Below are 72,089 nucleotides of genomic sequence, written 5' to 3'. Positions count from 1 at the left end.
CAATTGGTCTGTTTTGGGAGTGGGGATGGGGCTGGATGATGTTACCAGGCTTCCTCTACAGACTGAGGGAAATAGCAGTGAGGCACTTACAGGACAGAGATGGCTGTGCTGTATCTGTGCTCTGAGGCTCTAAGAAAGTGCTGAGTCACTCCAGGTGGGGATGGGGGTGGCTGGGTCCCAAGAGATGTTAGCCTTCCAGTGTTTTATTCTTCACCTCCAGTGTTTCCATCTTTCTGCTGCTCCTGGCTTGCTGCCAAGATGAACATCCACACTGGTGTAAAAATCTTTTCAAAGAAACAGAAGAGATCCCAACCCTCCCCCCTCTGGTCTGAGCTGTGTGAGCTGTCTATCTCACTCTAGCTGCCTGCCCTCAGTTTGAGCCCAGTCTGTTCGACCTTCACCTGAGCAAACATAGAATTTCTCTGGTGAATTTCAAGGATGTCTTCTATTGGTGATTATTTGTGGGTTTCTTTTCTGGTCAAGCATTAATTCCAAGGCTTGTCATGAAGTAAGTCCTGAGAGAAAACGCTGAGCTCAAGCAGCTGTCTGCCTCCATGCTGCCATCTTGGCTGGAACCCAAGAAAATCATAAATGAGGGAAAAGACCCACATGTGCAAAAATGTTTGCAACAGCTCTTTTCATGGTAGCAAAGAAGTGGAAAATAAGTAGATGGCCATCAATTGAGGAATGGCTGACCAAGTTGTAGTGTATGAAGGTAATGGAATATTATTATTGTATAAAAAGTGATGAACAAGCTGATCATAGAACCTGGAAAGATTTATAGGAACTGATCCTGAGCAAAATAAGCAGAACCAGGAATACATTGTATACAACAGCTAGAATGTACAATGATCAACTGTGAAAAACAATTCTTCTCAATGGTTCAGTGATTCAAAGCAATTCTAATAGACTTGGATAAAAAATGGCATCTGCATCCAGAAAAACAACTAAGGATAGTGAATGTATATCAATACATGCTATGTTCATTTTTTTTCTGTTTTTTATCTTTCCCTTAGTTTTTCCCTTTTGCTCTGATTTTTCTCTCCCAACATGATCCATAAAGCAATGTGTGTTAAAAATAAATAAATAAAATGCTATCTGTATCCAGAGAAATAACTTATGAATAAAAAATATGTACAACATAATTTTATCCATACACACATATACACCTAAAATGCAAAAGATGCTGTCTTAGGAATAGATCTTAAACTATTTTACAAACCAGTAGTAACTAAAAGTATATGAAACTGTTGAAGAAATAGAATGATGGATCATTGGAATAGACTTAGTATTCAAGACACAACAGGCAATGGAAAACGTCACCTCCTACTTGATAAACCAGAAGCCCCAATTTTTTTTGGATAAAAACTCACTATTTTTCAAAAACTTGTGGAGTTATGAAATTATACAGCCATTATGCAGAGCAGTTTGGAAATATATCCAAAGTATAATCAAATTGTTTATACCTTTTGTCCCTCCATACTACTAGTAGATATCTATCCCAAAGAAATCATAAAATTGGAAAGGATGTACATTTGCAAAAATATTATAGCAACTCTTTTGCGTTGTCAAATACTGGAAATTGAGGGGATGCCCATTAGTTGGGGAAGGGCTGAATAAGTTGTTGTATATGAATATAGTGGAGTGCTATTGTACAATAAGAAATGATGAACAGGCAATTTTCATGAAAAACATGGAAAGATTTATACAAACTCACACAAAATTAAATGAACAGAACTAGGAAAACATTGTACACGGTATTATTAACATTGTGTTTTGTGTTTTGATCCATTATGATTAATTAAACCAGCTCTTCTCAGCAACTCACTTATCCTAAGACAAATTCAAAGAAATCATGAAGGAAAACTTTATCCAAAATGAGATAAAGAACTTGTGGACGCAGAATGCAGATCAAAGCATGGAAGCATATTAATTTTACTTTATTTTTTCTTTGTAAAAATAAAGTGATCTGTTTCTTCTTTCACAACTGTCACTAACATGGATATATGTTTTATATAATAGCACTGTATTAATTATGCCAAAATGCCTACCATCTATGGAAGAGGGGAGGAGAGGGAGAGAGGGAAAAGGTGAAGAAGATATAAAAATTTGGAACTCAAAATCTTGTAAAATTAAATGCTAAAATCTTGACATGCAACTGAGGAAAAATTATATTATTTTTTGCAGTGTACAAATAGAAACCACACAAAAAAATCAAGAAACAAGGAAAGAAACAATTCACATATACTGGAGTTAGAATTGTAGAGGACTAATCAGCAGCCACAATAATAGACTGCAGATCCTGCAATCATACCTACTGACAATCAAAAGAATTAGGCCTGCAGCCAAAATAGCATCATCTATAAAATTATTTATAATAATGAAAGGAAAAAATGGTCATTCAATGAACTTGCAGATTTTCAAGACTTTCTATCAATGAAACCTGAATCTAATAGAAAAGCAAACGTATAAGATACAAAATCAAAGATCAGTTTCAAGAAACTCAACATGGACAAATTGTTTATGTTTTTTACACAGAAAAATGTATACCATATGTTTAAGATTGACATCAGTAATTGGGTAGTTCAATTGCTTTGCTTTTTGGAGAATTCTTGGTTTCTAAGGAGAATACATATACACATATGCTTATGTATATGTATATAAATTATGTTTATAGATGTACTTTATATTTAAATTCTTTTCAAAATTTCTGTTTTGTTTTAATTTTTCTCATAGTGCTAATAGTTTCTGTATGGTCTGTTTGATGTTTTTTAGTTTTCATAGTTCATTAATTTTGATCCTTCTGAATTATTTATCCTTCTCCTAATTATTTCCTCTAAGATTCTCATAAAGATATTTTTTCATAATTTTTTGCCTTTCTTGCAAAAACTTTTATCTTTGAGGGAAAAAAATTGCCCCCCCCCAGAGGCTGCCATTGTGAGATTATTTTCTTTTTTTCTGGATTCCATTCAAGTGTCTTTAAATATTACTTTATCAATACAATGCAATAAACATTTACTAAGCAATTATTGTACTTCAGACATTGTGCTAAATACTGGAAATACAAAAAAGAAAAGACATCCTTGTTCTCAGTGAGGTAAAATATAATGAGGGAAGACAACAAAAGACAACAACAACAAAAAAGAAGCTAAAAAGCAAATAATGCTGGTGGGCTTGGACAGGAAGAAAGTTCAAGGGCTTGAGGGTGATAAAGTAGAATTCAGAGTGTAGCTGATAAGAAATCAGAAGCTTGATGAATTTCTGGACCCTCTTTATATGGGACCTCCAAGTGGCAATGGAGAGTTTGGAGGAGCTGAGAATATCAAAGTTGATAAATATCTCAAAAATGAACTTTTCCTTAGAGTAGAGGCTGAGGGTAATGATGATGATGAAGTGGAATATAAAGAATACTTCCAATAAGAAATGAAATTTGCTCAACTTTTGAGACTACTTTACATGGAAGGTTTAGGAAGACCCCTAATCAGAGAAACAAAGATTATTGTGGATCCTGAAAAGATGTGAGCAAAAAAGCTGAGGAGTTTCCTGTGGATGACATTTTTTGGGGGGATTAAAGGGTAATGGTTGATAATGAAGTAAAATCCAAAGAGTTAAAGTCAGTGTCAATATCTCAGGTTTCAAACCATCCAGATTTGGGGGAGATTGGAATGGTCATTTGGTCATGATGTATAAAGGTTCTGATACTGGCTTCCATTTCTCAGAGAAATCTATCAACTTAATCCTTATAAATTCCAGGCCACCTTGAATTATAAATGTTTTCTACATCAGGTCTTTGGGGCCCTCTGGCATATTCTTTGGACTTTAAAAAAGGCTTTAAGGCTTTCTAACTTGGAAGTTGCTGACTTCCAGCCCATGTATATGTGCACAACACCTCAATTTTTCAGCTTCCCTACAGATTCTAGCCTGAGCTCTCTGCACTTCTTGCTTCTGGGTTATTGACCACTAAATAATAAATAAAATAATTTTAGATGTCTCTGGAATAATTCATGTTTTCAACCTTCTGTCTTGTTTTGTCTTGCTTACTTTTTGGGGGGAAGCACTTTTTTTTCTTGGTAGAGGGCCCTGGGTCTCTGTGCTGCCCCTGCACTCATGTGCTTTCCACTCACCTCTCAGCCTCCTTACCTGATTGAAATTTCTGAAGTGCTTCCAAAATTCCAAAATTTCTTCTGCTGGAAATTTGTTATACTCTAAATATTTGTGGATTTTGTTACTCCAAAACCATTTCAGATGCTTGAGTTCTTGTTGATGTGAGGGACACCAGGAAGAGCTTAGATAAAGAATTGTCTATTCTCTACCATCTTGGCTCCATTCCACTACTCTGTTTCTTAGCCAATATCAAATGGTTTTGATAACTACTGCTTTATAATATAGTTTTAGTTTGGAACTATTAAACCACCATGCTTTTTTTTCATTAATTCTCTTCACATTCTTGATCTTTGGTTCAAAGACGTTTTCTGCATCTATTATATGATTTTAGATTTTTTTTCATATGATTGTCAATTTTATTCCTAATAGTGACTCATTTCTGCATTCCAAGAATAATTTAAAAAGAATAATGGTATATGTTTTCTTGGATAAATTACTCAAGCTTTTGATAATACTGTATTTAAATTTATATTAATTAAAATTATTCTTCACTAATAATTTTATCTATAATTTTCTTTTCCTTTATTCTTCACTGACTTATTTATTTATTTTAAAGAAACACAACTGCTTATTTTTTATTTTTTTTTTGGTATTCTGAGGTAATTTGTTGTTTTAAATTAATGCTTTTCATATTTTAGGACAAAATTGTGTCCTAATTTTTTTTCTCTATTCCCCCTACCTCAAACCCTACTAGAAAAGTAATTTAATATGTTAAACATGAACAATTCTTCTACACATATTTCAAAAAACTATCATGCTTCACAAGGAAAAAGAAACCAAAAAGGAAAAAAAAAGAAATAAAACAAAATGCAAGCAAACAACAACTAAAAGATTGAAAATACTATGTTGTAATTCACACTCGGTTCCTCCAGTCCTCTCTCTGGGTGCAGATGGCTCTTTTCATCACAAGACCATTGGAATTGGCCTGAATCATCTCATTGTTAAAAAGAGCCATGTGCATCAGAATTGATCATCATATAATGTTGTTGTTGCCTTGTATAATGATCTCCTAGTTCTATTCATTTCAAATATCATCAGTTCATGTAAGTCTCTCTAGACCTCTTTAAAGTGACCTTGCTGATCATTTCTTGCAGAACAATAACATTCCTTAATATTAATATACCATAATTTATTTAACCATTCTACAACTGATGGGCATCCACTCACTTTCCAATTTCTTGCCACTACAAAAGAGGCTGCCATTGTGCTGATATAGCAAACATTATTGCACATATGGGTTCCGTTCCTTCCTTTGTGATCCCTTTGGGATACAAACTCAGTTTACACACTGCTGAATCAAAAGGTTTGATAGCTCTTGGGGCATACCTCCTTATTGATTGAATCAATTCACAACTGCACCAACAATATATTGATATCTGAGTTTTCCCCCATCCACTACAGCATTCATCATTATATTTTCCTTTCATCTTCACCAATCTGAGAGGTGGGTAATGGTTATTCAAAGTTGTCTTAATTTGCATTTCTCAGATTAATAGTGATTTATTTTTCATGTGACTAGAAATTATTTTAATTTTTTCATTTGAAATTTGTTAATATGCTTTGACCATTTATCAATTAGAGAATGGCTTGAATTCTTATAAACTTAAGCCAATTTTTTATATATTTTAGCAATGAGACCTTTATCAGAATACTTGAATGTAATTTTTTTCCAGTTTATTTCTTACCTTCTGCATTGATTTTGTTTGTACAAAAAAATTTCAACTTAATATAATCAAAATTAGCCATTTTTTGCTCATAATGTACTGCAGTTCTTCAGTCACAAATTCCTTCCTTCTCCACAGATCTGAGAGGAGCTCTCATTTTTTCTTCTAATTTTCTTATCAGATTACTCTCATGTCATGAACCCATTTCAATCTTATCTTGGTATGTGGTGTTAGATGTGCATCAAGTCCTAATTTCTTCCATTCTAGTTTCCAATTTTTCCAGCAGTTTTTCTCAAATAGTAAGTTCTTATCCCATAAGCTGCCAAACACTAGATTATTATGGTCACTGACTATTTTGTCCTGTGAAACTACTTTAATCCACTGATTAATGAAATGACTCTATTTCTTAGCCAGTACCAATTGATTTTGATGATGGCTGCTTTGTAAAATAGTTTTAGATCTGTTATAGCTAGGCCATCTTCATTTGAATATTTTTTCATAAATTCTTTTGAATTTCTTGACTTTGTTATTCCAGATGAATTTTGCAATTGTTTTTTCTAGCTTTGTAAAATAATTTATTGGAAGTCTGATTAGTATGGCATTGAACAAGTAGATTAATATAGGTAGTATTGCCATTTTTCTTATAGTAGCTTGTCCTACCCATGAGCACTCAGTATTTTTCCAGTTGGTTATATCTGAATTTATTTATGTGGAAAGTATTTTGGAATTATGTTCATATAGTTCCTGATTTTGTCTTGCAGGTAAACTCACAAATATTTTATATTATCTACAGTTAATTTAAACTGAATTTCTCTTTGTATCTCTTGCTTTTAGACTTTGTTGGTAACATAAAAATGCTGATGATTTATGTGGATTTATTTTGTATCCTGCAACTTTGCTAAAGTTGTGAATTGTTTCTACTAGATTGTTAGTTGATTTTCTAATTTTATTATCCTATCACCTGCAAATAGTAGTAATTTGGTGTCCTCATTTTCTACTCTAATTCCTTTAATCTCTTTTTTCTCATTACCAAAGCTAATATTACTAATAAAATATTGAATAAGAATGGTGATAGTGGGCATTTCATGTCTGATATTATTGGGAATGGTTCTAGTTTGTCGCCATTACATATGATTATTGCTGATGATTTTAAATAGATGCTACTGGTCATTTTAAGGAAAACTCCACTTACTCCTATACTCTCTATTGTTTTTAATAGGAATGAGTGTTGGATTTTGTCAGATGCTTTTTCTGTATCTATTGAGGTTATCATATGATTTTTGTTAGTTTGGTTATTGATATAGTCAATTATGCTGATAGTTTCTTAATATGGAACTAGACCTTCATTCCTAATATAACTCCTACTTGGCCATGGTGTATTATCCTGGGAATAATTTGCTATAATCTCTTTGGTAATATTTTATTTAAGATTTTTGCATCAATATTCATTAGAAAAATTGGTCTACAATTTTCTTTCTCTGTTTTGATTCTATCTGGTGTAGGTATCATATTTGTGTTATGAAAGGAATTTAGTAGGACTCCTTTCCTTATTTTTTCCAAATAGTTTGCATAGTATTGGAATTAATTGTTCTTTAACTGTTTGGTAGATTTTACATATAAATCCATCTGACTCTAGAGATTTTTTTCTTGGGGAGTTGATTAATAATTTGTTCTGTTTATTTTTCTAAAATTTTAGTAATTTATTTCCTCTTCTGTTAATCTGGGTAATTTATTTTTTGTAAGGATTTCACTATTTCACTTAGATTATCAATTTTATTGACATATAGTTGGTCAAAATAACGTCTCATTATCGCTCTGATTTCCTTTTCATTGGTGGAAAGTTCTCCTTTTTCATTTTTGATATGAACAATTTGATTTTCTTTCTTTATTTTGTTGTTGTTTTTTTTTATAAAACCAAATATTGGTTTTATTTATTTATTAATTTAATAATTTTCTTGCTTTCAATTTTATTAATCTCCCCTTTTACTTTTAGAATTTCAAAATTGGTATTTAATTGGGAGTTTTCAATTTATTCTTTCTTAGTTGCATGCCCAATTCATTGATATTCTCTTTCTCTATTTTATGCAAGTAAGCATCTAGAGATATAAAACTTCTCCAAACATTAGCTTTGCTGCATCCAATAAATTTTGGTATGTTGTCTCATTATTGTCAGTTTCATGGGTGAAATTATATATTATGTCTATGATTTGTTGTTTCACTCCCTCATTTTTTAGGATTAAATTATTTAGTTTCCAATTGAATTTTGGTCTATTTTCCCCTGGTCTTTTATTGCATTATGATCTGGGAAAAAATCAAAAATAGATCTAATTTTAAAATATAAGGAAACTGCATCTTACAAAATGGTGCCATAGATGTTGAAGTAATATAAATATTAAACACATGTACAACCAAATTGTATAGCAAATAAATTTCTAGAGAAGAAATTAAGAAAGCTACAAGAAGAAGTAAGATTGGGAATATAGATATATATATGCTTTTTAATTTTTAAAAGAACATAATTTTATTCTTTTCCTTTTTACCTTTTTATCCTTTTCTTGAGTCCTGCATTTGAAGATCAAATTTTCTCTTCAGCTATGGTCTTTTCATTGAGGTTCTATCTTTGTCCTGCAAAGATAATGTTCAATCTTACTGGGCAGTTCATTCTTGGCTGCAATCCAGTTTCTTTGCCTTTCAAAATATCAAATTCCAGGCTCTTTGATACTTGAAAGTGGAAGCTGCTGGGTCCTAAGTAACCCTGATTGTGACTCCTCTATATTTGAATTATTTCTTTCTGGCTAGTTGCATTTTCTTGATCTGATAATCCTGAAAGTTAGCTATGATGTTCCTTGGGATTTTCCTCTTGGGGTTTCTTTCAGGAGATGATTAACAAATTCTTTCAATGCTATTTTATCCTCTAGTTCTAGGATATTAGGGCAGTTCTCCTTGATGATTTTTGTAAAGATGATGTCTAGGTTCCTTTTTCATCATCCTCTTCCTTGTCATTATTACTGGAAATTGAGAGCCCAGAAAAACCTGAGGCTCTGACCCCCATTCACATACCATTATGACACAATGAAGGATAGAAAAGAAAAAAAAAATCAGATGCCTCTGACTCCATCCTTATCCAAAACTACTCTAGCATAGAATTATGTTATCTCACCTCCAGCCTAAAAACTCAAATGCCCTCATTAAAATCCCTATCTATCCCAGATTGGTTTTCCTTCTTTGTCTGACAGGGCCTGAGCCACAATCCAAAGCTGTAACTACCAAGTTAATTCCTCTCTCCCTGCTCTCTCTCTAAAGTAAAGATAACAGCATTTGCAGAATGCTAGACTAATTGCATTCTCAGTTTCTGTATGCTGCTTGCAAATGTTAATTAGCTAAAACCCTTTATAAGTTCCTGCCTCTGTTTAACTGGGCCAAATACTTTGGATAATAGTACCATTTCAGTTGGCAAGTCTAAATTCTCCACATTAAAATATTAAAAACCAATCTCTGTCTGCCTCAGTTTCTCTGGGAATGCAGTCTCCCCTAGATCTATTTTCCAGGTAAGTTATTTTTCCAATAAGATATTGTACAATTTATTCTATATTTTAACTTTTTTTGGTTTTGTCTGACCAATTCTTGAGGTTTCATTGAATCATTCACTTCCATTTGTTCAATTCTAATTTTTAGTGAGGTATTTTCTTGAATTAGCTTTTTAATTTCCTTTTGCATTTGGCCAATTGAACTTTTAAATGAGCTGTTTTATTCATTGCATTTTTTTTTCATTTCATATATTCTATTTTTCAAAGAGTTGTTTTCTTTTTTTCATTTTGTCAAATCTATTTTGTAAGGAATTATATGCTTTTCCCATTTCTTCAAATCTATTTTGTAATTTTTCCTTCTCAGTACATCAGTGTTAAGTAGTTTTCTTCAGATAATTTCCGTTTTTCCTTTTTCTCTTGCAAAGTTCTCATTTCCTTTCCCCAATTTTATTTTAGTTCTCTTTTAAAAACTTTTTTGACTTCTTCAAATAGAGCTTTGTGAGATGGGGACCAACTTAAATCACTCTTTGGGGCTTCATCTGGACATGATTTGTTTTAGAATATTCAGGGTTTAAAGTCTGTTCTCTTTCTCCATAAAAGCTATCTATGGTCAGAACTCTTTTTGCTTTGTTGCTCATTGTTAAAGGTTTAGAGCTGCTCTTAGGGCAAAGGGGAGATTGTCCCAAAATTCCTTTACAGGAGACAGAAGCTTTTGTCTGTCTTGGGCTGGTGCTGACTTCCTTCTGGTGCTGGGTAGGCATGGCCAGGTCCCATGTTATTCTAGCATTTAAAAGCTCACTATTTGCCTTTTGTATTTGTGTTGGATTTCTCATAGTTAATCTGCTGATACACTAGTTTCTGAACCAGAATAGAGTAGCCAATGGCCAGCACATGGATGCCACACACTTCCTGGCTTCCTGTACTACATCTGCACTTGACTTCCTTCCCCTTCCTTTGCTCCATGGCCATTTGAAACACACCTTTTCTGAAGTTCTTCCAAAATATCTTCTACTTGAAATTTGTTACATTCCAAATAACTTGTGGGTTCTGTCACTTCAAAACCATTTCAGAGGCTTGATCTATTGTTGATTTGAGGGATACTAAGAGTAGCTCAGATAAAAATGGGTATACTTTCTGCTATCTTGGTTCCATCACTACCTATCAACTTATTTATTAGGGCTACATTTGCCTTATAAAAGAGGGTTCTGGTAGGATACTTTTTTTCCTCAAGTTTTGAGACTGTGCAGTTCTGGAGTACCAGAACTTTTTAGTCAAAAGTTACTCATTATTATGTTCTGTAAATCCATGATTATCAAATGAGATTTTATTTTTGATGCTCCCCTCTTGGAACTAATTTTATAACTAGTTTTATTTATTTTGCTCTATGATTAGGCTGTTTAATATTTTTCTTCTTTTTTAATTTATTTTTTATCAAGCATTTTTTAAAATTAATTTTTATAATTGTAACATTTTCTTTAGCAGTACATATGCATAGGTAAATTTTTTTTACAACATTATCCCTTGTACTCCCTTCTGTTCCGAGTTTTTCCCTTCCTTCCTTCCACCCCCTCCCCTGGATAACGGGCATTCCCATACATATTAAATATCTTATAGTATATCTTAAGTACAATATATATGTGCAGAACCGAATTTTGTTGTTGTTGTTGTTGTTGCAAAGGAAGGATTGTATTCACAAGGTAAAAATAATCTGGGAAGAGAAACAAAACAAAAACAAAAACAAAAACAATGCTCACAGTTTACACTCATTTCCCAGTGTTCCTTTTCTGGATGTAGCTGATTCTGTCCATCATTGATCAATTGGAATTGGATTAGATCTTCTCTATGTTGAAGATATCCACTTCCATCAGAATACATCCTCATACAATATCATTGTTGAAGTGTATAATGATCCCCTAGTTCTGCTCGTTTCACTCAGCATCAGTTGATGTAAGTCTCTCCAAGGCTCTCTGTATTCCTCCTGTTGGTCATTTCTTACAGAACAATAATATTCTATAACATTCATATACCATAATTTACCCAACCATTCTCCAATTGATGGACATCTGTTCATTTTCCAGTTTCTAGGTACTACAAAAAGGACTGCCACAAACATTTTGGCACATACAGGTCCCTTTCCCTTCTTTAGTATTTCCTTGGGATATAAGCCCAGTAGTAGTATGGCTGGGTCAAAGGGTATGCACATTTTGATAACTTTTTGGGCATAATTCCAGATTGCTCTCCAGAATGGTTGGATTCTTTCACAAGTCCACCAACAATGCATCAGTGTCCCAGTTTTCCCACAGCCCCTCCAACATTCATCGTTATTGGTTCCTGTCATCTTAGCCAATCTGACAGGTGTGTAATGATATCTCAGAGTTGTTTTAATTTGCATTTCTCTGATCAATAGTGATTTGGAACACTCTTTCATATGAGTGGAAATAGTTTTAATTTCATCATCTGAAAATTGTCTGTTCATATCCTTTGACCATTTATCAATTGGAGAATGGCTTGATTTCTTATAAATTAAAGTCAATTCTCTGTATATTTTGGAGATGAGGCCTTTATCAGAACCTTTAACTATAAAAATGTTTTCCCAATTTATTACTTCCCTTCTAATCTTGTTTGCATTAGTTTTGTTTGTGCAGAAACTTTTTAATTTGGTGTAATCAAAATTTTCTATTTTGTTACCAGTAATGGTCTCTAGTTCTCCCTTGGACACAAACTCCTTCCTCCTCCACAAGTCTGAGAGGTAAACCATCCCATGTTCCTCCAATTTATTTATGATTTCATTCTTTATGCCTAAATTTTAGACCCATTTTGATTTTATCTTAGTATGTGGTGTTAAATGTGGGTCCATGCCTAGTTCATGCCATACTAATTTCCAATTTTCCCAGCAGTTTTTGTCAAATAATGAATTCTTATCCCAGAAGTTGGGATCTTTGAGTTTGTCAAACACTAGATTGCTATTTTTATTCACTATCTTGCCCTGTGAACCTAACCTATGCCACTGATCAACTAGTCTATTTCTTAGCCAATACCAAATGGTTTTGGTGACTGTTGCTTTATAATACAGTTCTAGATCAGGTACAGCTAGACCACCTTCACTTAATTTTTTTTTTCATTACTTCCCTTGAAATTACTGTTTAGTATTTTTAAAAATTTGACTCATGCTACTTTATTTCTTTCATATTTTTGAAGGTATACCTTTATTTCTTTTGTGTTCTCAATTTTAGTATCATAGTTGCATAGTGAATTATAATAACTTTTTAAAATTTGTTCTGGTTTGTTGATATCATTTTGCTGGTTTGCAATTTCTTTGATCTAATATTTTTGTCCTCTTTATTTTTTGTGGAGGAAGGGGTACAACTAGGTTTTTCAAGAGATAGGTTGCCAGTCTTTAAAATAGGAAGACATTTTCCTGAGTTCACATCTGATCTTAGACACTTATTAGTTCTGTGACATTGAGAAAGTCATTTAACCCTGTTTGTTTCAGTTTCTCATCTGTAAAATAAGTAGAAAAAGGAAGTAGCAAACCATTTCAATATCTTTGCTAAGAAAATCAAAAATGAAGGTTTTCCCCAAATGGGAGTCAGAAACAACTGAACACCAACAACATTCTTCTACTTAATCATATTAGCTAAAGATTTGTCATTTTTATCTTTAGAGAGAACCAGATTTTAATTTTGTTTATCATTTTTAGAATGTGTTTACTTTCTAGTTTGTTTAATTCTCTGGTTTTTAACAATTTTTTTTAAATTTTATTTTAGGTTTATTTATTTATTTACTTTCCGATTTTAAAGAGCATATCCAGTTCATTAATCTTTTCCTTATCTATTGTGTCACTTTATGTTCATATGGATTTATTTTCCTTCCATGAGAATATCTTTAGTTGTATCTCAGGAATTTTGGAGAATCATTTTAACATTATTATTTTTGTTCACATTATGATATGTTCTTTTATTTCACTAATGTCTTACTCTTCCTAATTCCATATGATCTATTTATTCTTTAGGATTTTATTGTTGTCTACCTTTGTTTCTGTACCTTTTGTTCTTCAGTAAACACTATATGGCTGTTTCTCATTTCTCACCATCTTCTAAAGCCACACTGCCTCTCAGGTAGATTGGTGTAGCATGAGCCTATTAAGGAGGACTCTGGCAAGAATCTTATTAGCAATGACTACCAGAAAGCATTCCTCTGCCATGATTTGCAGAGGACAACAGAGAGTAGGGGAACTCTGAGTGAGGTATAATACCCTTCAGCCCAGAGGAAACCTTCTAAAAATATCTGGTTTGGCTTCCCATTTTCCTTTTGTAATTTCTCATCTCCCTTTCTGAGAAGTCAGGGAGGGCATGACCACCTGTGTTCTACTTGAAGCAAGGATACTTACACCAGGGTGCTTATAGTAAGCACTTACTCAGTGTGATTGATGAGATAATGGTTCTCTAGTTCACATATATTTAGGGTGATATAATAATATAATCACTCTAGTTGGCATATACTTAGTGTGATGTAATGATGTAATCAAACTGAGGTATTTACGGGCTGAAAGGACTGGAAGCAAGATCTAAAACTCAGACACAGAGAGGAGAGACTCAGACAGAAGACAAGAGACAGAAACAGAGATCCTCCTGGTGACTCTCCTGCCTTCATCACTTCTCTACCTAAAATCAAGTCTTGTCCAGACATCCTTCAGAGAGCTCGTCTGGACATTACAAGGATTGTCATAGGGCAAACTATTCCTTTTACCTTTATAAAGATGGACAATGGAGGCATCTTTGAACTCCTGGAATAAAACCTCTTCTTGCCATACAACCTGGAAATTTCAGCCAGCTTTTGTATGAGTGATTGACACCCCCCTATTTTGTAAGTCTTAGCTGGAATATAATCAGCACCAAGTTCTTTGCTACACAAAACTTCATGCTTCATTCAAGACTTCTTCTTTAGTTGAAACTTCAGTTAGAGAATGATTGGTTTCAATTTGAGGTAAGTCAATAACATCAGCACTGATTGGTGATGTTTTGTTAAGAAAACAATGTAAGTGTATAGCCCATCTCTCTAGAATTATCTCCTTACCACTAATTAGTATGGTACCATTAGCAATGAATAGTTTAAATACACCATAGGTCTTTGGCCTATAATAGCCTTTAGTGCAACCTAAAATACTTTGGATTGTTACTATCAGCATAAACATTAATTTCATCTGACTTCTTATTGAGCCCCAAATCATGCATCTCTCTAAAGCTTCTATTTTGTTTTACATTTGATGGAATTAAATGCAACTTTCTTAGAGATAGATGAAGGATCCTGCTGGTAGACCCTGTTAAAGTTTTGTTGTTGTTGTTGTTGTTGTTGTTGTTGTTGTTGTTGTTGTTTGTTTGTTTGTTTTCATTTAGCAGCTTCTGAATTTCCCTTTCATTTTCATTCCATCAGTCTTAATATTTACAAGTATGATTTCTGTTAGATTTGTCCAAAACAGATATGGATATTCCCTGTAACCACTGCATTACTGTTTGTTCTTGTGCTTAATTTTTTCAAATGCATTTGAATCAGATATATTTAATGATGATATTGGCAGGCTATCTATTGTTCCTTTTATCATAATTTAGTTTTATTGTTCATTCCTTTTTTTGTATTATAGATATTTGTTTTATCTTTCTCAAACAGCTTTATTGAAACTCCTATTTTTTCTTTTGAACTGATGAACAATCATTTTTCTTGCTCTTCATTTTTGTCCTTTTCATTTAAAATCATTTTTTCTAAGCCATAGATTATACAATTTTATTTTCTTAATCAGTTTGCTTTATTACACCATTTAATCCTGTTACATTTAAAGATATAGGATAGGTTTATTTTTCTCCATTTGTCTCCAATATTTCACTTTTCTTCTGTAAACACAATGCCTTTTTGTCTTCAGTTATTTTGATTTAATTTACCGCAACCTGATATATTCTCCTAACTCTCACTCTCCCCCATCTTTTTTGTTGTTCTTTTCCCTGTTTTGGAGTTTCCCTTACTGTACTAGTTTCTTTTTTCTTCCTTGTTACTATTTATTAATTCATCTTATATCTCTAAGTCAAAGTTAAGTCTTGTACTCTCCTTTAAATTGTTTTGCTTGTTTATTTGCAAATGTTATTTGAAAAAACATAACTTTTCACTTCATTTTTCAAGATTTATCTTTAAATTATATAGTTATAAACATTCATTTTTGATTCATGACCCTTTAACATCTTTATTCTCTATATTAGGTAGCTAAGTGGCACAGTTCTTACAACCCTGAGACTGGAAGCATGAGAGCCTAAATTCAATGGCCTCAGATAATTACTACTTGTGTCATTATGAAGAAGTCCCTTAATCCTATTTGCCTCAATTCCTCATCTGTAAAATTGAGTTGGAGAAGGATATGATAAGCCACTCCAGTATCTTTGCCCCCAAATAGGGACCTGGAGAGGCAGGCATGACTGAAAACCCTCAACAACAACCCCAACTCATGATTTTAAAACAACAAAGGTACCAATGTTGTGTTCCTTCTTCTAAATATGTTGTCTAATATTAGTTGGAAGAATTTGCCTCCAACCCTCTTTTTCATTGCATAATTCAAATTTTAATTATACTTTATATTTATTTTATTATATTTATACTTTATATTTTATATTTATATTATATACCATATAATATATATTTATATAAGATTATATTTTATTTTAATATAAATATATATGATTAATTATACATTATAATTTATATAATAATAATATACATATAATAAAATTTATCCCAACTGCTCAATTTTTCATGTTATGTCTATTTACAACATGTCCTAATGTCTTAGTACAGTTTAAGCTCTTGGGGTATTTGGTATCTTAAATATATTTTTGGTATGCTTCATTAAATAATAATTTACTTCTCTAAAATATGTGACTACAATCATTAAACCTATTTATTCTTTTTAGAAAATGTACACCCAGAAATATCTATATATCTCTATCTATATAAAACAAGCTTATATATATATATATATATATGTATATACAAATGTTTATATGTCTATGTGTATATTTACTATACATATGTAGACTTCTTAAACTTTTAAGTTCACTTTACACTTTTAACTCAACACTTAATTTTTACAGTTCATGTTAGTGTACTCTCCTCTCTTAGAAAAGTGATGTAATATAGTGGATTGAGATTCAAGCAAGACTAGAGTTCAAGTCTCACCTTTCACATATGTGAGTATAGATGAGCCACTTAGAAATTCCAGTTTACTTGTCAACTCCCTTAGTTTACAAATTGCAGAGGAGCTGTTGCTTTGCCTAGGTAGATGGAATTCCTTACTGATTGTTCTTCATATCAGTGAAATCACAAGTCCAATCTCAACTTTTAATCTTATTCTTTTAATTTTATTTGTAATGATCCTTTATTTCTAAAGGGGAAGCTATACTCCAGGAAACATTTTATGAGATCCTTGCACAACTCCATATTACAATTTTTAAATTAAAAATATAATAAGCCCTATTATTGTAAGTAATGGAATATCATGATATTCAAAGGTTTGAGGTAAAAGTCACAAAAAGAACAATACACAAGTGCATGGTAGATACATGTCAGTTGAAATATATTTTTTATAAAAGACCTGACTAAGAGAAGCAATGTAAATAATATTTTCTAGAAGATATTATCTAGAAAGGAGGTGGGATGTTCTGTGACAAGTATAAGAAATAACTGATGGACAGATTGCAAGCCCCATTGCTTTTTTTTTAACTCCCTAGAGGGAGAACCATGGAACTCTTGTGGAGCATTAAAGAAAGATGCAAGAAAGCAATGCACAGGATAAAAGAGCATGGGTGAGTTGTGGCTTTTATCATTAATTCAAGTACCAATATTAGTGATTTATAAGTCCATCAAAAATTTGAAGTATTTTTGTTGTTATGATTCCCCTAACTCTTTCTTCTCTTTCCCTATGTTGCTTGTAATGACTTAAATATTGATTCTTTATCTAAGGGAATTATACTAGAAAGTGAAAAAGAAAGTCTTTTCCTTCTGCACTTGAAAAGAAAATAGTTTTATTGGCCCATTTCCAAATAAAAAAGAAATAATTGAGCTCAATGTCAGTGAACAGTGTGGGACAGCTTTATTAAAAACCTTATTTTGATATGTGCATTATTAACATGTAACTCTATGTGGCATTCACTACTGCATTTAAATTCAATCTCTGCTAAAGATCATCTGGGTTAAATTTGAGGATCACATGAGGCTTTATAAACATCCTTCATGATAATGGTGGTAACTACACCAGATAAAGAGGGAAATTTCCAGCTCCACTAATTTTTATAACATTTGTCTCTCAGCTTCACTGGAGATCTCCTTTCCTGCAAAATATGTTTGCATATTTCCCAACACTGGGACATTTTCACATATTTTTATTTTTTACACCAAGCTAATTCATGTCTTAACATGATTTTTTTTATTCTATTGCACGGTTGACAAACCTCAAAGTCAGTAGGTGGTCATGGAAATAGTCTCCAAATAGTGTAAGAAAAAAAAGTAGGTGTAAGCTGAAATGTCTTAGTGCATTATCTTTCAACAGTAGATAGAGTAGCACTAAAATTGCAGAAGCCTTTTATTCAAACTGTAGACATACCATCCCAATGGGAATGGAACCCAATGGGATTGAATATCTCAGACCTCAATTATATTATGTGTAGCCTAACACCTGTGGTCCATAGTATGTCATCTTTCTTATACCACAGATGGATTTTCATGTCCATATGCTTGGAAGTCAAACTGTAGCAAGATAGTTTCAAGTATAATTTTCTGTTGAACCAATCAGGTATGTTTTGTTCACTGGTATAATTAGAAGTCAGTATTTCTAGATCTCTGCCTAGAGAAAGAGTCTGTATTTGTTCAGCTAGATCTCCACTTAGTATTAACACTAAAAATAGAAATGCAGTTTCTTGGCCATTCCCTACTAATTCAGGTCCTTCTTGCTTCTCCTCTTATTTCTTTGCTTCTAGTTTCCTCTTATTTAATATTTAACAGAGCTACCAAAATAAGCTTCTAAATGCATATACCTGACCATTTTACTTCCCAGCTAAAGCATCTATAGTGGTTCCTTATTGCCTCTAGGATAAAATACAAATTATTCAGTGTGATATATAATGTCCTTTGTCATCTGGCTTTAATCTACACTTCCAGATTTACTCATGTTATTTTCTTTCTTTCTGCTCAAACTGTTCTACTTTATTTGTCCTAATTTTCTATTCCATGTCTTTCCTGTGTTATCCCTCCTATCTGGTCATCCCTTTAAGTAATCTGGTGCTAATTTGGAATTCATGTTAATAATTCCTCCTTATAAACCATCACTTCTTTAGAGGAAGGTCAATAGTTGATTTATAAGGGCCGAGAGTAGGAGGCAATCAAAATTTTTGTACAAACCCTTGGACTTTGAATTTCAGTAGGACTTTTCCAAATTATTGGAAATAGAGGCACCATATACCTTCATTAGCACAATCAAACATTTGTCTCTGCAAATTAACGGTTCCACATTGATACCAATGGGACAACTATGGTACTAATAGGATATAAAGAGCAATCAAAGAGAAATAAACTTAGAAAACATAGTTCTACACTTATTGGCACCTACCAAATCAAATGAATGACAAAAATGGAATAAAATGTGAAACATATCTTTGAGAAAAGAAATTACCTAAAATAATAGATCAAGAAGTTATATTTTAAGAATTACTGGGCAAGCTAAAAACAATGATCAAAAAAGAATCTAGAAATCACAGTAAATGAAACTATAAAGGAAGATTGTGATGGTATTCTAGAGCCAGAACATAAAATTAAATTAAAATAATCCATTGGTCACCTCCTGAAATAGATTCCAAAATGAATATCTCAGGAATATTATAGTCAAATTCTAAAATTTCTAGATCAAGGAGAAAATATGAAAAGCAGCCAGAAAGAAATAATTCATGTACCATTGAGTCAGGATAATACAAGATCTAATAGCTTCTACATTAAATAAGTGGAGAGCTTGATATGATATTCCAGAAAATAATATAACCAGCAAATTGGATATAATCCAGGGGAAAATTGATATTTAATGAAATAAATTTTAAGACATTCTTTAAAAACTAGAGTTAAATGTCAAAAATGACTTTCAAATATAAACTCAAAAAGGACATAAAATATAAACATGAAAGAGAAGTTATAAGGGATTCAGTAAAGTTAAACTCTTCATGTGTCTATATGGGGAAAAATTAATTTTGTAACTACTAATAATCTTACCCTTATTGAAACAGCCTGAAAATATATATCACCAGAGGGCATGAAATTGAATTGATTATGATTGAATGAAATTTTAAATTAAAACCTGAATAAAAAAATAAAAAAGCATTAAAAAGAAATGCATTGGGAAAAGGAGTAAAGGATGGAGGAATTAAGTAATGAAACAAATGATCTCACATAAAAGAGGCACACACACACACACACACACACACACACACACACAAATGTTTTATAGTTGAAGGTAAGGAGGTAAGGAACCAGAATTCACTCAAAGGGGAGTTAACATAAACATTTATTTGGATATATAAATCTATCTTCCAACAGTTAAGTAGGAAAAGAAGGGAAAAAGATAAAGGACTAGAGGTTAATAGAAGGGAGGCTGAATTAAGAGAATTGAAATAAAAACAAAATAGACTTTTGAGAAGAGGCAAAGTAAAAGAGAGAAAAAGAATAAAAGGGGGAAAAGAGGATGAAGAGAAATACATGACTAGTAATTATAACTGTGAATATAATTTAGATAATTGGTTACAAGAAGTACACTTGAAACAGAGAGACACAAATGAAGTAAAAATAAAGACTTGAAGCAGAATCTATTTAACTTTAGCTGGAGAAAAGCAAATAAAATCAAAATAAACCACAACAACACAGGTAGCAATCATGATTTCTGACAAAATAAAAGTAAAATTAGAACTAGTTGAAAGATGTTATCAGGGCAACCACATTTTTAAAAAAAAGTACCATAGACTCCAGCTTTTTAAATTGTGGGTTATGGTCCCATACTGGATCTTCTGAATGTAGGGATCATGGAATTATGATTTATTGTAAATAAATGATTTGTACTTCATATACCTATAGACCCAGGGTCACATAAAAATTTCTGAGGCAAAAAGGGGTCATGAATGGAAAAAAAAAAGTTTAAGAAGCTCTTACACAGACCATGAAGCAATATATTTAAAAATATAGTAGGTTTCTATATTAAAAATTAGTTCTTTGATAAATCTCTCTATTTCAAATACATAGGAAGCTGAGTCAAATTTATAAAATAAATTTTTAAAATTCCCTTTCAGAAGAAAAACATTAAAGCTATTGAGGGTCATTTAAAAATGTTTTAATCACTATCAATTAGAAAAATGCAAAATAAAACAACTCCTTGAATCATCTCTCATCTATCAGAAATTACAAATTTTGAACACAAGGGTAAAGTAGATACATTAATAAGTTGGTGAAATTTTGAACTAATCCAATCATTATGGAGAACAATTTGGAACTGTTCCCAAAGGACTACAATGTATCCTTTTATATAGCAATACCACTAATAAGTTTGACCCCAAAGAAATAAAAGAACAAATGATTTACTAGTACAAAAATATTTATTATAATTTTTTCTGCAATGGCAAATAATTGGAAGCTGAAAGGATGCTTATCAATTGGGAAATAGCTTAACAAATAGTAGCATATGTTTTTAATGGAATAATATTGTGCTATAAGAAATTATATAAAAATGGGAAACCCAGTATCAACCAATGCAAAGTGAAATGAGAACAGGTAGGAGAGTAATGTAGCAACATTATTGTAATATGATCAACTGTGAAAAATCTGGCTATTCTGATAAACACAATGATCCAAGACAATTCCAAAAGACTCATGATGAAAAAATATTATCCATCTTCAAAGAAAGAATGAACAAACTCTGGGCGTAAATTAAAATCTAATTTTCTTGTCTTCTTTATTATTTTGGAGATATGGCTAACATAGATATATGTTTTGCATGATTTCATATATACACTTGATATCATTTGCTTGCTTTTTTAGTGAATAGAAAATAGCCAGAGGGAGAGAATTTTGAGCTCAAAGTTTTAAAATAATCCCTAACACATAGTGGAAGTTCAATAAATATTTGTTGAAAGAAAGTTGGAAAAATTAAGGAACAAAAAAAATGTTGAAATAAAAAGCTATTTAAAAATAAGTTAAGCACTGTACAAACTTTGAAAACAGTTCTTATAAACTTTGAAAACAGTTCTTATAAACTTTGAAAAAAAGAAAAATATCTCCTAAAATTACATCCTAATGAAGCTACATTTTTTTTAAAAAGGAGAATCATGTTAGTTTTTGTCAACCAGTTCTTAGGATTTTAAATCACTAGATCTACAGTTAAATAAAATATGGAAAATGAGATGATGGAATTGTAGATATAGAGTTTTAGAGTCAGAAGAATCATGTATCAAAATCCATTTCTGTTATATGCCAGTGTATGATCAGGAATGGTTGCTTAGCTTTTCAGTTTTCTGAGTAAGGTTCAGACTTTAAGTTGTAGATCTGATGCCAATCTGCTTTAGTAAACAAAGTTTTATTATTGAGAATTCCCAACACTAATCAAAATATTGGTTTAAACTATTCCTTTTCCTCCTCCTTCCCAATCCAAAAAGAAGAAAAATATTGTATGGAATTACTTTGCTCTGAAAAGCACAAATTATTTGTTAAGCATACATTTTTACAAAACCTCTCAGTACACTTGAAAGGGAAATATTATCCTTTGTTGTCATTATTAATTTCCAATGGAAACTGAAAAAAAATAAATTGAACATAGTCATTGATTTTTGTAGGATTTGAAAATAGTTATTCTCATCTATTTTTTCAGGCATACTTTGCCTTTTTACTTGCTATCTTTCAAGCAAACATTATTTTAAAAAAAAGGCTCAAAATATCCTTTTCATTGGCCTAAAATATCTCTGACCATAAATGCAAGGGTTTTATTAATTTTTTAAAAACACTTTTAGGATTTCTGGGAATAAGCTCAAAGTTCTCATTTGTGATACATGGCTATGTTCTGTGCTTTAGAAGCTTTCCTTTTCGGGTGTCTAAATTGATTACATAGAGTGTAGCACTCAAATGAGTGATTACCATATGTTCTGTCCACACTAATATATAAAACTCATTTTGCCACATCAGTGGAATTAACTAGCTAATTAATGAACCAAGCAAAATTGCCACTGAAATCAACAAAGATAAATACATTACTGAAAAAAACTGGGGGCGGGGGGGCAGAGCCAAGATGGCGGAGAAGATACACGTGAATTTGTAAGCTCCCTTCTTCCCTCAATACCAACTAGTTAAATCAGCCTCAAAAATAACACTGGACTGATTAAAAACCACAAGGATTAGAAGCACAACTTAACCAGCTGAAGAGAATCTGGAATTTCAACAGAAAAGGTCGGTTCCGAGGGGAGGAAAAAAGATCAGCACGGACAGAGTTAGGTGCTAGCACACTGTGCCAAACAAGCTAGGGAGAACTCTGGGATCAGAGAAGCCACTGAGATAGAGGAATGTGGCACAGGCTGATAGCTCTTCTCTGCTTATAAAACAGCAGACCAGAAGAGAAATCAAGACATTTTAAAATATAAAGCCAGATCCTAAATCCACCCCAATCTGGAAGTGGCCTAGCACCAATATTGGCACCATTGTGAAGCCACCTTCTGATGCCCAGGGTTTCTCCTTGGGGTAGTTGAGAGCCTGAACAGAAGGGGGACACAGCCCGGGGCAGCCTCTAATCCATAGTGTGGGGCTCAGCCTGAGGCAGTGGAATTCTAACAGCAGTGGAAGTCCTAGAGAAGCAGAACTCCAAGAGAAGCGGAACCGCTGAAGCACGGACCAGAGTTTCCAGGCAGACACTTTTGGTTTGAGCGCATGGGCTTTTCCCATCAGCTGCTAATATCCATGGCCCCACAGGAGGCTTTGGCTGGGGCTTGTGACACTTTCATTGTTCAACCTTAAACCTCAGGACAGTTGCTAGGCTACAAAGCAGGGGTTCCTCACTGGGTATTCCTCACAGCACAGTGGTGCTAACCACTTGTGAGGCATTTCCGGGGAGGAGGGAGGAAAACTCTCTCCCAGAGCTCTCTCTTAGCCCAGACACAGGGTTGTTGCATTCTACCCCCGGTCTGGGAGAAAGCTGATAAATAAATTTCTTACCCAAAGGGCAGACCCCCCCCACAGAGTGTTAACAATGAGTAAGAAGCTGAAGAAAATGATTAACACCTTCTATACAGAGAAAGAGCCAGTATTTAACCCTGAGGAGGCTAACAGCAGACAGTCTCCAGAAAACAACCTGAAGGGGAATGATACCTGCCCTCCATCACATAGCTCTTTCCTAGAAGAGACTATTAAAAAGTTAAGAAAATTTGAAGAAAAATGGGGAAAGGAAAGATAACCTATGATAGAGAATAACAATGTCCTGAAATTTGAGTTGGAAAAAATAAAGAATTCACAGAAGGTGCAGGGAAACAAAATTTGTGAATTAGAAAAGGTTAAAAAATCACAGGAAAGTAGGATTTTTGAATTGGAAAAGATAAAAAATTCCTAAGAAAGTAGGATTTGTGATTTGGAAAAAGAAAATAACTCACTAAAAAAAAGAAAAAAAATTAGTGAAATGGAAAAAAAATTCAACAGAGCAAAGTAATTCATTTAAAAATTTAATTGGACATATACAAAAAGAACTAAAACTGTGAATGAAGAAAATAACTCATTAAAAATCAGGAATGAACAAATAGAAATGAATGATTCATTGAGAAACCAAGAATCAGTCAAATGAAAAAAAAATGAAAAGCTGAACAATAACATCAAATATTAACGGGGAAAATCTATAGACCTGGGAAATAAATCTAGGAGAGATAATATGAGGATTGTTGGACTTCCCAAAAATTATGATGAAAAAAAGAGCCTAGATTCTATTTTACAGGAAATCATCAAAGAGAACTGTCCAGAGATAATAGAAACAGAAGGGAAAATAGGCATTGAAAGAATTCATTAAATACCTTCTGAAAAAGACCCTAAAAAAAAAACAAAAAAACAACAACAAAAAAAACACAAAACTCCACGGAATATTGTAGGTAAGCTGCGGAACCATCAAACTAAGGAAAAAATATGGCAAGCATCCAGGAAAAAAAAAATTTCAAATATCGAGGTGCCACAATAAGGGTCACTCAAGACCTGGTTGCATCCATATTAAAGGATCGAAGGTCCTGGAATCTGATATTCCAAAAGGCAAAACAACTTGGAATGCAGCCAAGAATAAACTACCTAGCTAAGATTAGCATTTTCTTCCATGACAGAAGATGGGCATTTAATGAAACAAAGGAATTCCATTTGTTTCTAAGAAAAAAAAAATAAAAACAGAATTAAACAAAAAAATTTGATCTACATCCACAAGATTGAAGAGAAGCAGAAAAAGGTAAAAAGAACTCTTGAGAACTGTATCTCTGTTGTGGATATACAGAAAGTCCACAAGGATAATTTGATTTTACTGACATAACATAAAAAAGGGAAGTAGTAAAGGAAAGGGGATAATATCAGATAAAGGGAAAGGAGAGATAAAAAGAGGGAAACTACATACCAGGAAGAGGCATAGAAAATCTACCACATCTGAGGGAATTTAAAGAGTGGGAGAAACATTGTGTGAATCTTACTCTCATCAGAGTAGGCTCAAAGAGTAAATAGACATATTTGTTTTTCAGAGAATTCTCTCTCACCTCATTAAAAGAGGGGAGGGGAAAATGGAAAAGGAAAAGGGGAATAAGGGAAGGGTACAAGAAAGGGGAAGGGACTTAAAAGGAGGGGGGAGGGATAATAAAAAGGGAGGGCTGCACATCACAAGTGGGGTCCATAAATTAAATACTGAGGAAGGGATTTGGGGGGACAAGGGGAAAAAAGCATAATCAGGGGATAATATGATGGCAGGAAATACAGAATTAGAAATTTTAACTGTAAATGTGAATGGGATGAACTCTCCCATTAAGCGGAGGCAGATAGCAGACTGGATCAAAAATCAGAACCCTACAATATGTTGTTTACAGGAAACACACTTAAAGTAGGGAGATACATACAGAGTAAAGGTTAATAAAGGTTGGAGCAGAATCTATTATGCCTCAGGTGAAGCCATCCTTATCTCAGATCAAGCAAAAGCAGAAATTGATCTAATTAAAAGTGATAAGGAAGGAAACTATATCCTGCTAAAAGGTAGCATAGACAATGAAGCCATATCAATACTAAACATATATGCACCAAGTGGTATAGCATCTAACTTCCTAAAGAAGAAATAGACAGCAAAACTATAATAGTGGGAGATCTCAACATTACACTCTCAGAATTAGATAAATCAAACCACAAAACAAATAAGAAAGAAATTAAAGAGGTAAATAGAACATTAGAAAAACTAGGTATGACAAATCTTTGGAGAAAACTGAATGGTGATAGAAAAGAGTATACTTTCTTCTCAGCAGTTCATGGAACCTATACAAAAATTGACCATATATTAAGACATAAAGATCTCAAAATTAAATGCAGGAAGGCAGAAATAGTAAATGCTTTCTTCTCAGATCACAATGCAATAAAAATCACATTCAACAAGATGTTAGGGGTAAATAGACCAAAAAGTAATTGGAAACTAAATAATCTCATCTTAAAGAATGATTGGATGAAACAGCAAATTATAGAAACAATTAATAATTTCACCAAAGATAATGAAAACGATGAGACATAATACCAAAATTTGTGGGATGCAGCTAAAGCAGTAACAAAGGAAAATTTTATATCTTTAGAGGCTTACTTGAATAAAATAGAGAAAGAAAAGATTAATGAATTGGGCCTGCAACTTAAAAAGCTAGAAAAAAGATCAAATTAAAATCTCCCAACCAAAAACTAAACTTGAAATTCTAAAATTAAAAGGAGAAATCAATAATATTGAAAGTAAAAAAACTATTGAATTAATAAATAAAACTAAGAGTTGGTTTTATGAAAAAGTCAATAAAATAGATAAAACTTTGGTAAATTTGATCAGAAAAAGTAAAGAGGACAATCAAATTGTTAGTCTTACAAATGAAAAGGGGGATCTTTCCACCAATGAAGAGGAAATTAGAGGTAATTAGAGAAATAATAAGGAGTTACTTTGCCCAACTTTATGCCAATAAATTAAGTGAAATGGATGACTACCTCCAAAAACTATAGGCTTCCTAAATTAACAGAGGAGGAGGTAAACTGCTTAAATAGTCCCATTTCAGAAAAAGAAATAGAACAAGCTATTAATCAACTCCCCAGGAAAAAAATCCCCAGGACCAGATGGATTTACATGTGAATTCTACCAAAGATTTAAAGAACTATTAGTCCCAATGTTATATAAACTATTTGAAAAAATAGGGGATGAAGGCATCCTACCAAACTCCTTTTATGACACAGACATGGTACTGATACCTAAACCAGGCAAGTCGAAAATGGAGAAAGAAAACTATAGACCAATTTCCTTAATGAATATTGATGCTAAAGTCTTAAGTAGGATATTAGCAAAAAGTCTTCAGAAAATCATCCCCAGGATAATATACTATGATCAAGTAGGATTTATACCAGGAATGCAGGGCTGGTTTAATATTAGAAAAACTATTAGTATAATTGACCATATTAATAATCAAATTAATAAAAATCATATGATCATCTCAATAGATGCAGAAAAAGCATTTGATAAAATACAACACCCATTCCTACTAAAAACATTTGAGAGTATAAGAATAAATGAACTATTCCTTAAAATAATCAGGAGCATATATTTAAGACCGTCAGTAAGTATGATATGTAATGGAGATAAACTGGAACTCTTCCCAGTGAGATCAGGAGTGAAACAAGGTTGCTCACTATCACCATTACTATTCAATATTGTATTAGAAATGCTAGGCTCAGCAATAAGAGTCAAGAAAGAGATTAAAGGAATAAGAGTAGGTAATGAGGAAATCAAACTGTCACTCTTTGCAGATGATATGATGGTATACTTAGAGAACCCCAGAGATTCTAAAAAAAAGTTATTAGAAATAATTTACAACTTTTGCAAAGTTGCTGGATACAAAATAAATCCACATAAATCCTCAGCATTTTTATATATCACCAACAAAATGCAATAGCAAGAGATACAAAGAGAAATTCCATTCAAAACAAGTGTCGAGAGTATAAAATATTTGGGAGTCCATCTACCAAAGAAAAGTCAGGAATTATATGAGCAAAATTACAAAACACTTGCCACAAAAATAAAGTCAGATTTAAATAATTGGACAGACATTAAGTGCTCTTGGATAGATGGAGCAAATATAATAAAGATGACAATACTCCCCAAACTCATCTATTTATTTAGTGCTATACCAATCAGACTCCCAAGAAACTATTTTAATGACCTAGAAAAAATAACAACAAAATTCATATGGAAGAACAAAAGGTCGAGGGAATTAATTAAAGTCAGATGAAGGTGGTCTAGCTGTACCTGATCTAAAGCTATATTATAAAGCAGCAGTCACCAAAACCATTTGGTATTGGCTAAGAAATAGACTAGTCGACCAGTGGAACAGATTAGGTACACAGGACAAAATAGGATACAACTATAGCAATCTAGTGTTTGACAAACCCAAAGATACCAACATTTGGGATAAGAATTCATTATTTGAAAAAAACTGTTGGGAAAATTGGAAATTAGTATGGCAGAAATTAGATATGGACCTACACTTAACTCATATACCCAGATAAGATCAAAATGGGTCCATGATTTAGGCATAAAGAATAAGATCATAAATAGATTAGAAGAACAGAGGATAGTCTACCTCTCAGACCTGTGGAGGAGGAAGCAATTTATGACCAGAGGAGAACTAGAGATCATTATTGATCACAAAATAGAATATTTTGTTTACATCCAATTAAAAACCTTTTGTACAAACAAAACTAATGCAAACAAGATTAGAAGGGAAGTAACAAATTGGGAAAATATTTTTACAGTTAAAGGTCTGAAAAAGGCCTCATTTCCAAAATCTATAGAGAACTGACCCTACTTTTTAAGAAACCAAACCATTCTCCAATTGATAAATGGTCAAAGCATATGAACAGACAATTTTCCGATGATAATATTGAAACCATATCCACTCATATGAAAGCGTGGGAAAACTGGGACACTAATGCATTGTTGGTGGAGTTGTGAAAGAATCCAGACATTCTGGAGAGCAATTTGGAACTATGCACAAAACGTTATCAAACTGTGCATACCCTTTGATCAGCAGTGCTACTACTGGGCATAAATCCCAAAGAGATCTTAAAGAAGGGAAAGGGACCTGTATGTGCAAGAATATTTGTGGCAGCCCTCTTTGTAGTGGCTAGAAACTGGAAAATGATTGTATGTCTATCTGTTGGAGAATGGTTGGGTAAATTATGGTATATGAATGTTATGGAATATTATTGCTCTGTAAGAAATGACCAGCAGGATGAATATAAATAGTTTTACATGAACTGATGCTGAGTGAAATGAGCAGAACCAGAAGATCACTATGCACTTCAACAACAATACTGTATGAAGATATATTCTGATGGAAGTGGATATCTTTAACATAAAGAAGATCCAACTCACTTCCAGTTGATCAATGATGGACAGAAATAACTACACCCAGAGAAGGAACACTGGGTATTGAATGTAAACTGTTAGTACTACTATCTTTCTACCCAGGTTACTTATACCTTCAGAATCCAACTCTTAACGTGCAACAAGAAAATTGTATTTACCCATGTATATAGGTCATACTGTAACATATTTAATATGTATAGGATAGGGAGGGGAAACTTTGGAAAAATGAATACAAGGGATAATGTTATAAAATTACTCATGCATATGTACTGTCAAAACTTTTTATAATTATAAAATTAATTTAAAAAAAAAGAAAAAGCTGAAGTCATTTTCCAAGTTCTCCTTTTTCCCATTCTATTCCACATTAATCAATAAAAAACACTTATTGAGTTCTTAGTATTTGGCAAACACTGGGAATATAAAAAGAAGCAAAATATAGACCCTGACTTCAGGGAGGTCACAGTTTAATGGTGGGTACAACAGACAACTGTATCCAAGCAAGCTATGTGTAGGATAAATAGGAACTAATTAAATGAGGGAAGACACTACAGGAGCCGGGAAAGACTTCCTTTGAAAACCTGAATTTTATGTGGGATGTAAAGGAAGCTCCTATGGATAGTAAGTAGAAACACTCATTCTCTCATACCCTCATATCCAATTATACCCCAAGTTATTTCAATTCTACATGTACAACACATTTTATATACATCCTCTTCTTTCCTTTGGTATGGTTCCTCATCATTTCATTCCTAAAATATTGCAATAAATCCTGCTCATCTGACTCCTTAAATCAGGTTTTCTTCTAAAACTGTTAATCTTCCAATTGATTGTCAAATTGATCTATTTAAAGAGGAAGTTTGACCATGTCATGACTTAATTCAATAAACTTTAATAGCTCCTCATTACTTCCAAGGTCAAATATAAAATTCTCTCTCTAACTTTTAAAGTCCTTGACAATTCCTTCCTACCTTTTTGTTTTTCATACACTTTATTTCCCACCAACATATAAAACACCAGCTCTATAGTATTCCTTTTTTATATTCCTTAATTATAATATCCTAATTATAAATTCTCATCTTCAATCTGAACATTTTCACTAGTTGTTCCCCATTCCTGCAATGTCCTCCCTCCTCATCTCCACTTCCAAACTTCTGACTTTGTTCAAGGCCTACTTAAAAGTCAAACATTCTATATGAAGCATTACTCTAAATAATATATAAAGAATAGCAACCCCTAAACACTTTTCAGAGTTGCTTATCAACTTTTGGTGTCCACCTTTACCCAACTTTCACCATCTGAGAAGCCTAAAATTTATCAGCAAATTAGGGGAATGTGTACCCAAAACATGTGAAGACTTTCCCAAGCACAATGTATACAATGAGAAAAATCTGTTCCAACGACCATAAAGCAAATATTATGGAGGGCTTGGAACTTGGTCAGGTGTAAAAAATACTCACTGCATCCTGGATCACCACCAGTCAAGATGATTTAAAGTATTGAGAGTGAGGTGATAAGTTTGTGCAACTCTATCTCACTTAAATCCAATTCTTATACAAAACAAGACATCACCCCACAATGTCATTTGTCCTTTTCAAAAAGAAAGAACAAAAAACAACAAATATTCATCATTAAATTCATGTCACATATTCAATTGGTACTATCAATGATTAAAAAAAAAAAGTTTTGTAGTCAGAATACAAGTACAAATCTACCCCAGTTGGAACAAAAGATCCACATTGAATGGTTCTAGTATGAATTAGATTTGGAAAATGCCTTTGGACTTGTAAAATGGGAACAAATACTTTATTTTACTCTACATGTATAGAATTTAATATAATGAGGCTTTTAATTTCACCATCTGGTAAGTCACTCAGGTAAGCAATTTTGTTTGTACTGCTTACCCCTATATTTTTGCCATCCCTCCTATGTAGCATTTTTCATTGTTTATTTATTTCCTTCATTAAAAAAACAAAGCACAAACTCCAGGCTTTCAGAAAGGAATGGAGGAGCAAATTTAGAATAGAATGGGCTCAGTCAAACATACTGCTGAAAGGTCTGTTTATTTTAGCACATGTGTTTTGCATGGTTGCTATCTTTAAGAGTTTCTCCCCAACTGTGCTGCCTGATGAGAAGGAATCACTTATTCAGAGCAGAATAGGACTTTATGTAAATACTTTTTCCATTAGAAAAAAAAAAAATTAGCTGACACCCAGGACTCAAATCCTGACATGGATTATCTACAAAATATGCCTACTCAAATATTGGAATGTACCAAATTTCTCCAAGTTAATATTAAGGCTAAATTGAAAATGTATTGAAATCTGTTCCCTAAACCAGTCAACAAGAATTGCTAGTATTCACTTTGTGCCCAGTACTGCACTTAAGCCTTTTCCTCAGCATTCCAGGACATATAACACCTCAAAATGGGTTTAAAAAAATCAGATGATGTTCATCAGATGGGATGTTGTCCCCTCTTCACCTGAGTGCAATATACCATTTACTTGTATAACTATAATTTGAAAACACAATATAATCCAACACAATTCAGTATGGGAGAACTGTGTTGTATATATAGCAGGCCATTGGAATCAAGTGATATTTTGGTTCAAATACTGCTGTTGATCAAGCTACAGGGCTTTTTGACAGCTTTAGTACTTTCATCTATAATGTTAAAAGGTAAAACGAGATAGTGAGTATAAAGTAATAAGAACAGAATCTGTGATTTTCATGGTATAGGAAACCCCTAGATGAGCAAATTTCTTCCACCAAATGCAAATCAGCATTATCTCTTTACCAGATACTTTTCTGGAGCAATGGTGTCAAACTGAAACTGAAATAGGGCCACTAATCTATTATATAAGCATAACTGTCAAGAGCATATTTTCTTAGTTTTAAAATGTAATATTACCTATGTTTTATTGTACTTTTTCATTTAGTTAAATATTTCCCAATCACATTTTAACCTAGCCAAGGCTACACTGAGGAGTGCTCTATATCACATGTGGGCAGTTGGCCATACATTTGACATCTGTGGCCTAGAGTGCAGAGAAGTTGATTGACTTGCTCAGGGTTACAAAATCAATGTAACCATTGGTTGTTTAAATTGGAATTCAAGCTTTTTCTTGTCAAGGTCAATTTTCTATCTATTATCCCATGATAACTCAAAATATAATGGGTATTTATTATTAGTATCTTGATATTCCGTTGGGGAGAAAATGGTTTTGATTCTAATATAATAATTGAAATGCATCTCCAATTTTGTAAAAATCCTATTAGCAAAATGAACTAAATGTGATCATGGCAGTCTTGGGATTTTTGAGCCATCCTTGACCTCAAATGAAACAGATACAATTTGGCAATTTTTTAAGCACTCCACTTTAGCACAGGGGAATGTAAACTCCCTCAAAGCAGGGACTACTTTGTTGGTGTAGACCTAGCACCTAGTATAATACTTAAATCATAGTAGATGCCTAGATTTGAAATTCTAAATTATAGTATACTATATGTCATAAGTGGAGGTAGAAATCTCAAGGGAAGCAGTACTGGCAAATATAAAATACAACAGACAAGCATCAGCAAGGATCAGGCTTATATTTAATTTGTGCTTATCTTCTGGTCATGAAAAATCCATTTAATGTTGTCTAAAACCCTTCTATATGTTATTATAGCTCTTAAAAGTCCAGCTTAAAATAGCAAAATGCAGGAAATTTCAAGTTAATAAGAAATTTCTTCCTCAACCAGCCCCCTTGGTGCCTAGATATTGCAGAGGTCCCTGAACTGTGGGTAATTTTTCATTTTTCTCCATATGAGCTTTAAGCTTTTTACATAGTAAACTGAGCCCAGGACTTAGCCCCATTCTAAATTCCTTGGCTTCAGATGTTTGTAGCCAGACTGTTAGCGTTTTAAATTTATTTCTCTTTTTAAATCCATAAAGAAGAAAATAGCTTTGGATTTGGAAGAGGAAAAATCTGAAAGAGGATGATATATGATACACAATGGTCATTTCATTTACAAGGAAATTTACTAACTGACCTTATGAGTATGTCATTTGGAAATATAATCACGGAACTTGAAAATAACCAGTTTAGGGTAGTTTGGAGAAAGTCATCATAATTAGAAATTTGTAACAATTGATTGAAATACAGTGTAGTATCAATGTTTCTAAGATAAGCTTATGGAAAATTTCAAGATGTCGGTCAGTGTTTAGTTAATTAATTGTAAAGAAACAAATGCCTTTAACACCTTAAATTACAGGAACTATACATTAAACCAGTAGAAATTTTATCACTTAGGTAAGAAACACAATGAATTTTATTGAATTATTAATTTTTTAAATTTGATTTTATTGAAATGTTAATGAATGTAGAGAGTTTCTTTCAACCAAATTTCTATCTTTATTTCCTTCTTTCCTTTGTTCCTTCTCTCCTTTCTTCCTTCCCTAACTTCTTTCTTTCCTCTCTCCCTCCATCCTGCCTGCCTTTTTTCTTCTCTTCTTTGTTTTATCCCACAAATGTTTATGGGCAAAACACTGTGAACATTTCTAAAGGATAATATAGACAAATGAAAAATATTTATTTATCAAACAATAATATACTTTCTCAAATTTCAGGCAAAATTATTGACAACTATATAGCTTAGACCAGTACAAAGGATGATTAGATATTTTTAGAAAGCATATTTTTTCATGTAGCTTAAAAATGCATCAGTTAACAGAATTATACCCAAAACAGTTTACAAATATAAATTTATATTAATTGTTATAATTTTAAAATTTTAAAACATGCATACAAAAAAAGAGTTATATGGATAATTAGGTCACTTTTTAATTGGTTTAGCTGATATTGGTAGCATAATTTTCCTGTTTTCTCAGTGGATCCATTAAAATTTAAGTCTTCCTAGAAAACATTTAAAAATATTTCAGTATTAAGTTTTCATGTACTCTATGGAGAAATTGTGCTTATTATTATAGTGCTATAAACAATATTATTGTTAAACCACACATTAAGTAATATAGTTATATATTTTATTTTACCATTTCCATTAACCATTTATAGCAATATAATATCACTTATAATGTTTAAAATGTATCAAGCAAAAATATTCTTATTTTGGAAATATGTTAAAGAGCAGAATTTTTCCATAATTTTAAGAGTTTGAAATTTTTTTTTAATTTATGAAATTTCATTTCTATTTGCTTTTAGTGTGAGCTTGTGCTTATTTAACAAAAATACATCATACTCAAGAACTATTTCTATCTTTATTTGTTTGTTTTACATTTTAATTTTTTACTCTAAGATATTCATCTGGAAATTCCTATTAACATAGGCAACAAACAAGAACATCTTTATTATAAGTCTTAGGGGTTCAAAACTCTCTGAAGGTAATACAGTTTCTTTCCACTTATGAGACTTCTTCCAAACTTTAGTGATTGCTACTCACATCAAAAATGAAAAAAAAATGTAATCATAGAATAGGGAAATATTAATATTTGCTCTGGTTTGAGAAAATATTAGTCATTTATTAATTTTTGATAAACATTTTTTCTTTTTAAAAACATAAAAAAGATGATTGATGTAGAATCTATTCTGAGCAATGCCCATTTCAATTTGAAGCTATTATATGCACTTTTTTATTTTACCAGAAACTGAAAGAGAAAATATTAAAAATGGAAAGAAGTTTAATGTAGAACAGACCTTTCATACCTTTAGAAGGAAAAAAAAAAAATCACTAATTTGTTTGAATCAAACCAAATTATTTTCATTAGGCAACATTTGTTGTTTGACATGACCTCAAACTAGTCAACCTGATCGTTTTCCTAACAAATCAACTGTCCTGAAGAAATTCAAACAGACAAAGAGAAGTGGGTGATAAAGGACTATTAAGCTGCAGTTTATTCAGAAGACAGTCTGAAAATCTGCGAATCCTTGACTTACTCCTTCTATATTTCATTGTTCTCATGTTCTGAGAAACAGAATCATTTAGTGGGTCTAACAATTAAGAGGACTTTTAGGAATGAGAGATATGGTCTGGGCTCTAAGCTTTAACTCTCTGTGTGACTGAGTAATTTAATTAACTTCATTGACTGTGCTGCTTATATATTTTTTAAAAGAAAAAAAAATGATAGTGCCTATCTCATTGACTTGTTAGAACAAAACCCAATTCCCATTGAATAATAATAATAAATTTACAATGAGTGTACTATCACGATCATGTCATTTAAAGACTTGAGAGAGGGATACTATTTCTGGGTATTTTGTTTTGTTATTAAAAACTGCCATGACAGTATTTTGAATATCTAATATATCACTATTAAAGGAATTCTTCAACTTATTAATGATATTTCTAGAGATCATTCTATTTAGTCAAAGTTTTTGTTTCATTAGAATAATTTCAAATTTAGTCTCTTTCATTTTGACAAATTAGATTTTGAAGTAGTGTCTAATCCTTAAAAACTCCATAGACACCTTTCTGTATGCCTCATTTTTATTGCTCGTCACAGATGATATTTATAACTCAGCCATATGTGGTTATAAAGATTTATGATGAGTCTGTGGAATAAGCCCTGTTAATATGTAGGGTAAGCATCCAAGATTTTTGCCTCTGTAAGCCTTGGAGATTTCTAATAATATGAAGCCATTTTGATAGTTCGCCAAGCAGTGTACAGTTGGAAAGATGCCCTATATTGACGAAGGAGTTAGCTATGTGTATATCTAAAGACACAGTATGTGGGCTTTTGTTGAAAACTTGTGGAAGTTTCAGCAGACTTGTTTTATTCTGTATTGTCCTTCTCATCTGTACAGATTTGAAAATTGGTAAACTTGATGATAGAAAGATAAAAAGGGGACTTACATGCCTGCAAATAGAAACCAGAAAAGGATATGTTGTTATATATAATCATTTTTGGGTAGTCTAGATTAGGACAAAACTGTTCTGAAGGCTAATGCTTGAATTATGACCAAATTAATGAGTTATGACTCAGATACTGATTTCACTGGATACCGCTATAACTTTAAACATATCGTGTGACTTTTCTGAGCCTTTTTTTCCTCCCCTATAAAAGAAAGGTCATATACTATAAAATTTATAAGGTTTCTTCCCATTCCAAATCCTATTTCTCTATTAAAAAGCTATATTTGTTGGTGCTAAAAAGGATTTCTATGAACAGATGTACTATGAAGTAAGAAGAACCAGGTCAACAGTTTATACAATGACTACAATATTGTAAAAGAAAACAATTTTGACTTAAAAACTCTGATCAATGTAATGAAGACCCACTAGGATGGTGATAATTTCCACTTTATTCTTTTTTAAATAATAGTTTTTTTTTTAAATTTTCAAAATATATACAAAAATAGTTTTCAACATTCACCCTTGACAAACGTGTTTCATGTGCAAAAATGTTTGTAGCAGTTCTTTTTGTAGTGGCAAAAAAACTGGAAACTGAATGGATTCTCATCAATTGGAGAATGACTGAATAAATTATGACATATGAATGTTAAGGAATATTATTGTTCTATAAGAAACAACCAGCAGGATAATTTCAGAAAGCCCTAGAGAGACTTACCTAAATAGATGCTGAATGAAAAGAGCAGAATCAGGAGATCATTATACACAGGAACAACAAGATTATAAAATGATCAATTCTGATGGACATGACTCTCTTTAACAATGAGATGATTCAGACCAATTCTAGTTGTTCAGTGATGAAGAGAAACAACTAAACCCAGAAAGAGGACTGTGGGAACTGAGTGTAGTTTCCAACATGAAATTTTCACTCTTTTTGTTATTGTTTTCTTGCATTTTATGTTGCACCTCTTTTTTTTCTTGTGCAGCATGATAATTGTATATATATATATGTATACATATATTGGATTTAACATATATTTCTACCATGTTTAATATACATTGAACTAATTACCATCTAGGGGAGGGCATGGGGGAAGGAAGGAAAATTTGAACACAAGATTTTGCAAGGTCTATTGTTCAAGAATTGTCTATGCATGTGTTTTGAAAAATAAAAAATGCTTTATTAAAAAAAAAAAAGAAAAACTTTATGTTCCAATTTTTTTCTCTCTCCCTTTCCCCCATAACTCCCCTAGATGGCAAGTAATCAAATATTTGTTAAACCTCTACAATTCTTTTATACATATTTATACAATCCTCATACTGCACAATAAAAGTCAGATCAAAAAGGAAAACAATGAGAAAGAAAACAAAAAGCAGACAAACAGTAATTAAAAAGTTAACAAACTTTTAACAAAAAAAAAATACTATGTTGTGATCCACAATCAGTACCCATAGTCCTCTCTTTGATTGCAGATGGTTCTCACTATCACAAGTCTATTGGAATTGGCCAGAATCATATCATTATTGAAAAGAGAAATGTCCATCAGGATTGATTAATGAATCTTGCTATATACATGTTCTTGCTATATACAATATTCTCTTGGTTCTATTCACTTCATTTAGTATCAGTTTATGTAAAGCTCTCCAGGTTTCTCTGAAATCATCCTTCTGATGATTTCTTATAGAACAATAATATTCCATTATATTCATTTACCATAACTTATTGAGTCATTCTCCAATAGATGGACATTCACTCAGTTTCCAACTCCTTGACCTTACAAAAAAGACTGCTACAATTGTTTTTGCACATATGGGTCCTTTTTATGATCTCTTTGGATTATAGGCACAATAAAGACACTTCAGGAGGAAAGGGTATATACAGTTTGATAGTCCTTTGTGCAGAGCTCCATATTGCTCTTTAGAACGATTGGATCAGTTTACAACTCCACTGTTAAAGAATTAGTGTCTCAGTTTTCCAACATTCTCTCTAACAAAATTTAACTTTATCTTTTCCTGTCATCTTAGCCAATCTGAGAGGTGTGTGGTGGTGTTTCAGAGTTGGCTTAATTTGCATTTCTCTAATCATAGTGATTTAGAACATTTTGTCATATGACTAGATAGTTTTAATTGTTCATCTGAAAATTGTTCATATCCTTTGACCATTTGTCAATTGGAGAATGGCTTGTAGCCTTATAAATTTGAGTCAATTCCTATTGAAGTCTTTATCAGAAACCTTGAATGTAAAAGGTTTTCCCCAGTTTTATGCTTCCCTTCTAATCTTGTCTGCATTGATTTTTGTTTATACAACAATTTTTAACTTAATATAATGAAAATTATCCATTTTGCACTTCATACTATATTGTAGTTCTTTTTTGGCCACAAATCCCTTTCTTCTCCACAGATTTGAGAGGTAGATTATCCTTTGTTCTTCTAATTTGCTTATAATATTACTCTTTATGTTTAAATCATGAACCCATTTCGACTTTATTTTGGTAAAAGGTGTTAGGTGTGGATCAATGCCTAGTTTCTGCCATACTATTTTCCAAATTTTCCAACAATTTTCATCATCAAATAGTAAGTTCTTATTCCAGAAGCTGGGATCTTTGGGTTTATCAAAGAAAAGATTAATATAGTCATTGACTACTGAGCCTTGTGAACCTAATCTATTTCACTGATCAACTATTCTATTTCTTATACAGTACCAAATGGTTTTGATGACTGCTGCTTTTTAATATAATTTTAGGTCTGGTACACCTAGGCCACCTTGATTTACATTTTTTTCATGAATTCCCTTGACATTCTTGACCTTTTATTCTTCCAGATAAACTTTGTTACTATTTTTTTTTCTAGCTCTGTAAAGTAGATTAATTTAGATAGAATTGTCATTTTTATTATATTAGCTCCATCTATCTATGAACACTTCATATTCTTCCAGTTATTTAGATCTGATTTTATTTGTATGGAAAGTATATTGTAATTTGTGTTCCTATGATTCCTGATCCCAAATAGTTTATATTATGTTAGTTATTTTAAATAGAATTTTTCTTTGTATTTCTTGCTGCTTTACTTGATTGGTAGCATATAGAAATGCTAATGATGGATGTAGATTTATTTTGTATTCTGCATTTGCTAAAGTTGTTAATTGTTTCTATTATTTTTAGTTGATTCTCTAGGATTCTCTAAGTATATCATCATATCATCTGAAAAGAGTGATAATTTGTTTCTTCATTACCTACTCTAATTCCTTTGATGTAAAGGGCTAGAACTGAGTGGATGTACTTGACCTAGATGCAATTCTCTATTAACTTGTTTGGAGGATGACCCTACTCAACTCTATGCTGACTTGATCTGTGGGTGTGGTGACAGAAGGGAGGAGAGATCAGTGGGTGGAGTAGGAGGAGGAGGAGGATCATTCTTTTGGCAGTGAAGAGAGAGGAAGGAGGTGTTGAGACTCCTATATCTAATCCCCTGAGAGGGACCCTAAAAGACCAAGAATAAAGACTTTTGCTTATCTTGACTCCAGCTGATTCTAAGATATCCAGGGTTTGAACACTTTGATTTTTTCTTCTCTTATTGCTGAAGCTAACCTTTCTAATACAATAATGAATAGTAATTGTGATAGTGAGAAACATTGTTTCATCCCTGATCTTATGATGAATGGCTGTAGTTTATTCCCATTACATATGACGCTTGCTGATGGGTTTTTTAATATATATTTTTTTATTATAGCTTTTTATTTACAAAACATATGCATGAGTAATTTTTCTACATTGACCCTTGCAAAACCTGTTCCAACTTTTCCCCTCCTTTCCCTCACCTCCTCCCCTAGATGGGAAGTAATCCAATACATGTTAAAATATATGTTAAATCCAATATATGTGTATATTTTTATACAGTTGTTTTGTTACACAAATAAAATTGAATCTAGAAAGAAAGAAGGGAAAAAAAAAGCCTTAGAAGGAAAACAAAAATGCAAGCACATAATAGAAAAATGTGAAGTGCTATGTTTTGGTCCACACTCATTTCCCATAGTTCTCTCTCTGGGTATAGCTGATTCTCTCAATTACTGAACAACTGGAACTGGTTTGAAGCATCTCATTGTTGAAGAGAGTCACATTCATCAGACTTGATCATCGTACAATCGTGTTGTTGTCATGTAAAATGATCTCCTGGTTCTGCTTATTTCGCTTAGCATCAATTCATTTAAATCTCTCCAAGCCTCTCTGAAATCATCTTGTTGGTTGTTTCTTACAGAGCAATAATATTCCATAACATTTACATACCATAATTTATTCAGCTATTCTCCAATTGATGGGAATCCATTCAATTTCCAGTTTCTAGTTAGAACAAAAAGGGCTGCCACAAATATTTTTGCACCTGTGGGTCCCTTTCCTTCCTTTGACATCTCTTTGGGATGTAAGCCCAGAAGAAACACTGCTGATCAAAGGGTATACACCTTGATAATTTTGGGGATCTAGTTCCAAACTGCTCTCCAGAATAGTTGGATTCCTTCAAAATTCCACCAAGAATATATCAGTGGCTCAGTTTTCCCACATCACCTCCAACATTCAGCATAATCTTTTCCTGTCATCTTAGCCAATCTGAGAGGTGTGTAGTGGTACCTCAGAGTTGTCTTAATTTGTATTTCTCTGATCAATAATGATTTGGAGCACCTTTTTATATGACTAGAAATAGTTTCAATTTCTTCATCTGAAAATTGTCTGTTCATATCCTTTGGTCAATTATCAGTTGGAGAATGGCTTGATTTCTTATACATTTGAGTCAATTCTCTATATATTTTGTAAATGAGATCTTTATCAGAACCTTTGACTGTAAAAATGTTTTCCCAGTTTATTGCTTCCCTTCTAATCTTATCTGCATTAGTTTTGTTTGTACAAAACCTTTTTAACTTAATATAATCAGAATTTTTTATTTTGTGATCAATAATGGTTTCTTCTATCACTATACACTTAAACAACAATACTGTATGAGGATGTATTCTGATGGAAGTGGAAATCTTCAACATAGAGAAGATCCAACTCACTTCTGGTTGATCAATGATGGACAGAAATAACTGCACCCAGAGAAGGAACATTGGGAAGTGAATGTAAATTGTTAGCACTACTGTCTATCTACCCAGGTAACTTATACCTTCGGAAGCTAATAATTAATGTGAAACAAGAAAATGGTATTTACACACATATATTGTATCTAGGTTATATTGTAACACATGTAAAATGTATGTCATCGGGGGGAGGGAGTGGAGGGAGGGAGGGGATAATTTGGAAAAATGAATAAAAAAAAAAAAGTTAAAAAAAAATAATGGTTTCTTCTTTGTCACAAATTCTTTTCTCCTCCACAGATCTGAGAGGTAAACTATGAAACATTTCTTCTTATTTAATCCTATGTTCTTCTTATTTATTTATAATCTCATTCTTTATGTCTAGATCATGAACCCATTTTGACCTTATCTTGGTATACAGTATTAAGTGTGGGTCAATGCCTAGTTTCTGCCATTCTAGTTTCCAATTTTCCCAAGTTTTTGTCATAGTGAATTCTTATCTGAAAAGCTGAGGTCTTTGAATTTTTCAAACACTAGATTGTTATAATCATTGACTATTTTATCCTGTGAACCTAACACTGATCAACTAATCTGTTTCTTAGATAGTACTAAATGGTTTTAATGATCATTGCTTTGCAATATACTTTTAGAAGCCACTGATCATTTTAAGGAAAATTCCTGACTGGCAGAGCCAAGGTGTCAGAAAATAGATGTGTTCCTATCAAAGCTTATGCAAGCTTCCTTCAAATCAACAACAGATTATGTCTCTGAACTGTTTTTTGAATGACAGAAATCACAAATATTTGGTGCGACAAATTTCCAGAAGACTATACTGTGGAAGAACTTCAGAAAAGCTCTGTTTCAATTGGAAAAGGGAAGAAAATAAAAAGCCCAGACCCCAGTGCAGGGAGCACAGGGCAATGAGCTGGGCCAGGGAATTACAGAGTCTGTGAACTAGGGAATCTACTACAAAGCTCTTAGGCTACTCTGTCCTGGTGACAAGCTGGTGGTTTAGCAGATTTGATGTGAGCAATCAAAAAGCAAATGCAAATGGCAAATTGTGAGTCACTGAGGCCTGGAACTACACGGGACTTGGCCACTCTACCCAGCACCAGAAGTCAGTCAAAAATATGATCCCCAGGGCAAACTAAAGCAGCTATAGCCCCTTTGTCTTTTGAGCAGACCTTAAAAGGGAGCAAAAAAGCAAAAATAACATATTTTATGGAGAAAGAGAAGAACAGACCTCAAACTTTAAGGTTCCTAAAGACAAATCAACTCCAGATAAAGCTCCAAAGGGGATATGAGTTGGTCCCCATTTCATAAGGCTCTCTTGGAAGAATTCAAAAAAGATCTTAAAAGAAAGGTAGAAGAAAAATAGGGAAAGGAAATTAGATCTTTGCAAGGAAGTATGGGAAAGGAAAAACAAATTATCTGAAGAAAATCCCTTAAAAATAAATATGATAAAATGGGAAAAACATATAACTGTCTACAAAATGGATTTGATGAAATGGAAAAGGCAATTAACTCCTTTAAACATAGACTTGATGAAATGGAAAAACATATAACTCCTTATAAAATAGATATGAAAAAGAAACCAATTCACTGAAAAACAGAATTTGCTAAATGGAAAAAAAAATGCAATGAACAAAAACTAACTTAACAATTCAATTAGCCAAATACAAAAGGAACTTAAAAAGGTAATTGAAGAATATATCATTACAATGTAGAATTGGACAAATTGATAATGAATGGCACAATGAGACATTAGGAATCAGTCAAAGAAAACCAAAAATAAAACTGAAAAAACAAAACAAAAGAAAATATAAAACACCTCATTGGAAATACAACTCATCTGGAAAATAGATATAGGACAGACAATAAAAGGATTATTGGACTTTCTGAAAACCATGATGAAAAATACTGGGGAGGAAGGAAAGAGGGAAAGGTAAGAGAAAAGCATAACTTGGGATAAATAAGATGGCAGAAAACACAGAATTAGTAATTTTAACTGTGAATGGGAATGGGATGAACTCTCCCATAAAATGCAAGTGGAGAGCAGGCTACAAGAGTCCTACTATATGTTGTTTATAAGAAACACATTGAAAATAGAGTGATACATACAGAGTAAAGATAAAAGGCTAGATCATAATCTGTTATACTTCAGGTGAAGTTAAAAAAAAAAAAAAGAGTAGGAATAACAATCCTGATCTCAGCACAAGCAAAAGCAAAAATAGATTTAATTAAATGAGATAAGGAAGGAAAATATATCTTGTTAAAGAATACCATAGATAATGGAGCAATAGCAATACTAAATACATATGCATCCAAATTCCTAGAGGAGAAGTGAGGAGAACTGTAAAAAGAAATAGGTAGCAAAACCATACTAGTGGGGGAATCCCAATCTTGCTTTCTCAGAACTAGATAAGTTGAACCACAAATAAATAAGAAAGAAGTTAAGGACGTAAATAGAATTTTAGCAAAAGTAAGTATTAGTTTTCTCACATTCCCTCCAAAATCCAATACATTGTCAGTGGAATTGTGAATGGATCCAACCATTCTGGAGAGCAATTTGGAACTATGCCCAAAGGGATAGCAAACTATGCATACTCTTTCCTCCAGCAGTGTTTCCACTGGGCTTATGTTCCAAAGAGATCTCAAAGGAGGGAAAGGGGCCCACATGTGCAAAAATGTTTATGGCAGCCGTTTTTTGTAGTGTCAAGAAACTGGAAACTGAGTGGATGCCCATCAGTTGGAGAATGGCTGAATAAGTTATGCTATATGAATGTTATGAATATTATTGCTGTATAAGAAATGATCAGGAGGATGATTTTAAAGAGGTCTGGAGAGACTTACATGAACTGATGGTAAGTGAAATGAGCAGAAGTAGGAAATCATTGTACACAGCAACAAGATTATATGATGATTAATTCTTATTGATGAGGCTCTTTTCAACAATGAGATGATTCGGGTCAGTTCCAATGATCTTGTGATGATGATAGCCATCTACATACAGAGAGAGGACTGTGGGAACTGAGTGTGGATCCCAACATAGCATTTTCACTCTTTTTATTGTGGTCTGCTTCAATTTTATTTATTTATTTAGTTTTTACTTTTTGACCTGATTTTTCTTATGCACCAATATAATTTTATAAATATTTATGCCTATGTTGGCTTTAACATATATTGGATTACATAGCATCTAGGGGTAGGGGTGGGGGAAAAGTGGGAAAATTGAAACACAAGGTTTTTAAAGGTAAATATTGAAAAATTATCTTTGCATATGTTTTGGAAATAAAAACTTCAATAACAAAAGGAAAACTCCATCTATTCCTGTGTTCTTAGTGTTTCTAATAGGAATGGGTGTTGGATTTTGTTGAAAACATTTTCTTTATTTGATATAATCATATGATTTTTGTTAGTTTGCTTATTGGTATAGTCAGTTATGCTAATAATTTTTCTAATATTGAAATAGTCCTGTGTTCCTGGTATAAATCTTACTTGTTCCTTGTGTATTATCCTGGCGATAACTGGCTATAATTTCTTTGCTAATATTTCATTTAAAATTTTTGCATCAATGTTCATTAGAGAAATTGGTCTATAATATTCTTTCTTTGTTTTAACTCTACCTGGTTTACATATCAGCACCATATCTGTATCATAAAACTAATTTTTAAAAAGACTCCTTCTTTCCCTGTTTGTCCAAATAGTTTGCATAATTTCCATTTCTTAACAACTAGGTAACATGTTACAGATGCAGAGTGAAAACTTCAGACAATGCTTGGATATGTTTGGTTTGATTAAAAGTTAAAAGGAAGGGTATATTTTGGAGGATGTAATGGAAGAAGAGTTATATGAAGAAGAGAAGTGAAAAAAATAATGATACAAGAGAAGAGAAGGAAGAGAAAAGGAAAAAAAGAAAAAAGTAGCAGCAATAAAATATTTAAACTCTACAAGAGAGTGAAGAAGGCAGTTTAGAAATAAATACAGAGAGAATAGTCTTTGAACTACTGTGTTAAATTTATTATAAAAATCCCTAAGCTATAAGTAGTAAAGAACAATGATTTCTTTTGAAATCCTTTTTTTCCAGTTCTCTCTCTCTCTCTCTCTCTCTCTCTCTCTCTCTCTCTCTCTCTTTCCACACTCACATACACACACACACACACACACACACACACACACACACACAATCTCTCTCTACACACATACACACATATTTATTTTTGCTACTGTTTTCACAGACATAATTTTTTTAAAAATGCAAAAAATAATTAATTGATTGCTTTATTAATGTCCCTAATTAACCTATAACTTTGTCTTCCACAATCATGAAGACAAAGCTTATAATTTTGCTGGACTGCTGTTCCTTCCTTTTACACTTCTTGATTGGTTAAGACATTTTCCTGAAGACTGATTTTATTATTGATTTCAACTTAATTTCACCTAAATGAGAGGCAATGTAGTAGATAGACTATTGGTTATGTAATCACATATAATCCCAGAATCATAGTCAAGTTTTCCAAGACTATGAATTATATATGAAGTTTTGGTTGTTTTCTGCATCAGTGGAGGGAGTTCCCAGATTGATGACATCATAAGCCTACATTATTGTGTACTGATCATTTTACCTCTTGAAAATCTTAGATTTGGGCTCCCAAAAGTCAGGTGTCATTTTGCCTCTCCCATATTTCTTTGAGTATGCCATTTAATCTCTCTGTACCTCAATTTTTTCCTCTATAAAATTTGGATATATTTCTAGATGGTTGCTAATGCCCTTTTCAGATATATTTTATAATCTGCTTTAGTCCTGAATTTCCATAAGGTTGACCTTACTCAGGATATTTACTATTTTGTCAAAGACTATTGAAGTTTCCTGAAAAAAGTCTTGAGATCAAATTAGTTATATAGTTTAATTTACTGCTGTATTTAATAATGCAACAATATATAGAGTCAATATATTCAAATGAGTCATTATAATTCTTTAAGTAATTAAAATCATTTGGTCTAAAAAAGTGTGTTGTATTTGACCAATAGTAAAAATTGCCAAAAAAAAGATATAGTAATGAAATCTCTAGATGGGAACTTTAAGGAAATGCCATATTTATATATCACCTAGGATTCTATAATATTTGATGATGTTATAGAGAGGTTGAAGGATAATCAATAATAGTAACACTGTCCTTTAAATAAAGTGTTTTACATTTGTTACTTAATTTCATCCTCACAACAAACCTGTAAGGTATATTTATTATTATACTTATTTTGCAAATGAGGTAATTGAGATAGAAAAAAGTTAAAATGCATTTCTGAGAGTCCTGTAACTAGTGTATATCTGATACTAGATTTCTTTGTGGTCTTCTTGCTTCCATCACCAGTTGAAAGGGTGTGTGTGGATTTCAATCTATACCTGTGAAGAGAGCATTCACCCAAATTATAAGATAGATTCATTGAAGTTATAACATTATGCCACAGTTTCCTTTGATTATTCTACCTCAATTTCCCTAAATTGTTCTGCCTGGTTGCAATATCCCCCCTTCTAACCATTAAGACTGATATAACTTAGGGCTAGCTACCCTAAGGTTATAAACTGTAAATATTTAATCTAGATAAGGAGAAAGACCTCCAGACCTTCCCAATTTATCAGAATGTGCAATGTTTACTCTGCCTCCCTTATCCTGTCATTATTCTTCTTAATCACTAAACCTTATAAGGAGTCTCTGGAATGACATATTTGAGGCTGGATTCTTGGAAAGTCTCATTCAGCCCTGGGACCAATCCATGGATCCATTTTGTCCCAGTACATCTCTCCCTTTCAAATAAAATATTAAAATTCTCTAATCTCTATCTTGCCTCAGTTTCTCCGGCATTACAATAAGAACCTTAGACTCTAAATTACTTTTCAGTTCTAACCTTTTGGGATTTTATGGTTCAACAAGTTCAATGTTTTATAAGAAGATATATAGTTTAAGGACTCTACTTATTCAGTTGTTTTCCATAAAGGCAGATAAATCAGTGTCTAAAATAATAACAATAGTAGTAATATTGATAATAGCTAACCTTTATATAGAATCTTTAATATAGCCCTACTTCCAGGCACTGTGTCAAATGCTTTAAATATCTTATCCTCACAACAATTCTAGGAGGTAGATGTTATTAATTATCTGTATTTTACATATAAGAAAACTGAGGCAAAATAGACTAAAATTACTTACCCAGCATTATATAGACAGTAAGATTGCATTTTAACTTAGGACTCCTAGACTATGGGTCTTGATACACCTATGTATCTCAAGATAGTGCCTGTTGTTAAAAGTGATAACCTTGGCAATATAATAATTATTCAAATATTTTGATAGATCTGTGAGTTCAACAATACCTCTGTTCCTCCCTTATAATGTAAGTCATAAACCATTCTATAATAATTCTTGTCCATGTATCCCTATAAATTTGCCATAATGGGATCAACCAAATATGCTAAAAACTAGTTCTTATGAAATGATATGGATATCTTTGAAGTACATTAGCTTTCCATTAGTAATCCTTTGATACTATTTCATTACTATTCCATATTTGGTGGAAGGTCATATAGTTCTTCAAGTGACAAGATATGACCCCTCCCAAAATATGGAGTAGTAATGAACAGTATCAAATTTCACTCTGCACAATTCATAGTTGGTAATGTTACTCACACCTATCATGAAACTTTTCATTGCCTTTTGTGTGACCCTCAAATTAAAATACTTGTAGACTATAGTATTTGATGAACTTCAGATATACAATATTACTCGTAAACTATTATTGCTAAAGATATGAGCCTTTATTTTAGGAGCTATTTGAGGTAATTAAAATACTAAATGATCTTTTTCTCAATAATTGAATACAATATTACACTTATCAAGCATCTATTATATTTCAGTTTTTGAGTTAAGCACTGGAGATACAATTAACAACAAAAATAGTCCCTGTTCTCCAGGCACTCACAATGTAGAAGAGGAGATAATACTTCAAAGAAGAGAGATGATGGGGAAAGGGGAAGACACAGAAAATCAGACCAGGGATATCTTGTTTCATGGAACAGAGATCAGGCACAGTAGCAGATCCAAAGATAAAATGAGTACAGTTTCTGCCCTATATAAAGGCATTGAGAGGACTTTGCTACTCTGCTAGCTCTGCAATAAAAACAAGAGGAGGCTGAGGAAGGTGAATTAAAAGCATGGGGTGAGATTAGAGTGAGTAGTGTATCCTGGGAAGAATATTTTACTCAATGGATTTTTCATCCCCTTTTTTCTCTTCTTATTCCCCTGAATAGTTAAGCTCTCTTCCCCTTTTGATTTTTAGAACCTTGCCTTCATTCCTCAATTCCATCTCACCCTACAATTTACTTCTGAATCTGAGAATTTTTCCCCTTGGAACATTATTCTTTTAGGCCAGTACCCTTCTTCCATTGATATGATTATGCTATCCTTAGGGGCCCCATTCTGAGGAGGAATCCAGACTAACATCCTGATTTCCCATCCATCTCTGCTTCTTACCCTCAGGACTTTGTTCTCACTCTCTCCACCTGCTACCACTCTGCTTCTATTTCTTTTCAGCTTCTGTTTGTGTTAGCTTCCTCTATTAAAAGTGTAGCTTTGAAGCCAGAGGATGTCTTTCTGATTAAATTTATATTACCAGTGCTTAGCATAGTGCTAGGAACATAATAAATACATAATAAGTGCTTGTTTCTTTGCCTTGTATTTCCTTATGCTGAAATCCTTTGGAATAATTTATCATATATCTTATGGGGGCAACAATGCAATATTCTCTGGCTTCATGAAATCAACATACAATTATAAACAGGGTTCTTTGGAGGACTTCACTTATAGGGCATCCTTCTTCAATTTTCATCTGCTCTTAGCATCCTCCATAATGGTGGCAATCACTATTAAGTATCTTTAGTGAAGTTATAAAATGGAAGAGATAAGCTTCTGCATATGATGTATTACATCAAACCATATTTTTAAAATTATGTAATTGAATGAAAGGAATAAAATTTCAGATATTCCACTGTGTACATTGTTTGTTGACTGTGCAATGACATTATTTAATTTATTAGAGCAAATTCTACTCTGTCCTATTGGATCCTTTTTAGCAAAATGTTTCCAATATATACGTTTAAATTATATAATATTCCTTAAAGATGTAAAGAGAAATAATTTAATGTTCCTCTGATTGTTAGTTACAAATTAGTTCTAAAACAGATATTTATGCTTATCAATAATGTTTGCCTAGGTCAATATCATAGTTATTAATAAAAATGATTGATACCATGTTTCTTCTGTCTATTTGGAATGAGAGACTTAATATGTATCCCTCACACATTTAAGCCCAGGAGGAACACTGGATATTAGAAAGTGGTGAGAAAACCAAAAAAAACTTTCTTCTCTCTACATATTTTCAGTCTCCTGCTGAATGGGTTCCCTGAGGAAATGTTGCAAGAGGTCAGAGGAATGACATCCATCTCTGCCAAAAAGCCTACTTCCACCTCTTGCTTCCAACCTGTTCTCTAAATCACAATGTGGAAAGCCTTCAGTTCAAAAGGGAGTAACTTTCCCTTTGATTTCTGGCCTTTTATTTCCTTGAGGGAAAGAGAAGAGGAAAGTTGGTGGGAAGTAGAACTTATCTCCTCTGTTGTTTATATCCTGTGTTATTATCTCCAGACTTTTCAAGGGAAAATGAGCAATGGAAATTATCCTATATGTCCATTTGACCCTCCATCTTGTGCTCTACTTGTTTCTTGCCTGATTTCTACTGCACTATAGGAAGAAGAGTGACACTTTGTATACAATAATGAACATCCTAAAAACTGCCATACTCTACAAAATCTAATGATTCTAAACCCTTATAGTTATTAACCAAACTGCATATTCCACAACCCTATTCCTTATACCTACTTCCCTCAACCCTCATACCCCAAAGTTACAAACAAACATCTCTCACCTCTTCCATTGGGTCCTCCACAATGTCTGTACCCTAGACAACAAACTTCCCTTCATCATAATTATTTTTCCCTTCCTCTTCTCATCACTGAAAACTGTCTCCTCTTTAATGGTGCCACAACCTTCCCAGCCCTCCTTTCTATTACTACATGTACCTTCATTCATTTTTTTTTCAACTCACTGTTTGTTTTGAGACAGGAGAGTTGGAATCCTTTTTTTTTTCCTTAGCCCCTTCTGAGTTTTCTCCAACATATTAACTCTCCCTCAAACACCTCAGTTCTCAATCTATTCGCTCTCCTTAATCCATTAGTCCATTCTACCTGTGCTATATACAAAACGATCAAACCCTAGATCTTGCTTTCACCTATAAATACACTACTTCCATATTCAAGAATTCTGAAATTCCCTCGTTTGACTATAATCTATATAATTTCTACCTTTTCCTCTGGTTTCCCTTACCAAACCCTACCTGTAATTAATTCTTTGATCCCTCAGTTCTCTCCCAAAACAATGACTCTGCACTTAACCATTCATTATCCTTTTCCACACCTTTGGTGAACTAGTTTAATTCTACACTATCTCTTCCCCATAGATCCTTAGCTAAGCTTTCATAATGCTAAGTGTACTCTGACAAACTTCAAACTTGTATCACTCCTGTGATCCACTGTCTTTACTCTTCTTCATGAGCTATTGGCCAAAAGTAAGGAGAATTATACAAATGTTCTGATAAGGTAAACTAGAATTTTATGTATGAAAAATTAACTGGGCTCTCAATACAAATAGACAATTTGACTATACCTTTTTTATGTCTGGAATGTAGTAAATGTGTACTGACTGATAATCTCTCCAAGCCTCTCTGAAATCATCCTGTTGGTTGTTTCTTACACAACAATAATATTCCATAACATTTATATACCATAATTTATTCAGCTATTCTCCAATTGATGGGTATCCATTCAATTTCCAGTTTCTAGCTAGAACAAAAAGTGCTGCCCCAAATACTTTTGCACCTGTGAGTTCCTTTCCCTCCTTTAAGATCTCTTTGGGATATAAGCCTAGTAGAAATGCTGCTGGATCAAAGAGTATGCACAGTTCAATAATGTTTTGGGCACCACAGTTCCAAATTGCTCTCCAGAATGGTTGGATTCCTTCAAAATTCTACCAAGAATGTATCAGTGTCCCAGTTTCCCCACATCCACTCCAACATTCCTCATTATCTTTTCCTGTCATCTTAGCCAATCTGAGAGGTGTATAGTGGTATCTCAGAGTTGTCTTAATTTGTATGTCTCTGATCAATAATGATTTGGAGCACCTTTTCATATGACTAGAAATAGTTTTAATTTTTTCATCTGAAAATTATCTGTTCATAACCTTTGACCATTTATCAGTTGGAGAATGGCTTGATTTCTTATAAATTTGAGTCAATTCTCTAAATATTTTAGAAATGAGGCCTTTATCAGGACCTTTGAATATAAATTTTTTTCCAATTTGTTGCTTCCCTTTTAATCTTGTCTTACATTAGTTCTGTTTGTATAAAATTTTTTAACTTAATATAATCAAAATTACCTATTTTGTGATCAATAATGATTTTCAGTTCTTCTTTGGTCACAAATTCCTTTCTCCTCCAAAGATCTGAAAGGTAAACTATCCTATGTTCTTCTAATTAATTAATTTTTTTTAATTTTTGCATTTTCTCAAACCTTTTATTGTCTCCCTTTCTCCCACTCTTAGAACCATATTTTACAGAAAAAAGTTGATGCTATTTACTGTAAGATCTGTTTTCTTTTCTTCTTTTCATTTCATATCATGAATATGTCTTCTCCTACTGTATCTGCCTTTACTTCTTTTTTTTATTTTTAAATTTTATTTTCAGTTGATGAAACAAAATAAATATTTCTATGAGAGTACAATAAAAAAAGATGATTGTACATGAAACTACAAATACATGAAGTAGCCTTACTCTTTACCATGTCTAACCCATCTCCCTGCACAAGGAAGCTCAGCCATCCCATCTTCTCTAGTAGATTGCCCTCTTTTCATTGCCAGTCTATCATGTGTCTTTAATCATTCCCACTTCACTAGGATATTCTCTACTATCTACAAATATGCCTAAAAATCCCCCATTCTTAAAAAACCCTCACTTGATCTTTCCATCTCTGCTAACAATTATCCTATATCTCTATTGCCCGTTGTGGCTAAATTTCTTGAAAAGACTGTCTAAAATAAGTACCTCCATTTTCTCCTCTCACACACTTTTTAATCTTTTCATCCATCTATCCTATTGTCTTCCTCTCATTTTTTAAAGCTAAACTTCTTGAGAAAGGCATCTCTAATAGATACTTCCATTTGTGTTCCTTTTACTTTTTTTTTTTAACTCTCTTCAATCTATTTTATAGTTTCATCATTCACTGAAATTGCTCCATCTAAAGGGATTAATTAATGTCTTAATTGTTGGATTCAATGTCCTTCTCTTAATCCTCATTTTCCCTGATTTGTCTGCAGTCTTTAATACAATAAGTCACATTTTTCTCCTTGATATTCTTTTCTCTAGTTTTTAAAAATACTACTTTCTCCTGATTCTCCTCTCACTTATCAGACTAATCTTTCTCAGTTTTCTTTGTTGGATACTCATCCATACTGTACCGACTAAACACAAATACCTCACAGGATTCTGTCTTAGGCTCTGTTTTTTTTTTTCTATACTTTTCTATATTGTAGAGTGCAGGAACTCTGAAAAGGACAGTACGATTGATGTAATCTTACAATAAGCTATTAACTCAGTGGAATTGAAATAATGATTCTCTAGTTTACATGTACTTAGTATAATTCTACAAGTTGACACGTATTCTACAAAACTGACACATGATGTGTGTACTTATAATAAAGTATATAAGACCTAAGAGATCTGGGAAGGAGACAGACTAGGAGATAGGCAGAGAAGACAGAGACTGGAGGCTGGAGCTCAAGCTCTTCAAATGCCATTGATATATGTCTAGTTGGATTAAATGGATTAAATGCAACATGTCTAAAACTAAACTTGCTATCTTTCCTTCTAAACTCTCCTTCTCTCCAAATTTCCCCATTAATGTCAAAGACAATTCATCCCCCCAATTCCTCAGGGTCCTCTATGAGTCATCCTTGACTCCTTACTATCTCTTTTTCCTTTTATCCAATGTATTGTCAATTCCTGTTGATTTCACTTTCAAAATGTCTTTCAAATATTCCTCCTTTTATCCTTTGGCACTGATATCACTCTGGTAGAAGCTCTTATCTTCTCATACTGGGACTATTGTAATAGCTTGCTGATAGGTCTGTCTGCCTCACTGTTCTCTCTATTCCAATCTACTCTCAGTTCAGTTTTTAAAGAGATTTTCTTAAAGTACAGGTCCACTCATACCATTTTTCTACTCAATAAATTCTCCTGATGCTGTATTGCCTTCAGGGCCAAATAACTTTGAATGCCAAACAAAGCATTTATACTCCTCTTATCATTCTAGTTTTCTTCCATCTTACTCTCCACATTATGCTCTTTTACCCATTGACACTGGCTACAAACAAGATAGTTTGTTTCTTGACTTTCAGCATTTTCTCTGGCTGTCTCCTCTACCTAGAATATTCTCCCTCCTCATATATGCCTACTGTCTTCCCCAGCTTCCTTTATATCCCAATAAAAATCCATCTTCTACAGGAAGCCTTTCTCAGACTCTTTTAATTCTAATGCCTGTCTTTTAAAAACACTTTGTATTTATTCTACATATAAGCTTTGTTTATGCATAATTGTTTGCTTATTTTCTTACCAATTATATTGTAAGCTCCTTGAGTTCAGGGGTTGTCTCTTGCCTCCTTATTTCCCCCCCTCTTTTAATATTCCCAGTGTTTAGGACAGTATTTGTAACTCAGGCCCTTAATAACTATTGAATTTCTGATTTGCTGAAAAAGGTCAGTACAATAATATTTGAATGAGGTGAGTCAGAAGCTCTGTTGCCAATAGGGTGGTACCATCTCAATTCAAACAAATCTATTCTTATGATTGTAACCACTGTAGCATAGAGGTTATAATACAGAGCATACAATTCTGCTTTACTCTTCATAGAACATCTATAGGACCTTGGTATGATGTCAGTAATTCTGAGAAAGAATTATACATGAACTCATAAGACTAGAAGTAACAGAGGCAATAAGGACATATAGACTTCTACTATTTTTTGATTAATTCTTTTCTCTGATGGCCAGGTTAGACAAAACAACTCTGCCTTCCCTCTCTGTCAGAAAAAAAATAGTAACTCTGCCATCTTCTTCTCTTTTTTTTTTCCTCAATGTCTAGGATATAACATGGCTTATTGGGATAGATGTGTTTGCCATTCTTTAAAAATCTAATTCCATCCTCTTTTCAGGAATTCCTATGTTTCTGAATCTTTAGGGATATCATTAAGAATTATGTTCTCAATTTGTAGGAGTTTGTTTAATAGTTTTATATATTTGCACTTAGTTGGAAATTTCATCAAAATGTCCTTGTGCTAACATGGATTCATTAATGGCTTTTCTCCTTTCTCAAGCAAACTGTGATTTTTTGAATGAGATTCTGCTTACCCTAATATTCTTTTGGACATTTGTTTTAAATGGTCCTAAGAGAAAAGGGGAGACAATTGTTTCCTGAAATCTTTGCCTAAAACAATTGTGTTAACACTAGTGGTGAGTGAAAAATCACTGAAGAAAAAATGCTGTTTAGATTAAAGACTGGTAGGAAACAAAGCAATGAAAGTATTGACGTTTTTCTACAATTCAGCCCCCCCTTTCTCTAATATATAAATATCATTCCTCTATATTTCTAAGCTACCTCTTGACTGCCCCAAGTTTTTGAACTAATAGCCCATGCCTTGAAACTCTCTACATTTGCTTTTACCAAAATCCTCTCATTTTTTTTCCAATGGACTAACTCTGATCAAATTACATTAAATGTGTAATAGTTGATAACTATAAATAGTATGCTATTCAATTTACCAAAAAAAAAAAAAAGGGGGGGGTAGGACAGGGCAAAGGAACTATACTCTGAGTGGGAATAAAAAAACAAAAAAAAAAAAAACAAGAAAAACGTAGTCTTTAAAGAGCTTACATAAGAGGACTCAATCTTAAATTTGTATGATGCCAGATGCAATGGTATATAAGAGAGACTCACATTAAGTTCTCTAGGAGCATTTGAATAGTGACATTGAATAGTGAACTGGGGGAAAGACTTGGTTTAATCATCAAAGGGTTTAATGTCTTTAATTTGAAAGCATAGGGTTTTCTCTCCTTTGTATTTTATTTTTTCAAATATATATATATTTTTCAACATTCATTTTTGTAAGACTTTGTGTTGAAATTTTTTCTCCCTCCCTTCATTACTTTATCCTTCCCCAAGAGAGCAAGGAATCTTATGTAGATTGAATATATATATATAATTATTTTAAACATATTTCCATATTTATCATGTTGTTCAAGAAAATCAGACCCAAAGGGAAAAAAACATGAGAATGGAAAAACAAACAAACAGGTAAAAATACCATGCTTTGATCCACATTCAGTCTCTCTGGATGCAGATGGCATTTTCCATCCTAAATCTATTGGAACTGAAAAACATAGAGTTTTAATGGTGAAGTATAATAGTATAATATAATAAATCTAAGTTAAACCTTTGTAACTCTGAGAAATCATTCCACCTCTCCGGTTTCATTTTACTATCATAAGAGTGAGTTGGATTATATCATTTTTAAAGTTTCTTTCCACTCTAAATTCTAAAAACCTTTGAATAGATCATTTACTGCATTTTTCTGATTTTTAGAACAAACACTTTCAGAGTCTGCAGTTCATTATTATTTAAGACAACATACCAAACTATCTCTTAAAAGAAGAGATTAGAGAGGGAGAAAGGATTGAGGTCCAAGGCAGAGCACTATGCAATATCAAAATTTAGGGAGTAGAAAATTAATGATGGTCTATTATATTTAGGATTATAGAGTTTGGAACTAAGTGGTACCTTAGAGGACATTTAGTTCAACCTCTTCATTTTATAAATTAAGAAACTGGGGCCCAGATAGGTTAAATCACCTTTATAACCAAAGTTATATAGGTAATTAGTAACCAACTTAGTGTTTGAATCAACACTCTCCAATGTCTTACACACATCCTTTTAAACCTTTGAAAAAAACACTCAAACATTTAATGGAATAATCAAGAGAGAATAGTATTGCAAAAACTAAAGTAAGAGGGAGTTATTAAGAAAAAGAGTTTATCCTAATGTTGGAAGCCATAGATATTTCAAGAAGGACTAAGATGGAGAAAAGTCTACTCAATTTAGCTATAAAGATATCATGGTCAACTGTGAATTTAAGAGTAGAATTTAATTGGTAAGCCTATAAAATCATATTACAAGGGGTTGAGAAGTGAATGAGACATGAGGGAATAAAGATAGAAAACATACACAACTTTTCTTGGGAGTTTAGCAATAAAATGCACAAGAAAAATGTGATAGTACCTTGAAGGGAGAGCAGGATAATTAAAGATTTATGTATTTTAAGTATAGGAAGATTGTAGTTAGGGAGAGAAGATAAAGGAACTAGTAGATAAGGGAACTGAATTTAGATTGAATATGAGAGAGAAGGAATGATGAAACGGGGATCTCGAAAAAAACATTATAATGAACTAAATTAGATGAAAAATATTAATCTAATTAAGAGGATTCTAAGGTTCTTCAGGAGGTGGAAATAGTATGATAAAGATAACATTCAGAAGGACTCTCCCAACATTTCCCCCCAAACAAATTTAAAATATATGAAAAATCCAATTTTGCAATGGTAGAGGCAAGAAAAGGTAAAAGTAAGACATTCTTCTAGTCCAAATCAGCACAGGAGTTCAGAAAGAGAGATCTGTGACATGGGAGAGGAGACTGGCCTGAAGTCAATATGGATGGAACTCCAGTGGTGGGACTTAGGGGTGGTGACAGAAACAGCAACAGATTTGGGATCTCTCAAATCAGAGATTGTAAGGAGATCTGGCACCTTGCCCGAAAGAGATTACAGTGTACTAGAATTGGATGATGGACCAGCTGCTCTTTGGCAGCATCATTGCCTATAGTCATTTCTGAGTTGAAATTAAATGACTGAGAAGAACATTTTCATTCAAGGGGGATACTGTCAGTATCAAGAGTGATATTGAGGGGGCACCAGTCCTGAAGTCAGGAGGACCTGAATTCAAATCTGGCTTCAGACACTTAACACTTCCTAGTTGTGTATCCCTGGACAAGTCACTTACCCCCAATTACCTCAGCCTCCCTTCCCCCCCCAAAAAAAAGAAAGAAAGAAAAGAAAGAAAAAATTTTAAAAGTAAAAAAAAAAAAAAAAAGAGTGATACCGAGGGACACTATTACTTCTGTTTCCAAAAGGAAAAAGCGAGTAGTATCAAAAATAAAAGCATGAATGCATCACCAATGAAGATTACCTTAAAGCAATTATTAAGAATTATTTTGTCCAATGATATGCCAATAAAATTAACAATCTAAGTGAAAGGAATGAATATTTATTAAAAAAATATAAACTGCCTAGATTACTATGTAAATTATTTGGAAAAATAGGTAAAGAAGGAATATTGCCAAATTCCTTCCATGATACAAATATGGTACTGAAACCTAATCAAGGAAGAGATAAAACAGAGAAAGAAAATTACAGACCGATTTCCCTAATGAATATTGATGCAAAAATTTTAAATAAAATATTAGCAAAGAGATTACAGCAACTTATCAGCAGCATAACATATTAGTGGAATTTGAACCAGTAATGCATGGCTGGTTCTATATCAGGAAAACTATTACCATAATTGATTATATCAATAATAAAGCCAACAGAAATCGTATGATAATCTCAATAGATACAGAGAAAATTTTTGACAAAATACAGCACCTATCCCTATAAAACACTAGAGAGCATACAAATAAAAGGAGCTTTCTTCCTTAAAATAATAAGTACTATCTACAACCAATCAACAGCAAACATAATTTGTAATTGATAGAAGTTGGACACATTCCCAATAAAACCAGGGGTGAAAAAAAGGATGCCCATTTTCACCACTATTATTCAACTAGAATGTACTAGAAATGCTGTCTTTAGCAATAAAAAAGAAAAAGAAATTAAAGAATTAGAATAAGCAATGAGGAAATAAAACTAACCCTATTTGCAGATGCTATAATGATATGCTTAGAGAATCCTAATACCTACTAGAAACAATTCACAGCAAAGTTGCAGGTTATAAAATAAAGCCAGATAAATCTTACACATTGCTATATGTAACTGACAGAGCACTTCAGTAAGAGATGGAAAGAAAAATTCCATTTAAAACAACTGTGGACAAAATAAAATATTTGGGGGCATACCTGCCAAGACAAACCCAAGAACTACATGAATATAATTAAGAAATACTTCTCACACAAATAAAGTGAAATCTAAAAAAATTGGAAAAATATCAATTTTTTATGGGTAAGCCAAGCTAATATAGTAAAAATGACAATTCTGCCTAAATTGATCTACTTGTTCAGTGCCATACCAATCAATCTGCCAAAACTTATTTTATATAACTAGAAAAATTAATAAAAAATTCATCTGCAAGAACAAAAGGTCAAGAATATCAAAAAAGAATTAATGAAAAAATTACAAAGGATGGTGGCTTAGCAGTACCAAACCTAAAACTATATTTTAAAGTAGCAATCATCAAAACCATTTAATACTGGATAAGAAATAGAGCAGTGTCAATGAAATAGATGAGATACATATGACATAATAATTAAGTCCTATAATAATTTAGTATTTAATTAAGCCCCCAAACTCTAGTTTCTGTAATAAGAACTCACTATTTGACAAAAATTGCTGGGGAAACTGGAAAATCATAGGTCAGAAACTCAGCATAGACCTACATCTCATGCCCCATGCCAAAATAAAGTCAAAATGGGTACGTGATTTGGCCATAAAGGATGCTGACATAAACAAATTAATGTAGTACCTCTCAGATCTTTGGAGAAGCAAGGAATTTATGCCCAAACAAGAACTTGAGAACATTCTGAAAGGTAAAATGGAAAATATTGATTAAATCAAATTAAAAAGTTTTTTTCACTAACAAAACCAACAGAACCAAGATTAAAAGTGAAGTACACATGTGGGAAAAGTCTTTATAACAAGTGTTTCTGATAAAGATCCCATTTCTAAAATGTATAAGCAACTGTGTCAAATTTGTAAGAAAACAAGTCATTCATCAATTGATAAATACTCAAAAATACTAAAAGATGATTTTCTGATGACAAGATTAAAGCCATATATAATCATATGAAAAATACTCTAAATTATTATTGATTAGAGAAATGCAAATTAAAACAACTCTGAGGTCCTACCTCACACCTTTAAGATTTGTTAAGATGATAGGAGAAGATGATACAAGTTGGAGGATATGTGGGAAAACTGGACTTTGAAATGATCCATCCATTCTGGAGAGTAATATAGAACTATGCCCGAAGGGCTATGAAACTGCATATACTCTTTTACCTAGCAGTGCCATTACTGGATCTGTAGCCCAAGGAAATCATAAAAGTGGGGAAAGGACCCACATGTGAAAAAACATATTTGTAACAGGTCTTTTTGTGGTAGCAAAGAAATGAAAAAATGAGTAGATGCCCATCAAGTGAGAAAGGGCTGAACAAGTTGTGATACATGACGATAATGGAATATTGTTCTATTAAAAATGATGAATAAGCTGGTTTTAGAAAGATCTGGAAAGATTCATACAAACTGATATTAAGTGAAACAAGCGGAACCAGGAATACATTGCACACAATAATAGAATGTGCAATGATCAACTAAGAAAGATTTGGTTCTTCTCAGTGATTCAATGATCCAAAGCAATACCAATAGATTTTGGACAGAAAGTGTCATCTGCATTCAGAAAAAAAGAAGTGTGGGGATTAAATATAAATCAACATATGCTATGTTCACTTCTTTTTTCTGCTTTTTTCTTCTCCTCTACTTTTTCCTTTTGGTTTAATTTTTCTCCCCTAACAAGAATCATAAAACAATTTGTGTTAAAATAAATAAAATTTTAAACTAAACTTCCTAGGTTAAGAGAAGGGAAAATAGATAGCTTAAATAAACATATCTAGAAAAAGAACATTGAATGAATTGTCTAATTTTTTTTAAACCCAAAGACTAGATGGATTGACAGCTCAATAAATTTTGCCAGACATTTAGGGACCAATTTATCCCAAGACTACATATACTATTTCAAAGGTTTCCTACTGAATTGTTTTTTATGACATAAATATTATTTTGAAGCCCAAATAACAGAGAATAAAAACAGAAAAAAAAAACTATAGACCAATATCCTTAAAGAATGTATACAGTTTTATTTTATCATTTTTTCTTATTAATTTTATAATTATAATTTTTTGACAGTACATATGCATGGGTAATTTTTTTACAACATTATCCCTTGTATTCATTTTTCCAAATTTCCCCCTCCCTCCCCTAGATGACAGGCAATCCCATACATATTTGATGTGTTACAGTATAACCTAGATACAATATATGTGCTTAAAACCAAATTTCTTGTTGCAGAGTAAGAATTGGATTCCAAAAGTATAAGTAACCTGTGTAGAAAGACAATAGTGCAAACAGTTTACACTCAATTCCCAGTGTTCCTTCTCTGGGTGTAGCTGTTTCTGTCCATCATTGATCAACAGGAAGTGAATTAGATCTTCTTTATGTTGAAGATATCTGCTTCAATCAGAATATATCTTCATACAGTATCATTGTTGAAGTATATAGTGGTCTCCTGGTTTTGCTCATTTGACTCACCATCAGTTCATGTAAGTATATCCAACCCTCTCTATACTCATCCTGTCGTCATTTCTTACAGAGCAATACTATTCCATAACATTCATATACCATAATTTACCCAACCATTCTCCAATTGATGGGCATCCATTCATTTTCCAGTTTTTAGCCACTACAAAAAAAAAAAGCCGCCACAAACATTTTGGCACATACAGGTCCCTTTCCCTTCTTTAGTATTTCTTTGGGATATGAGCCCAATAGTAGCACTGCTGAATCAAAGGATATGGACAGTTTGATAACTTTTTGGGCATAGTTCCAAATTGCTCTCCAGAATGTCTGGATTCTTTCACAACTCCACCAACAATGCATCAGTGTCCCAGTTTTCTCACATCCCCTTCAACATTCATCAATATTTTTTCCTGTCATTTTAGCCAATCTGACAGTAGTGTAGTGGTATCTCAGAGTTGTCTTAATTTGCATTTCTCTGATCAGTAGTGATTTGGAACACTTATATGAGTGGAAATAGTTTCAATTTCATCATCTGAAAATTGTCTGTTCATATCCTTTGACCATTTATCAATTGGAGAATGGCTTGATTACTTATACATTAGAGTCAGTTCTTGTATATTTTGGAAATGAGGCCTTTTTCAGAACCTTTAACTGTAAAAATATTTTCCCAATTTGTTACTTCCCTTCTAATTTTGTTAGCATTAGTTTTGGTTTTTGTACAAAAACCAAAGTTTTTGTACATAAGCTTTTTAATTGGATGTAATCAAAATCCTCTATTTTGTGATCAATAATGATCTCTAGTTCTCCTTTGGTCATAAATTCCTTCCTCCTCCACAAGTCTGAGAGGTAAACTATCCTCTGTTCTTCTAATCTATTTATGATCTCATTCTTTATGCCTAAATCATGGACCCATCTTGATCTTATCTTGGCATATGGTCTTAAGTGTGGGTCCATATCTAATTTCTGCCATACTAATTTCCAGTTTTCCCAACAGTTTTTTTCAAATAATGAATTCTTATCCCAAAAGTTGGTATCTTTGGATTTTTCAAAGACTAGATTGCTATAGTTGTATACTATTTTGTCCTGTGAACCTAACCTGTTCCACTGGTCGACTAGTCTATTTCTTAGCCAATACCAAATGGTTTTGGTGACTGCTGCTTTATAATATAGCTTTAGATCAGGTACAGCTAGACCACTTTCATCTGACTTTTTTTTCATTAATTCCCTTGAAATTCTCCACTTTTTGTTCTTCCATATGAATTTTGTTGTTATTTTTTTCTAGGTCATTAAAATAGTTTCTTGGGAGTCTGATTGGTATAGCACTAAATAAATAGATTAGTTTGGGGAGTATTGTTATCTTTATTATATTTGCTTGGCCTATCCAAGAGCACTTAATGTCTGTCCAAATATTTAAATCTGACTTTATTTTTGTGGCAAGTGTTTTGTAATTTTGCTCATATAATTCCTGACTTTTCTTTGGTAGATGGATTCCCAAATATTTTATTCTCTCATCAGTTGTTTTGAATGGAATTTCTCTTTATATCTCTTGCTGTTACATTTTGTTGGTGATATATAAAAATTCTGAGGATTTATGTGGATTTATTTTGTATCCAGCAACTTTGTTAAAGTTGTGAATTATTTCTAATAACTTTTTTTTAGAATCTCTGGGGTTCTCTAAGTATACCATCATATCATCTGCAAAGAGTGACAGTTTGATTTCCTCATTACCTACTCTTATTCCTTTAATCTCTTTCTCGACTCTTATTGCTGAGGCTAGCATTTCTAATACAATATTGAATAGTAATGGTGATAGTGGGCAACCTTTTTTCATTCCTGATCTTACTCGAAAGGGTTCTATTTTGTTTCCATTACATATGATGCTTACTGATGGTTTTAAATATATGCTCCTGACTATTTTAAGGAATAGTCCATTTATTCCTATACTCTCAAGTGTTTTTAGTAGGAATGGATATTATATTTTATCAAATGCTTTTTCTATTGAGGTGATCATATGGTTTTTGTTAATTTGATTATTAATATGGTCAATTATACTGATAGTTTTCCTAATATTAAACCAGCGCTGCATTCCTGGTATAAATCCTACTTGATCAAAGTGTATTATCCTGGGGATGATTTTCTAAAGTCTTTTTGCTAATATCTTATTTAAGATTTTAGCATCAATATACATTAAGGAGATTGGTCTATAGTTTTCTTTCTCAGTTTTCAACCTACCTCCTTTAGGTATCAATATGATGTCTGTGTATAAAAGGAGTTTGGTAGGACTCCTTCATCCCCTATTTTTTCAAATAGTTATATAGCATTGGGACTAATTGTTCTTTAAATGTTTGATAGAATTCACATGTAAATCCATGTGGTCCTGGAAATTTTTTCTTGGGGAGTTGTTAATAGCTTGTTCCATTTCTTTTTCTGAAATGGGACTATTTAAGCAATTTACTTCCCCCTCTGTTAATCTAGGAAGCCTATATTTTTGGAGGTAGTCATCCATTTCACTTAAGTTATCAAATTTCTTGGCATAGAGTTGGGCAAAGTAACTCATTATTGCTCTAATTTCCTCTTCATTGGTGGAAAAATCCCCCTTTTCATTTGTAAGACTAACAATTTGATTTTCCTCTTTACTTTTTCTGATCAGATTTACCAAAGTTTTATCTATTTTACTGGCTTTTTCATAAAACCAACTCTTAGTTTTATTTATTAATTCAATAGTGTTTTTTTTTTACTTTCAATATTATTGAATTCTTCTTTTAATTTTAGAATTTCAAGGTTAGTATTTGGTTGGGTGTTTTTACTTTGGCCTTTTCTTGCTTTTTAAGTTGCAGGTCCAATACATTGATCTTCTCTTTCTCTATTTTATTCAAGTAAGCCTCTAAAGATATAAAATTTTCCCTTGTTACTGCTTTAGATGCATCCCACAAATTTTGGTATTATGTCTCATGGTTGTCAATGTCTTGGGAGAAATTATTAATAGTTTCTATAATTTGCTGCTTCACCCAATCATTCTTTAAGATGAGATAATTTAGTTTCCAATTAATTTTTGGTCTATTTACCCCTAACGTCTTGTTGAATGTGATTTTTATTGCATTGTGATCTGAGAAGAAAGCATTTACTATTTCTGCCTTCCTGCATTTAATTTTGAGATCTTTATGTCTTAATATATGGTCAATTTTTGTATAGGTTCCATGAACTGCTGAGAAGAAAGTATACTCTTTTCTATCACCATTCAGTTTTCTCCAAAGATCTATCATACCTAGTTTTTCTAATGTTCTTTTTACCTCCTTAATTTCTTTCTTATTTGTTTTGTGGTTTGATTTATCTAGTTCTGAGAGTGTAACATTGAGATCTCCCACTATTATAGTTTTTCTGTCTATTTCTTCTTGCAACTCTCTTAACTTCTCCTTTAGGAAGTTAGATGCTATACAACTTGGTGCATATATGTTTAGAATTCATATGGCTTCATTGTCTATGTTACCATTTAGCAGGATATAGTTTCCTTCCTTATCTCTTTTAATTAGATCAATTTCTGCTTTTGCTTGATCTGAGATAGGGATGGCCAACTTTGTTTTTTTGACTTCACTAAGCATAATAGATTCTGCTCCAGCCTTTTACCTTTACTCTGTAAGTATCTCCATCCTTTAAATGTGTTTCCTGTAAGCAACATATTGTAGGATTCTGACTTTTGATCCAGTCTGCTATCCACCTCTGCTTAATAGGAGAGTTCATCCCATTCACATTTACAATTAAAATTACTAATTCTGTGTTTCCTGCCATCACATTATCCCCAGATTATGTTTTTTTCCCCTTGTCCCCCCTGAACCTCTTCCCCAGTATTAAACTTATGGGCCCCACTTGTGTTGTGCAGCCCTCCCTTTTTAGTATCCCTCCCCCCACTCCTTTTAAATCTCTTCCCCTTTCTTGTACCCTTCCTTATTCCCCTTTTCCTTTTACCTTTTCCTCTCCCCTCTTTTAATAAGGTGAGAGAGAATTCTCTGAAAAACAAATATGTCAATTATTAACTCTTTGAGCCCACTCTGATGAGAGTAAGATTCACACAATGTTCCTCCCACTCTCTAAATTCCCTCAGATGTGGTAAATTTTCTTTGCCTCTTCCTGGGATGTATTTTCCTTCTTTTTATCTCCCCTTTACCCATTTTCTGATACTATCACCTTTCCCTTTCTAATTCCTTTTTTTATGTTGTATCAGTAAAATCAAATTATACATGTGGACTTTCTGTATATCCACAACAGAAATACAGTTCTGAAGAGTTCCTTTTACCTTTTTTCTGCTTCTCTTGACTCTTGTGTTTGGAGATCAAATTTTTTGTTTGATTTGATTTTTTCTTAGAAACAAATGGAATTCCTCTGTTTCATTAAATGTCCATCTTCTTCCATGGAAGAAAATACTAAACTTAGCTGGGTAGTTTATTTTTGGCTGCATTCCAAGTTCTTTTTCCTTTTGGAATATCAGATTCCAGGACCTTCGATACTTTAATGTGGATGCAGCCAGGTCTTGAGTGACCTTTATTGTGGCACCTCGATATTTTAATTTTTTTTTTCCTGGATGCTTGCCATATTTTTTCCTTAGTTTGATAGTTCTTCAGCTTAGCCACAATATTCGGTGGAGTTTTTTTTTTTTTGTTTGTTTTTGTTTTTTTTTTAGGGTCTTTTTCAGAAGGTGTTTAATGAATTCTTTCAATGCCTATTTCCCCTTCTGTTTCTATTATCTCTGGACAGTTCTCTTTGATGATTTGCTGTAAAATAGAATCTAGGCTATTTTTTTCATCATAATTTTCGGGAACTCCAATAATTCTCAGATTATCTCTCCTAGATCTATTTTCCAGGTCTATAGATTTTCCCAATAAATATTTGAAGTTATTCTCCACCTTTTCATTTTTAAAATTTTGTTTGACTGATTTTTGGAGTCTCAATGAATCATTCATTTCTATTTGTTTCAACCTGATTTTTAATGAGTTATTTTCTTCATTTACATTTTTAAGTTGTTTTTGTATATGTCCAATTGAGTTTTTAATGAATTATTTTGCTCTGCGGAATTTTTTTCCATTTCACTATTTTTTTTTTTTTTCAGTCAGCTATTTTCTTTTTCCAATTCACAAATCCTACTTTCTTCATCTTTTCCAATCCAGGCATCCTACTTTCCTGTGTTTTTTTAACCTTTTCCAATTCACAAATTTTGTTTCCCTGCATTTTCTGTGAATTCTTTATCTTTTCCAATTCACATTTCAGGAAGTTGTTACTCTCTACCATAGCTTCTCTTTCCTTTGCCCATTTATCTTCTAACTCTCTTTTCAGGTCTTTAATAGTCTCTTCTAGGAGAGAGTTATGTGATAGGGGCCAGGTAACATTCCCCTTCAAGATATTATCTGGAGAATGTCTGCTGTTAGCCTCCTCAGAGTTAGAGATCTGCTCTTTTTCTATACAGAAGCTGTCAATGGTTCTCTTCAATTTCTTACTCATTTTTTATAACATGTGGGGTCTGCTTTCTGATAAAGGGAGTCCCAGCTTCCTCTAGAGAACAGAGATATATGAAAGGCAGCTGTCTTGTTAACGGGATGGACAAGGTAAGAGTGTGCTCTGGGAGACAGTTCCCTCCACCTCCTCCAGAAGTGGTTCAGAGACGGGCTGCGGGTGTGCCCAGTGAAGGACTTCCCTCCCTCTCCCTTTTGCCCCCCGCTTTGTAGTCTAACAACTGCCCTAAGGCTAGAGGCTGAACAGTGACAGTGTCACAACCCCAGGCCAAAGTCCCCCATGGGGCCACACATATTAGCAGTTGACTGACAAATAGCCCCAGCTCACAGACCAGACGTATCTCTGCCCCAGGAAACACAGTCACTGTTGGGGGAAGTTCCACTGCCTCAGGCTGAGCCCCTCACTGTGTGATTAGAGGCTGTCTCAGGCTATGTCCCTCCCACTGCCCTGCAGGTTCTTAAAGCCTTGGACAGCAAAAGGTGTGCCATGATTTGTGCTGTCTCACTTCCGGTTTGGGGTAGCTATAGGTAATTTCTGGCATTTTTTTTTTTTTTTTTAATTGGCTTGACTTCTCTGCTGGTCTGCTCTTTTGCAAGCAGAGTGGTGCTATCAACCTATGCCAGAATCCTCTGTCTTGGTAGCTTTTCTAATCCCAGAGGCCTCTCCAGTCTGATCAGCACAGTAAGCTAGCCTTTAGTCTCTCTCCATCTGTGCTGGTCCTTTTCCCCCTCCCTTTATTACAGACCTTTTCTGATGAAGTTCCAGATTCTCTTCAGCTGCTAAGTTGTTATATTTCTAATTTTCATGATTTTTACCAGTCCAGCGTTATTTTTGAGGCTGAATTAAATAATTGGTATAGAAGTTCGCATGTATCTTCTCCACCATCTTGGCTCCATCCCAAAGTCGAATATATAAAATTTTTAAAAATTAAAATGCTAGCAACAAGATAATAGCAATATATCACAAAAATCTTAAATTATGATCAGATGGAATTTAAAATAGGAATTCAGGGCTGGTTCAATTGTTGGTGAACTATCAGCATAATTGAGCATACCAATTATATGCTCATATAATTATATCTACATATGCAGAAAAATACTTTGACAAAAATATAACCTTTATTCCTATTAAAACATTAGAAAATATAGGAATCAATGTAGCCTTTTAAAAAAGAATAACTACTATTTATTTAAACCAAGAAGTATTATCTGTAAGGAAGATAAACCTGAAGCCTTTCCAATAATATCAGAAGTGAAGCAAAATTGTCCCTTTTCACTACTGTAATTCAACATTGTACTAAAAATGCTATCTAAAACAACATAATGAAAAGAAATTAAAAGAATAAAAATAGGTAACAAGGCTATAAAATTATCACTCATTGCAGATGATATGATGGTATACTTAGAGAACCCTAGATAATCTTTTAAAGAAGTAGTTAAAACAATTAACAACTTGGGCAAAATTGAAGGATGTAAAATAAGTCTACATAAACATTTTATGAACTACTAGAAAAAACCAGTAGGGAAAGATATAAAGAAAAGTGCTACTTAAAATAACTGTAGACAATATGAAACACTTGAAAATTTACCTGGGAAGACAAACTTGGGGATTACATGGCACAATTACAAAATTATTTTCACCCAAATAAAGACAAATCTAAAGAAATTACTCATGGACTGATCAAGTCATTAAAATAAAATGACAATTTTCCTATACTAATCAAACTACCAACATTGTTTTATATAAGTAGAAAAATAGTAACAAAATTTAACTGGAAATAAGAGAGAAAAGAATATCAAGGAAAGAGTGGGAAAAATGTGAAGGAAGATAGGTTAGAACTTCTAGATTTCAAACAATATTACACAGCAGTAATCATTAAAGTGTTCTGATATTGTCTAAGAAACAGAGTGATAGACAAAAAAGATTAAGTATACAAAACACAATAGTAAGTGTTCATAATAATCTAGAGCTTGATAAACATAATAATCCAAGCTTTCAGGGTAAGAATTCACTAGATGACAAAGATTTCTAGAAAACTAGAAAGATGTTTTGCAGTTAGGCATATACCGTTTCATACTATATATCAATATACATATTAGGGCAAATTAGGTAAGGTCAAATTGGATGAATGACTTAAATATAGAGGATAATATCACAAGCAAATTAGGGGTATACAGAAAATGTACTTATTAAATTTATGGACAAGGAAAGAGTTTTTGACTAAAAAACGGATGGAGAGAATAACAAAAATAAAAAGCTTTTGCATAAATAAAATGAATGAATCAAAAATAAAAAGGAAACTGGGAAAACATAGAGCAAATTTCTCTGATTAAAGGCCCTATTTCTCAAATATAAAAGGAACTATGCCAAATTTACATGAAAAAGGACCCATTCTTTAACTGATAAATATTCAAAACCATGAACAGGCAGTTTTCACAAGAAGAAATCAAAGCTATTGATAATCACATGAAAATGCTATAAATCACTACTAAATAGAAAAATGCACATTAAAACAACTTTGATACCACCACACATCTACCAAACTGACTAACATGATAAAAAAGAATTGCAAACACTGGTAAAGATGTAGAAAAATTGGGACACTACTGCATCAGAATTATGAACTGATCCAACCATTCTAGAGACCTGTTTGGAACTAAACCTGAAGGTATGCAAAACTGTGCATATCCTTTCACTAAGAAATATCACAACAAAGAGGTATCCCAAAGAGATAAAATCAAAAAGAAAAGATCATATTTGTGCCCAAAAAATAATAGCAACTTATGTTGGCAAACATTTGGCTGAACAAGTTATGGTTTATGATTTTGATGGAATACTATCATGCCATAAGGAATAATGCACAATATGGTTTCAGAAAAATATGGAAACACATTTGCATGCAAATTGAAATGATCAGAACCAAGGGAACACTCTACATTATAATAGCAATATTGTAAGGATGACCAACTACTAAAGTCACCTATTCTGATCAAGAGGATGGTCCAAGACATTTCCAAAGGATACATAATGAAAAATATACCTCTATATAGAGAACTAATGAACTCTTAATATTTATTAAATCATACTTTTAATTTTATGTTTTATTTTACAACATGACTAATATAGAAATATGTTTGGCATGAATTCACAATGTATAATTGAAGTCAAAGTGTTCATCTTCTTTTTTATTTATTTATTTATTTTTTTGCTGAAGCAATTGGGGTTAAGTGACTTGCCCAGGATCACACACTAGGAAGTGTTAAGTGTCTGAGATCAGTTTTGAACTCAGATCCTCTTGACTTCAGGGCTGGTGCTCTATCCACTGCACCACCGAGCTGCCTTTCAAAGTACTATCTTCTTAAGGTTCCAATTAAGGTTACAGGAAGGGAGAGAATTTGGAACAAAAAATTTTTAAAGTACAATTGTTAAAAATTTTACATGTGATTAGAAATTATTTAATGAAATATATAAAATAATTTTAAAAGAGGAATCGATTTTCTTTGCCTTCTTACTCATACCATTGTTTATGTGAATTTTAAAGTTTATAAAATAAAAGAACACTGAACTTCAAATCAGATGAATGGGTTTGTCTTGAGAACACTCTATGCACCTCAACACTTAGCTTTTCAACACACTTGCTTAGGGAGGTCAGAGAACCCACATCAGAGAGGGTCAGTCAGTCAACAAGCACTTAATCATCTCCTATTATGTGCTTCTTACTGTGCTAAGCCCTGGGGAAAGAAAAACAAAACAGAGTCCCTAATTTCAAAGATATTAGCATATATTGGAAGAGATATTATTTAAAAAAACAACTAAGTACTCTATATTTTATTGTTCAGTCATTCAGTCATATCCAACTCTTTGTGACTCCTTGAACATGTCCATGGACTTTTATTGGCAAAGATATTGGAGTTATTTAACATTTTCTTTTCCAATGGCTACCCATTTTATTGAAGAAGAATTAAGGCAAACAGGGGTTAAGTAGTAATGTTCTCCTTTGGTTTTCTGGAGGTCTTAGAGCAGCCTTTCTTTCAGTAGATTAATCTCTATAAGAATATCCAGGTGTCAAAGTCCAAGCCCTTTATTATCTCCTTCAAAATCGAGTTTCCATTCCTGGGGCCTGGAGTAGCTTTCTTAGAGGCCTTCCAGGAGTATTGGTTTCGGAGAAGAAGCTAAGGAGGAGAGCCTTACCACCACAATGGTGTTAGATGGAGTGAATGAATCTGGCTCTGAGTCAAGGGCTTGTGCTTCAGCCTCCAGCCACCACAAAGGTAGATGATGGAATGAATCTGTCTCTGGGTCCCTTGGGAGTCTGTGTCTGGATCTTCTGAGTCTCTGGGTTTCTGACTCTGGCTGAGTTTGTCATAGCTTTATATGCTCTATTTTGAGTATAAACCAATCATATATCACTAGGAAACCATTATTTGTTGTAAGATTAAATCAATTATACTGAATTTGGAGAACTATTAATCACCATGTTAAATTAGATAACAATTTTCTCATCAGTTCCATCAGCACCGTGTAAGAATCCTTGTTTTAAGTACAGAATTCTGGCCCATAACATAAAGTGACTTGTCCAGGATCACATTATTACTAAGTGTCTAAGATTGGATGTTAATTCAAATCTTTCTGACACCCGGCACAATGCTCTGTTCACTGTACCACTTACCTGTCTCACAGGTTAGTTGGCTATCTCCAGTTGTCCTGATCTATATCTTGCCACTGAACCCTGATAGGTCCTGAGGAGGTGATGAAACTGGTGACTTTGCACAGCTCTCCCTCACCTAATTGAAATTTACTTGGAAGTCATGGCATCTATTTCCTGATGTCATGACTCACTGAAAATGAAAAACACACAACAAATCACAACACTGTATAAAAAAGATGAATTAGAGATATCAATAGAGAGAAGTCACTAGTGTTTAGGGGGATTATGAAAATATCCCTTTAGAAGGACTTGGACAAGAGAGAGAGAATTCCAGGCATGAGGAACAACTAAGGAACTTTGTAAAATTGCTCTTACATTATCCTTGACCTTGGGACTAGGATTTCCAACTTTCAGAAGGCTGACTCATTTTTAGGAATATAATCATGGATTTTTGAAGATCAGAAAGAAAGTACCTTGACTACATATCAGCACACTCTTGAGAGATCAAGAAAGCATTATGTAGGTTTGTTCCCAGGCTTAATCAATAGTGACTCCAGCCCATACTGCATGGCCACATCAATAATCAGTTTTCAAAATTTTCTCTTTAAGTTTAGAGCCAAATCCCAGCAGAATTGGATGACTGAAAATTATCCTTCAAGCTATCCTTAAAGTATCTTCTAACTTCAATACATATGGAGTTGCTCTAAATTCAGTATTATGTAACTGTCCCATACCTTGAGTTTGGTGTATTAGCCCCCTGGCATATTTCTTTACTTGTACAAAGTTGAACTACTCCCAAGTATCCAGGAACCTGGCTATTTCAAAGGTTTCAAAGATTAAAGACTAATCTAATTGCTTATGACATTAGTACAAAATTCAGATTTCATCATCACATCTAGAATTTCAGAATCAAAAAAAAAAAAAAAAAAAATGGGAAAGGACTCCAGAAGCAATCTAGAATGTGAAATCTGAACAGAAACCCATTTCTGCTACAATATCTGACAAGTCATCATCCTATCTTCTTTTGAAGATTTCCAGAGATTGAAACACACTACTTTTGTGCATGGTCCATTTCATTCATTCATTTTGGATGCCTCCATTTACTAGGATAGTTTTCCTCACAGCAAGTCTAAATCT

The sequence above is a fragment of the Sminthopsis crassicaudata genome, chromosome 2 (genome assembly GCF_048593235.1).
Source record: "Sminthopsis crassicaudata isolate SCR6 chromosome 2, ASM4859323v1, whole genome shotgun sequence".
Lineage (NCBI taxonomy): Eukaryota > Metazoa > Chordata > Mammalia > Dasyuromorphia > Dasyuridae > Sminthopsis > Sminthopsis crassicaudata.
The sequence above is the reverse complement of the archived record's forward strand: the minus strand, read 5'-3'. Positions refer to the sequence as shown.